The sequence below is a fragment of the Salmo trutta genome, chromosome 25, assembly GCF_901001165.1.
Source record: "Salmo trutta chromosome 25, fSalTru1.1, whole genome shotgun sequence".
NCBI lineage: Eukaryota > Metazoa > Chordata > Actinopteri > Salmoniformes > Salmonidae > Salmo > Salmo trutta.
The window spans coordinates 8,930,393-9,002,481 of record NC_042981.1 but is presented as its reverse complement, the minus strand read 5'-3'; the positions used below and the strand labels follow the sequence as shown (position 1 = coordinate 9,002,481).

At 41.3% G+C, this 72,089-nt stretch overlaps 1 protein-coding gene across 1 annotated transcript; it reads right to left on the bottom strand.

Annotated features, from left to right (window-relative positions):
- Positions 1 to 18,203: 18,203 nt before the first annotated feature.
- On the bottom strand, positions 18,204 to 65,123 carry LOC115161952 (thyrotropin receptor-like). The gene is made up of 11 exons (XM_029712807.1): positions 64,527 to 65,123; positions 63,788 to 63,859; positions 63,481 to 63,555; positions 46,522 to 46,596; positions 40,419 to 40,493; positions 34,826 to 34,903; positions 34,402 to 34,470; positions 33,696 to 33,773; positions 32,191 to 32,379; positions 20,910 to 22,158; positions 18,204 to 19,682 (listed from the first exon to the last, which is right to left on the bottom strand). Exons 1-11 carry the CDS (start codon positions 64,697 to 64,699, stop codon positions 19,428 to 19,430), a joined length of 2,388 nt encoding a protein of 795 aa, XP_029568667.1. The 5' UTR covers positions 64,700 to 65,123; the 3' UTR covers positions 18,204 to 19,427.
- Positions 65,124 to 72,089: the final 6,966 nt, after the last annotated feature.

Here is a 72,089-nt window from a genome sequence, read left to right as displayed (position 1 = left end):
GGAGGGGGGGGGTTCTATATCAACCAGCCTAGAGGAACAGGACATGGGGGGGGGGTCTATATCAACCAGCCTAGAGGAACAGGACATGGGGGGGGGGTCTCTATCAACCAGCCCAGAGGACCAGTACATGGAGGGGGGGGGTCTATATCAACCAGCCCAGAGGAACAGGACATGGGGGGGGGGGGTGGAGGGGGGGTCTGTATCAACCAGCCTAGAGGACCAGGACATGGGGGGGGGGTCTATATCAACCAGCCCAGAGGAACAGGTCATGGAGGGGGGGGGGGGGGGGGGTCTATATCAACCAGCTGAGAGGAACAGGACATGGAGGGGGGGGGTCTATATCAACCAGCCTAGAGGAACAGGACACGGGGGGGGGGTCTATATCAACCAGCTGAGAGGAACAGGACATGGAGGGGGGGGGGGGTCTATATCAACCAGCCTAGAGGAACAGGACATGGAGGGGGGGGGGTCTATATCAACCAGCCCAGAGGAACAGGACATGGAGGGGGGGGGGGTCTATATCAACCAGCTGAGAGGAACAGGACATGGAGGGGGGGGGTCTATATCATCCAGCCTAGAGGAACAGGACATGGGGGGGGGGGGTCTATATCAACCAGCTGAGAGGAACAGGACATGGAGGGGGGGGGGGGGTCTATATCAACCAGCTGAGAGGAACAGGACATGGAGGGGGGGGGGGTCTATATCAACCAGCCCAGAGGCACAGGACATGGAGGGGGGGGGGGGGGGGTCTATATCAACTAGCCCAGAGGACCAGTACATGGAGGGGGGGTCTATATCAACCAGCTGAGAGGAACAGGACATGGAGGGGGGGGGGGGTCTATATCAACCAGCCTAGAGGAACAAGACATGGGGGGGGGGTCTCTATCAACCAGCCCAGAGGCACAGGACATGGAGGGGGGGTGGGGGTCTATATCAACCAGCTGAGAGGAACAGGACATGGAGGGGGGGGGGGGTCTACATCAACCAGCCCAGAGGAACAGGACATGGAGGGGGGGGGGGTCTATATCAACTAGCCCAGAGGAACAGGACATGGAGGGGGGGGTCTATATCAACCAGCCCAGAGGAACAGGACATGGAGGGGGGGGGTCTATATCAACCAGCTGTGAGGAGCAGAATGAAAGTTCCCTGACGAGAGCATCATGCTTTGTGACATTATGTTAGCTAGCTATCCCCAGTTAGATAATTAGATAATGCGTTTCGTTCTCCCTGTGCACTCGTCCGTTCGTGAGTTGGCTGCTCCTTCTAAACGGCATATTCTAATCTGTTCAAAACTGTGGCAGCATGTGCAGCAGTGGTCATTCGTTTTTTTACATGCAAAAGTGAAATAGGTGGATTTACATAGCCATGGGAAGATGTGTGTGGGTGCCTGCGCTACAGACGGCTATATCGGTCAGCTAATACAGGACTAGTGAAGGCCCAGTGCACTACTTTTGTGAATGTATTAAACATATTGTTAAGTCGCGTCAATTCGAATCTGGTATCAGAACATAATAATCAGCACATAGTAACTTCTGATTTCTTTGTACTTTAATTAATGCAAACACTTGAATGGTAAATGTGTGGCTCGTATATACGGGATCTCTGTAACACCACGCAGGGCAGACAGAGAACTGGTAATGACATCACAAGTTCTTCCTTAAATACTGGACAGACTTAGTTCCCTCTCTCTGAGGGCCTGTCATAGTAGAGGCTAGAATATGGTTTAGACTTATTCCAGCCTATCGTTGGCGTGCAGGTTGGTCCCAACCTCTAGACGCACTCCTGTTTCCTGGCGTAGCTGTTGTCTCTGGCGAATGTCTCATCTTGTGACTGCACAATGCACAGTTCTCTAAAACCCTTACACCCCCCTGCATATACCTTTCACCCATATCCTGTTATTGCTATTATTCTACAGACAATCCTGTTTCTACAGCATCAGCATTCTTTCCACATGACCCACCATCACATGAGCCACTTCCTCTATCGTATAGCAGTAAATCAAATCAAATCAAATCAAATGTATTTATATAGCCCTTCGTATATCAGCTGAAATCTCAAAGTGCTGTACAGAAACCCAGCCTAAAACCCCAAACAGCAAGCAATGCATGTGAAAGAAGCACGGTGGCTAGGAAAAACTCCCTAGGAAAAACTCCCTAGAAAGGCCAAAAACACAGGAAGAAACCTAGAGAGGAACCAGGCTATGAGGGGTGGCCAGTCCTCTTCTGGCTGTGCCGGGTGGATATTATAACAGAACATGGTCAAGATGTTAAAATGTTCATAAATGACCAGCATGGTCAAATAATAATAATCAGAGTAGTTGTCGAGGGTGCAACAAGCACGTCCGGTGAACAGGTCAGGGTTCCGTAGCCGCAGGCAGAACAGTTGAAACTGGAGCAGCAGCATGGCCAGGTGGACTGGGGACAGCAAGGAGTCATCATGCCAGGTAGTCCCGAGGCATGGTCCTAGGGCTCAGGTCCTCCGAGAGAAAGAAAGAAAGAGAGAATTAGAGAGAGCATATTTAAATTCACACAGGACACCGGATAAGACAAGAGAATACTCCAGATGTAACAGACTGACCCTAGCCCCCCGACACATAAACTACTGCAGCATAAATACTGGAGGCTGAGACAGGAGGGATCAGAAGTGTCATGACTGTCCTGATCAGGTCAGGGTACAGGAGACCACCACCCTACAGATTATCTCCCAAACCCCCAACAGAGGAGGAGAGATCTAGGGGTCTGAAGATGTGGGGGTTTTATGACACCTCATGCCCATAATAAACCTTAGGCCACAGAGAAATTCCTTTGTCCTAACAATGGAGAACTGGCCTCAGAACATTAAACATGCAATAAAGGGACTTTGGAACAATGGTTTCCGTCAGCCACAATGGTGGTCATGACGAGAGGTGGAATATTAAAATGTATGTAACTTTTGTATTGTTTTTAAAGGTTAAGAGATGACGTTATTATGAAAACATTGTACCTTTAAGAGTTTTCCCAGTATATGCCTGATGTTTATACATTGTACGTTGTGTGGAAAATATCCAAATCAAACAGAAAGTTTTGGTAAAGATGAAATGTGAAGTTAGTGTCTAAAATTGGATTTTTAGTAGAATCTAAGCCTTGCCCCTTTACTTGGTCCGCCCAGAGAATTGCCCTAAAGGCGGTTACACCCACTTCTGACCCGAGGGTATAAGACAGGAGAGTGAAGAATTAACATATCAGACTAATTGACCCCAAGCTGCAGCGAAGGTCTAACAAAGTCGACGAACCCCAAAACGAAACACAAGGTTGAAGACAAAGAAATCTTTTTCTACACGAGCTACGGACGAGTAGCTGTGTCTAAGCGGGTGAATTGAAGCCGAACCACCCAGTCTCCACTCTCCATCAAATCGTGGTATCTTCACCGTTCGAGTCCGACGCTGTGAGCTCTGAGCTACAGAGCTGTCTGTCCTCAGAAGACCGCGAGGGATCAGACCACTAAGCCAAGAAGGACACTGACATCGTGAGGACAACCAGAGAGTTGCGCCGGAGAAGTGCGTCATTGAGAAGCCTAAACGACCCACGCGGAGCTTCCCACCTGAGACCTCCAACACGTAATTACATCATTATATTCTGACCCATAAGAGCGGCAGTTCGGGGCAAGGCGAAGTTTTAAATAAGCATAGCTGACAAATGAACCCAAATGTATATTTCTCTCGTGTACTTCCTTTGTTTCTCTCTCTTTTAAATCCCCATTTTGGGTAACACGCGCCATAGTGTGTTGGCCCGTTATACTAAGTCCTAATCAATAGCTAGACTGTGTTTTGTGTATGTGTATTTTTATCATCATTTTAGCTTGCTAGTAAATAAATAATCAACTAAGATTGGTGTGGTAAATTCATTGGTAAAGCCCGGGTCCGTGCAGATTCCCGGATTATGCGACGTTCAGAATGAGACTGTAGAGGAAATTGATTAATTTAGCGACTGTTGTAAAATCGATATTCTGATATCCTTTGAGTTAATTTGGGAAATAGAAACTCAATCAAAACAATGTTCCCATGGTGCCCCAGGTTAATGAGTTAATAATTGCTTGATTCATTGCTTAATTCATTTAATCACACAATTATAAACCGTTAATCATTCGATGAGCAACAGTCGTCACATTAACTAATACAACGTCACGACAGAAGACACTGTGGCCCCATCCGATGATACCCCCGGACAGGGCCAAACAGGCAGGATATAACCCCACCCACTTTGCCAAAGCACAGCCTCCACACCAAAGCACAGCCCCCAGTACTCAATGATCTATAGTTTATATACTCATTATTATAGCATCTGTGTTATATTATATAGGTTATGCAAACAAATTGTTATATTATATAGGATATGAACTCAAATAGTTGGTCAAACCCTAACAATATTGTTTATTATTTTTTTAATTCAGATTTTTCAGGGGGTGCTGCAGCACCCTCAGGACCGCTACTTCCTGAAGCTATGTTGTCTCTCCTGTCCCCCCAGGCCTATCTGACCATGCTGTCCCTCCTGTCCCCCCAGGCCTGTCTGACCATGCTGTCTCTCATGCATGACTCTACCTTCGCCTCCTAAGCCCATTGTGGAGTTGCAGCGATGAGACAAAATCAAAACTGGGTAGAAAAAGGGGGTAAAATACCAACAAACAAAAAAAGCGCACATATGATTGCCTGTGAGAGTCAAAGATTAGTGTATGATGGGGATTAGTTACAGATGTTGTGAAGCCAGGCTTTTCAGTAAATCTGAGCCCTATACCACAAAGCAGGTTTGAGGAGTTAGCGAGGTAACTTTGTTCAACTCTGAGTTCAACTCGGGATGACCGGTCATATGAAAGTGGCTCACCTTTTAGACAGGTCACTTGCTATGGCAACGAATCCTTCAGAACGAACCTGCTCCGGGACAGGCTAACTCCACTTACCCTGAATGACTGAGCCTCGAGTTGAGGACCAATGAAATCAGATTCTCTCGGAAAGATTGCATCATCATCCCCTTCATTTGAATAAGAAGATTGATAATAATATTTTATTAATCAAATGTTTTTTGTTGTTAGAAATAGCCATATTTTTGCCGTTGAGCAAGGTGCTTAACCCTAATTGCTCCTGTAAATCGCTCTGGATTACAGTGTCTGCTAAATTATTAGAATGTAAATGTAAATATTAAAATACCTATCACATTACACATGGTGACAGGATGTTTTTGAAAGTTCACACACAGTGAAACTCTAGTATGACGTTATACAATTATTTTATTGATAGGTGGGCAAAAAAGGTGCTTGTGCATCGATAAGTACATCAAAGACGGTATTAATGATATGTAATATAACAAAAATGCCACTTTTTGCCTGATGAATTTGAAGAACTGTTTTCATTCATGTTGATTAAAAGACAAAAATAAAAATGCGTCACTAAATCGTCCCGTCGGATTGACGGTTCAGTATTGTCTCAATTAATAGTCTGGCGTTCGACTCGCCATGTGCAGCAAGCATGCACAGTTACAAGCCTGCTAGTTAGTGGCAGGTGGACGAGCAATATCCACCGTCATAGTACGGATGAAGCCTGAGCTGGAATGTGAAGCTAACTGAAGCTGGTTAAAGTTAGAAAACCCTGAGTAGATGTAGCTTGCTTCGTAGAATACCACTCTGGGCTTTGAGATTAGTGAAGTAAGTGCCCTTAGTAGAACAGTCACTACAGTCTTAGTCATAGAGTGGATTTCATGTACTGTATGGCTCATGATAGCTAACGTGCTTCTACAGTATGTGTTTGCTTCAGTGATCATTTGCCATCCACACAATTCTCAATAGATTTAAAAGGGGCTGATATTAGTTTGCATAATAGAGCTTTGAGGATCTTTTATCAAAGTGTTATATTGAAGAGCCCAGGCGGGGCTCCTTTCATGCAGAGTAGACCTTGAAACCTCAGGGGCGGAAATCCTGGGGGGGACGAGGGGGGACACGACCCCCCTATCCTGGGAAAAATATGATTTGCCCCCCCCAATATAACTATGTAATTTAAATAATATTAATAATACGCAATGAAAGCAATTGTGCTGATTATAGACACTTAATAGCGCGTTTTTAAGTTTCAAAAGATTGCGACCCCCCCACCCTTTGCCTCACAATGGTTTGATCCACTGCCAGTTCCTTAGTTGGCAAGGTAACAGAGGGGTCGTATCTACTATCTGAAAGGCACTCAATGAACGTAACTGACGTAAGGTTAATCTAGTCAATCGCGCACACACACTAGCTGAATATGTAGAGCTAGCGCGCAAATATTAACTATTAAGCTAGCTAGTACCTATTCCATTTATGTGGCGTCGTCAAAGATGGAATCTTTGCTATCGTCAATTTATTCCAAGATCAGCATGCAGATGATGTAAGTTAGCCTCTCTGGCCCAGGTGGGACGAATTCGTCCCACCTACGTAACAGCCACTTGAATCCAGTGGCGCGATTTTTGAAACGTTTGAAATACTATTACTTCAATTTCTCAAACATATGACTATTTTACAGCTATTTAAAGACAAGACTCTCGTTAATCTAACCACACTGTCCGATTTCAAAAAGGCTTTACAACGAAAGCAAAACATTAGATTATGTCAGGAGAGTGCCCAGCCAGAAATAATCAGACACCCATTTTTCAAGCTAGCATATAATGTCACAAAAACCCAAACCACAGCTAAATGCAGCACTAACCTTTTATGATCTTCATCAGATGACACACCTAGGACATTATGTTATACAATACATGCATGTCTGTTCAATCAAGTTCATATTTATATCAAAAAACAGCTTTTTACATTAGCATGTGACGTTCAGAAAAAGCATACCCCCCGCAAACTTCCGGGGAATTTACTAACAATTTGCTAAATTACTCACGATAAACGTTCACAAAAAGCATAACAATTATTTTAAGAATTATAGATACATTACTCCTCTATGCACTCGATATGTCCGATTTTAAAATAGCTTTTCGGATGAAGCACATTTTGCAATATTCTAAGTACATAGCCCAGCCATCACGGGCTAGCTATTTAGACACCCACCCAGTTTAGCCTTCACCAAAATCACATTTCCTATAAGAAAAATGGTCTTACCTTTCCTGTTCTTCGTCAGAATGCACTCCCAGGACTTCTACTTCAATAACAAATGTAGGTTTGGTCCCAAATAATCCATCGTTATGTTCCATCAGCGACGTTTTGTTCGTGCGTTCTAGACACTATCAGAATGCTAAATCACGGTCGTGCGCATGGCGCAGAACGTGACAAAAAAATTCTAAATATTACATTACCGTACTTCGAAGCATGTCAACCGCTGTTTAAAATCAATTTTTATGCAATTTATCTCGTAGAAAAGCGATAATATTCTGACCGGGAATCTGCAATGAGCTAAACAGCCGAATGAAAATACTCCACGGGTCGAATCGCGCACGCGCCTCATTCCATTGTCCTCTGATCGGCCACTTGGCAAAGGCGATAATGTGTTTCAGCCAGAGGCTGCCTCGTCATCGTTCAGGTTTTTCCCGGGTTCTGAGAGCCTATTGGAGCCCTAGGAATTGTCACGTTACAGCTAAGATCCTTACTCTTCAATAAACAGAGGCAAGAAGAACGACTCCTTGTCAGACAGGCCACTTCCTGCATGAAACCTTCTCAGATTTTTGCCTGCCATAGGAGTTCTGTTATACTCACAGACACCGTTCAAACAGTTTTAGAAACTTTAGGGTGTTTTCTATCCAAACCTGAACAATAATATGCATATTCTAGCTTCTGAGTTGGTGTAGGAGGCAGTTAAAAATGGGCACATATATTTTCCAAAATTCTCAATACTGCCCCCTAGCCCCAACAGGTTAGTGCTTCAAAGTCCCTGTGATGAGGTTAGCAATAAACTGAAGTTCAAACTGAACAGAACTACACTCTCTTCTACCATTGTCTTAAATATATTTAATGGTCTCGTTGCAAAAGCTAAATTGTCGCAAGGGAACTTTTATTTATTTATTTTATTTCACCTTTATTTAACCCGGGTAGCAAAGATTATAGCAAACACCACTGAAACTGAATTGGTGCTCGCTAGCTTTGCAAATTCAGCTATTGTTGGAAGCCAGCCAATATGAAACAAACTATTAAAATTACAAAAGGTTGCAGCATATGTTGTGTAAATGGTGAACTCATACAGCTGTCAACTCTTGTCATTTTAATCCGTTTCACATTTGCTAGCTACCTTTTAGATCGAAGCCCAAATAGAATGATAGAAGATGATAGAAGCCCATCTCCTACTGTAAATAACCTACACACTGTGTGTGTGTGTAGCCAGCCAGCCAGCCAGGTAGAAAAATGGCAGAAAAATAAAAGATGGACATCAGAGTATTTTTCAATACACCAAAACGCATAGTAAGAACCCTAGTAGCCTAACATCTCAAAGACTAGTTGATAAAATGTTCATAAGAAAGAAATGAAATTCTAATGGAAATGTTTCACAATGATGTCATTAGGCAGAGCAGGCAACAGATGGCACACAGACAGCAGAGTTGGGGACAGATATGCAGGGACAGACTGGCAGAGACAGGGAGTCTCAGGTAAGTTTGTTGAGTCTTTGTTTGGCAACATTATGAAAGGTTCTCAATTTTTTTTACTTGTAAAATAGGAACATAATTGGAAAATGCCATGGATACCCCCACTCTCAACTTAAACTGGTGACTGAACTAAGATTTGTTAAAGGCAATGGTATTGCTGTTGTGATTAGTTGTGTAGTTTTGGCTACCGGTAGTTAGGAGTACGGCAAACACCTTATTTCTTTGGTTCCTCAATATACATTTACCATATTACAATGTAGGCTATGTGTTATAGCACTACTTTTGGTGTCCCCCTCAGGAATTGCTCTTGAGAAAATTTCATGTAATTGTCCCCTCCAAAGTTGATATCAGATTTTCGCCCCTGTGAAACCTACTTGTTTTATGTTTCTAACAGTTTTATTTTCATTGTCACAGTGTTGCTTCACTTTTCAGTATTCTTCTGAATGCACTTTTGTGTTCAGTCAAGAAGTAAGGAAAGCATACATGCCCTCTGCCTTTCTCTCTCGCAAAGTCTGTTATTCCACAAGGCCTAGCATTATGTACTTAGGTCCTGTCATTTCAAATGATAGTCTAAACGTGAGTTAAAAACAGTTAATACTGCTATTGGTGACGATGCAGTAGAGCTGGGCGATAACTGCCATTAAAATAAAAATCTAGATTTTTTTGTGGGGGGGGGAGGGGGCTGGAGGTGCCCCCCTTCTCTACATGCAGATGAGCTTCCCTGAGACTGTTTCTGACAGTTCGTGCAGAAATTCTTCGGTTGTGCAAACACACAGTTTCATCAGCTGTCCGGGTGGCTGGTCTCAGACAATGTGGAGGTCCTGGGCTGGCATGGTTACATGGTCTGCGGATGTACTGAAAAATTCACTAAAACGATGATGGAGGTGGCTTGTGGTAGAGGAATTAACATTAAATTATCTGACAACAGCTCTGGTGGACATTCCTGTAGTCATCATTCCAATTGGAACGCTCCCTCAACTTGAGACATCTGTAGCATTGTGTTGTGTGACAAAACTGCACATTTTAGTGTCTTTATATTGTTTAATCAGCTTCTTGATATGCCACACCTGTCAGGTGGATGGATTATCTTGGCAAAGGAGAAATACTAACTAACAGGGATGTAAAGAAATGTGTGCACAACATTTGAGAGAAAAGATTTTTGTGCGAATGGAAAATATATGCAATCTTTAATTTCAGCTCTTGAAACATGGGACCAACACTTTACATGTTGCGTCTATATTTTTGTTCAGTGTAGCTTTAAAAATAATAAATTCTCTCAGCCTCATTGCAAAATGTGTAGCATAAGATGAGCTATAAAACTGCTATCCTTTAAACTACAACTAGTTTGATGGCTGTAGCCATACATTTTCCCATTTACAATCACCCACATTAGAAAACCTATTTCATTTCTAACTTCACATTTTTCTAGTATAGGCTACTTCTCATAATGAACAATATAAGCAAAATGCCTGTGATAAGTGATTGGTATGGTCTTGATCATTTTCGGTTTATTGTCCCAGCTTTACGCTGCAGACAGAGTTGTAATACGTTGATTTGAACATTGTTTTTCTTTTGGTTATACTTGGTAATATAATGAAAATTGCTGTTTTTTTGTATTAATTCATCTCTTTTTAGGGATCATGCTTTATAAAGTTTATTTTTTGTTTTACATGTACAACGTGCATCCATACTGCTAATATTGACTCATTGACTCATTGTGAACGAGATACTGTATGAACAACAATTTAAATACTGTATATGCTGCACTGGACATTGTCTATAGGTCTACACACAGATGTGAACTGTTTTCACCTGCTGTTAGCTGGTTACTACTGTAGGTTACTTTCATCTTTTAGATGGTACATTGTGTGCAAAAAAAAGTGTTCTGTGTGCCCTAGTTTAAGCATCTCGAAACAACATCTCTTGCAGAGGGAATTTGGTTCTCAACAGCGCAATAAATCAAACTCAACAAATGTATCGATAAGGGGGATTGCTGCTGTTTAGGTTGGCACAATGTGTTCTTGTTACGATAAAACATGAATTATTAAATACTGTTAATAGCTTTTCTACTAGGATTGTTTTTTTCTAAAAAAGGTTTTGTTTATAACTGTATGAGACAATTCAATACATTTTGTACCTATAAAATAGAGTAAGTCCTGAGTAGAATGTTAGAAAATAGAATGTCTGTTTTAACGGTCTCTGAGACAGTAAAAATAAAGATCTTATTTTTGGGTAAATACAGATCTGGATGGAAATGAGTCTGGAGAATGATGTACAATAGAGCATCTTTAATCCTTATATTTCAACTTTTTCCACTCTTTTGAGACCTCAAAGATCGATTTTCTAACAAAAGCCTGTTGTATAAGCCAAGTACATTTCAATGGTTTTACAAAAACGTCAACTTCAAAGTAAATCAATCAACCACAATAACTGATGCAGTCTGGCAATTCTATGGAATTTCTGTTCTTCATGACAACTTCCTTATAGGTACTGTAATTGATTGTGCTCTGCTTTTGTGTACTTGTACCCTGAATAGATGTATTCAGGGACATGGGATCAGTCTGTCATGGTAACAAGGTTTTGTGTTTTGTAATTTGCAACTGTTTATATTAGTAATTGCAACCTGTACATTTTATTTGTTTATTCAACATTTATTTTGACAGGGAATTAATACTGAGACTAGTATCTCTTTTATAGAAGATAAATAAATATATCAAACATATACAAAATATATGAAGAAAAACAGACACATTTATCAACATAGAGGTCTCTGATCATTAATCTGAACTGACCGAGGGGGGACAGAACATCTCATTTCAGAGAACTCTGTAAATTGTTCCAATAATAATCCCCCCCATGCAACACAGAAGATATAATCTGTTCCTCTCCACAGACCCAACTGGAGAACTCAAGACCGCTAAAGACGTACAGCATATTTGATGAACGTGTTGATACTTCAAACTGAAAAAATCAACTAAATATATATTTTTAGTTTTAGTATTGCTTTTTCAGATTTTTGAACTCTCCACCAGTTGTTTTGGAAGAGTGGGTGCTCTGTATTAATATACAGTGTTATCTGAAATTATTGACAACTATTGACACCCTTAATAAAGATGAGCAATAATACTGATCTATATTGTTTGTTCAAATGCATGGGGGAAATTATATATTTTTTTATACTAATATAATTGCTTCAGATAAAGAAATGTTGTTTCACAAGTAATACATTTTTTCTCAAAAAGGTAGAGGTCAACATTATTGACAACCCTAAATATTCTTATAAATACAATAGTCAAAAGTTTATTTGATCCCATATTCCTAGCACGCAATGACTACATCCAACTTGCGACTACAAACTTTTTGAATGCATTCAGTTCGTTCTGGTTGTTTCAGATAGTTTTGTGCCCAATAGAAATGCATGGTAAAGGTATTGTGTCATTTTGGAGTCACTTTTATTGTAACTAAGTATATAATGGTTCTAAATACTACATTAATTTGGATGCTACTATGATTACTGATAATCCAGAATAATGATGAATAATCATGCGTGATAAAGTTAGAGGGTCAAAGATCATACACCCATGACATGCTAACCTCTTGTTATTGGAAAGGGCGAGAGGTTAGCATGTTGTTACGAGATGTCGCCAAGCCAATAGATGGCGCTGCTGTTATGTGTATCTGTCTGTCGTAGACAGGGGATAATAACAAACATAGAATGCCAAATGACTTACCCTGTCATTACTGTGGTTCAGTACATGCCAAAGTCAAATGCCCAGCATACGGTGTCACCTGTAAAGCATGTGGCAAATGAAACCATTTTGCCAGAGTTTGTAAACAAGCACAACACAAACCTCAACTCAATCTATTAGAGCAGGTATTCCCAGACTGGGGGGTTACGCGCAATGCCGTCGGGGGTACGCCAAATAAAAATGTGATTCACATTCCCCAAAAAATCTTCACATTTTCAAACAGTCTATTTATATTTTCCAAAGGGGCTGTAGATTTTGGTGAGGTTTTTTTCTCGCCTGAGTAGCCTCGTTTCACTGCCAAAAATAACATTTAACCATCTAGTGTTCAGCGAAATAACAACACAATGTCAAATACAGGTAGCCTAGTCAAATAATTAACAATCAATCACATTAACCATTACTCTCTCGTGGGAAACATTTAGAAATGAAACATGACAATTTGAAAAATAAGGATTTTTTTGAGCGAGAATAAAGAAGACTTTTGAGAAGTAAGACATGTATAAAAGCAACAGATACCATTAATAGGAAGGGGCTAGAAGCGTCTTATATGGTGAGCTACCGAGTGGCTAGGACAGGCAAGCCAGCTTCACAGAAGTGTGCTGGTTATCAAGGGGCAAAGTATTGAAACGTTTTTTTTTAATTGAGAGACAAACTTAAAGTTTTCTTTACTGACCATCATTTTCACTTGTCTGACCACTTGCATGATGACGAGATTCTAACACGACTGGCCTATCTGGGTGTTTTTTTCTCGCCTGAATGATCGGAATCTAGGATTACAGGGACTCTCCGCAACTATATTCAGTGTGCAGGACAAAATTGAGGCTATGATTAAGAATTTGGAGCTCTTTTTTTGTCTGCATAACAAGGACAACACACAGGTCTTTCCATCATTGTATGATTTTTTATGTGCAAATGAACTCAAGCTTACGGACAATGTCAAATGTGATATAGGAAAGAACCTGAGTGAGTTGGGTGCGCAATTATGCAGGTACTTTCCTGAAATGGAGGATACAAACAACTGGATTCATTATACCTTTCATGACCTGCCTCCAGTCCACTTACTGATATCTGAACAAGAGAGCCTCATCAAAATTGCAACAAGCTGTTCTATGAAAATGGAATTTAATTAGAAGCCACTGCCAGATTCCTGGATAGGGCTGCGCTCAGAGTTTCTTGCCTTAGCAAATCGAGCTAAGACACTGATGCCCTTTGAGAGTGGATTCTTGGCCCTCACTAGCATGAAAACTAAATACAGGCACAGACTGTGTGTGGAAAATGATTTAAGACTGAGACTCTCTCCAATACAACCCAACATTGCAGAGCTATGTAAATCCTTTCAAGCACACCATTCTCATTAACCTGTGGTGAGTTATTCACAATGTTCAATGAACAAATAAGGTTTTATATGTAAGATGGCTAAATAAAGAGCAAAATTATTGATTATTATTATTTATGCTCTGGTCCTGTAAGAGCTCTTTATCACTTCTCACGAGCCGGGTCGTGACATAAACTCACACTCAAAAACTCACACAAACGTATCGTATAGTGTGTGCGAGGCAGGCTTACAATGATGCCAAAAAACATAATTTGAGAGTGCGCTGACCCTGGTGCTAGAGGGGGTATGCAGCTGGAGGTTGAATGTTTGAAGGGGTACGGGACTATAAAAAGTTTGGGAACCACTGATGTAGAGGAAGATAATGAGTCAAATGACCAAACAACAGATGCAATAGAAGGTTGAACAATAATGTGTTACATCTCACAGGCACTCACAAATAAACAAAATCCCACAAAACATAGTGGGGAAATGGCTGCCTAAATATGATCCCCAATCAGAGACAAGGATAAACAGCTGCCTCTGATTGGGAACCATACCAGGCCAACATAGAAACAGAACGACTAGATAGAAACACCCCCCCGTCACACCCCGACCTAACCAAAATAGAGAATAAAAAGGCTCTCTATGGTCAGGGGAAGGCTCCGGCCTTGGAGCTGGACTGGACGCCGTGCTCGGACTGGGCATCGGCGCAGGGGAAGACTCCGGCCTTGGAGCTAAACTGGACACCTTGCCTGGAAGCTCCGGACCGTTGACCCCCGCTGGAGGCTCCGGAACGTTGACCGTCGCAGGAGGTTCCGGACTGTGAACCGTCGCAGGAGGTTCCGGACTGTGGACCGTCGCAGGAGGTTCCGGACTGTGGACCGTCGCAGGCGGTTCCGGACTGGGGACCGTCGCCGGAAGCTCCAGACTGGGGACCGTCGCCGGAAGCTCCGGACTGGGGACTGTCGCCGGAGGCTCTGGACTGGCGACACGCACTTCAGGGCGATTGCGAGGAGCAGGCACAGGACGTACCGGACTGGGGAGGCGCACTGGAGGCCTGATGCGTGGAGACGGCACAGGTTGCACCGGACTGGTGACACGCTCTTCAGGGCAAGTGCGAGGAGCAGGCACAGGACGTACCGGGCTGTGGAGGCGTACTGGAGGTCTGGTGCGTAGAGCCGGCACAACTTGTCCCGGACAGATGACACACTCCGCACGGTGAGTGCGGGGAGCTGGCACAGGACGTACTGGGCTGTGGAGGCGCACTGGAGACCTGGTGTGTAGAACCGGTACAAATTGTACAGGAATGATGGCACTCTTCGCACGTTGAGTGCGGGGAGCTGGCACAGAACGTACTGGGCTGTGGAGGCATACTGGAGACCTGGTGCGTAGAACCGGCACAACTTGTACCGGAACAATGACACACTTCGCACGGCAAGTGCGGGGAGCTGGCACAGGACGTACTGGGCTGTGGAGGCGCACTGGAGACCTGGTGCGTAGAACTGGCACAAATTGTACCGGAACGGTGACACAGCTCAGGGCGAGTGCGTGGACGAGACACAGGACATACCGGACTGGGGAGGCACACTGGAGGCCAGATGCGTGAAACCGGTGCAGATGACACCGGACTGGTGTGAAGCTCCTCAGCACGCCCACGCTGCAGCTCTCTCATCGCCACCACCTCTCTCCGGAATCTTTCATCGAGTTCGTCCTTCGACTCCCTGACGGTCTCTGGCTCATTCCTCGTGTGCCCCCCCAAAAATAATTTGGGTTGTCTTTTGGGCTGTCTTTGTGGCCGCGAACCCCGGCGTCGTCGCTGTCCTCCCTTCTCTCCTTGTGTCTGCTTCCACGGCAGGCTTTCGTATCTTGCCAAGACTTCCTCCCAAGTCCAGGATATTCTCTCCTCAATCTCCTCGTAAGCCCAGGATGCCATCTCTTCCTGGGCACGCTGCTTGGTCCTGTTGTGGTGGGATCTTCTGTCACGGACGTCATAGGAACATTCGGACCAAAGTGCAGCGTGGAATCGGTTTCGACATCTTTTATTTATAGGTAAACCGCACAAAAAAACCCAATAAACAATCAAAACTAAATGTGAAGCTACTGCAGTGCTCATAGGCACTCACACATAAACAAGATCCCAGAAAATATAGTGGGGAAATGGCTGCCTAAATATGATCCCCAATCAGAGACAACGATAAACAGCTGCCTCTGATTGGGAACCATACCAGCCTAACATAGATACAGAATTACTAGATAGAAACACCCCCCCAGTCACACCCTGACCTAACCAAAATAGAGAATAAAAAGGCTCTCTATGGTCAGGGCGTGACCACGTCAATCCAGTTCTCCAACCCAGCAAAGCTACACTCAAGCTATATGACGGCACACTGATAAAGCCAACAGGAGAATGCAATCTCAAATCAGATAATGATGGAAAAATGTTTCATATAAAATGTCAGGTCATGGAGACATCCCAGCTTCCTCTGCTGTCACCTGACACGTGTGAACAGCTCAGCCTACTACATGTGAACCACAGCCATGTGTTACATCACGTCGACACCCCAAGCACCACATCCACTGAGGTCATCATTTTGAGGCTGTAATCGAACCCACAAATGGTGATGGTCCAGATACTCAACTAGTCTAAAGAAGGCCAGTTTTATTGCTTCTTTAATCAGGACAACAGTTTTCAGCTGTGCTAACATAATTGCAAAAGGGTTTTCTAATGATCAATTAGCCTTTTCAAATGATAAACTTGGATTAGCTAACACAACATGCCATTGGAACACAGGAGTGATGGTTGCTGATAATGGGCCTCTGTACGCCTATGTAGATATTCCATAAAAAAATCTGCCGTTTCCAGCTACAATAGTCATTTACAACATTAACAATGTCTACACTGTATTTCTGATCAATTTTATTTTATTTTAATGGACAAACAAATGTGCTTTTCTTTTGAAAACAAGGACATTTCTAAGTGACCCCAAACTTTTGAACGGTAGTGATACTCTGAGACACACCAGCACCAGGCAAATATCAGGCCGCCAGTGAGATACTCCAGAGACTTTTGTTTAATCTAAAAGATTCTATATATAAGAGGGTAGCCTACTTATTGACTTTAAAGTTGATGCTTATTGAAAGTACTTTAAATAAGAACACTATGTTTTTGTTAACAGTGTAATGTTTTCACTGGCAAGGGTCTAACCCCAGTTCTCCTGTTTATGAGTTTATGAGGAGTTATCTTCATTTGTTGTGTGAAGGAAGACGTTATGAGATGTTGCCAAGCCAATAGATGGCGCCGCTGATATGTGTATCTGAGTGTGATACAATATAGTACGAGTGAGCCAAGTTAGGCATTACTTACTATGCACTGAATGGAGATGTATGCATGCTACACAGTGATGGTAATCAACATTACCTCGCTCTTGTATAGAATAAAGACCATACAAAACATGTCTTGGGGGGGTATGATTTTTGAACCTCACTTTCTCACCTGTGTTCATAAAGGGAAGGATTGGGACATTTATTACGCACTTCTCAGTAGTTTGTATTGAGACTTACCTTATGAAAGTACATAACAGGATTTGCAGGCATGGTTCCATTTTGCATGCCGAATAAATGGCATTCAACTGCTGAAAACCCTCCCACTTGCTGGCCAACAGATTTTCTCGTGGAGTTTTCATTCAGTAGGGATTTCAGTACATTTATTTTAAGCCATCCCTTTAAATACGGTATACATTTTAATTTGAATGTTGTCAACACACACAACATTTTTGGGGGGAGAATGGGTTCAGAAAATAGGGATCAATGAAAGAATGCCATCTATGCATATTCGTCTCTGATTTTAACCTGCTATGTGGTGGTCTGAGTTCCATAATGATTCAAAATGGCCTACATGTCTTAAATTACTACGCAACGTTAGCCTAATATAATCCACTAATGCTAGTGAGCCTCAGGAACAATGACACAGACGTGACAGAGGAAAGAAAGGTTAAAGGAATGATGCTAAAGGTACAAATTGAAGAAGACCTCTCCATCACGGTTGACAACTCCAGTGTCGCCCTCCCAGAGTGTAAAGAACCTTGGCGTGACCCTGGACAACACCCTGTCGTTCTCTGCAAGCATCAAAGCAGTGACTCGCTCCTGCAGGTTCATGCTCTACAACATCCGTAGAGTACGACCCTACCTCACACAGGAAGCGGTGCAGGTCCTAATCCAGGCACTTGTCATCTCCCGTCTGGACTACCTCAACTCACTGTTGGCTGGGCTCAACGCTTGTGCCATCAAACCCCTGGTTTTCAACTTTCTAAAGTTCTCTCATGTCACCCTGCTTCTCCGCACACTCCACTGGCTTCCAGTCGAAGCTCGTATCCACTACAAGACCTACTGGCTCTGACTCTACTGATAGCTCCATTATTGAGTAAAAATGTCATTTCTATGCCTGTGATATGTATGTGGTTGTCCCACCTAGCAATCTTAAGATGAATGCACTAACTGTAAGTCACTCTTGATAAGAGTGTCTGATAAATAATTAAAATGTAAATGTAAGTAAAGTGACCGTTACAAATGTATGTGGGTATTACTGAGGGTGGCTCCCGATAGTGGCCAATATTTAACATGACAAAAAAAGCCCGGGCATAGGCTATAATTAAAACGTTCTGAAGCGAATACATCGACTCTGCACGTTTAGCCCTACAGAAGCCTATAGCTTTGCTGTCAATTTCATCCATGTAAATTATGAGGGCACACAATTCAAATTCCACGTGGTACGAGAGCCCCCGTAAAGCCCCTGCAAAAATTCAATACCGAACACACTTAGTTAGACAGTCCGAGGATACATGCTGGTTCTCTACTACACACCTCTAGTTGGTTCTCTACTACACACCTTTAGTTGGTTCTCTACTACACACCTCTAGTTGGTTCTCTACTACACACCTCTAGTTGGTTCTCTACTACACACCTCTAGTTGGTTCTCTACTACACACCTCTAGTTGGTTCTCTACTACACACCTCTAGCTGGTTCTCTACTACACACCTCTAGTTGGTTCTCTACTACACACCTCTAGTTGGTTCTCTACTACACACCTCTAGTTGGTTCTCTACTACACACCTCTAGTTGGTTCTCTACTACACACCTCTAGTTGGTTCTCTACTACACACCTCTAGCTGGTTCTCTACTACACACCTCTAGTTGGTTCTCTACTACACACCTCTAGTTGGTTCTCTACTACACACCTCTAGCTGGTTCTCTGCAATGTTCCTCAAACAAGGTGAGTAGCACCTCTGCTTCAGTTTCATTCTAGTCAACTCAGAAATGCAATATACAACATGAATTTAAAAACATACACAATATATAAATTAAAGGGGCATTTCCATTCCATGTCCAATTCCTCAATTTACAATTCCTGGTTGGTCATCATGACCATTCAAGCTTAGATCACGGATCAAGACTAAGGGCTCAATTCAATCCATATTGTGGAAGTATCGCGGAAGGCAATGTTCCCGCGTTCACAGAGACCGCATTCACTATAAACGCTGCATATGTCGGCTCATACAAAAATGACCTTTACATTTGAATGCAGACCGTCCGTGATACATCCGCAATATGGATTGAATCCAGCTCTTAATTGGGACCTGAAACATGGTTTTGTCTGTCTGAAAGGTACGGGAACCACCATTCAACTGGAGAACCAACAAAATCCAGCCTCTCAGCTGTGGTTGTAATTCTCCCTGGTGCTTGGCATCATGTTGGGACCCTCCAGTTCGATGACCTGCTCCTTGGTGTCTTTACGGTTTCTGCCTCTTGCGGAGCTCCAGGATCTGGGGTATGTGGGCTCCAAGACGGGGGACCCCTTGGCGCCTCTTGCCCCCTGTGGGGCTGCCCACGTTGGTCTGCGCTCCTCGGAAGAGCTGGGCCTGACGTTGACACAGCCCCAAGCGGCTCAGCAGAATCAAGACGTCCCCGTGGAAGGCTTGCGTCAGGATACCGTACAGGAAGGGGTTGGCACATGAGTTCAATGGGTAAAATAGCACCAGCAGCACCTGGAAGAGATAGACAGATAAAAAGATGAGTCAATAAATGAGGATGATGATGAGCAGATTTATTAAGTTGATGATGAAGATGAGAGGATTGATGATGATGATGATGATGAGAGAATGGATGGATGATGATGATGGATGACGCTGATCAGAGGATGATGGTAAAGAGAGGATGGATGATGATGATAGGATGGATGGATGATGAGAGGATGGATGGATGATGATAGGATGGATGGGTGGATGATGATAGGATGGATGGATGATGATGAGAGGATGGATGGATGATGATAGGATAGATAATGATGATAGGATGGATGGATGATGATGAGAGGATGGATGGATGGATGATGATAGGATAGATAATGATGATAGGATGGATGGATGATGATGAGAGGATGGATGGATGATGATAGGATGATGATAGGATGGATGATGATGAGAGGATGGATGGATGATGATAGGATGGATGATGATAGGATGGATGATGATAGGATGGATGATGATAGGATGGATGATGATAGGATGGATGATGATAGGATGGATGGATGATGATGAGAGGATGGATGATGATAGGATGGATGATGATGATAGGATGGGTGATGATGAGAGGATGGATGGATGATGAGAGGATGGATGGATGATGAGAGGATGGATGATGATGGGATGGATGGATGATGATAGGATGGATGATTATAGGATGGATGGATGATGATAGGATGGATGGATGGATGATGATAGGATGGATGATGATAGGATGGATGGATGATGATAGGATGGATGGATGATGAGAGGATGGATGATGATGGGATGGATGGATGATGATAGGATGGATGGATGATGATAGGATGGATGGATGATGATAGGATGGATGATGATAGGATGGATGGATGATGATAGGATGGATGATGATGATAGAATGGATGGATGATGAGAGGATGGATGGATGATGATAGGATGGATGATGATAGGATAGATAATGATGAGAGGATGGATGGATGATGATAGGATGGATGATGATAGGATAGATAATGATGAGAGGATGGATGGATGATGATAGGATGGATGATGATGATAGGATGGATGGATGGATGATGATAGGATAGATAATGATGAGAGGATGGATGGATGATGATAGGATAGATAATGATGATAGGATAGATGGATGATGAGAGGATGGATGATGATGAGAGGATGAATAAATGGATAAAAAAAAGGAGTGATGTGGAGGACCTTGGAGTCGGTGACGGTGATGAGTGGGTGGTGCAGCGCAGCAGACAGGCCATAGAAGGAGATGGGTGCCAGACACAGGAAATTGGTGAAGATAAGCACGGCCATGCGTTTGGCCATGCTGGCGTCCCCTCGGCTCGACGGGTGCTGTGGGTTGTGCACCATGCAGTAGATGTGTACGTAGCACACGCTCACCAACAAGAATGCGAGCACGTTTAGCATTAGCAGGGTGACCACGTAGACCATGGCCGCGGTTGAATCTGTGTCCATGGGCAAGCAGATGCTAACCCTCTGGTAGCTGCTAACACCAGCTAGCGGTAGCACAGCTAACACCAGGCACAGCATCCATCCGGCTAGCATTAGCACCATTATGTGGCGTAGTCGCACTTTCCTCTCGGGCCTCATGGCGAAGGTGATGGCGTGCCAGCGCTGGAGAGTAATGGCGGTCAGCGTGTAGACCGACAGCTCGCTGGCGAACACTGTGAACACCCCAGCCAGTTGGCATCCGGCACCAGTCTGCCAGTCGATGGCGTAGTGGTGGTACTGGGAGCGCGTGTAGAGGTCCACAGACGCGATGAGCAAGAGGTACACGCCCATGAAGAGATCTGCCATGGCCAGGTTGCACAGGAGGAAGCGGGTGATGGTCAGTTTGTAGTGGCTGGTCAGCAGGATGAACAGGACCAAGAGGTTAGCCAGAACGGCTAGCAAACTAACCAGCCAAACAGACACCCGCAGGAAGCCCAGGCTCATCACGTCCTCACAGGGGTTGAAGGCATCGGGCAGAGGGGTGCAGGGGACACCCTGGTCCTCTCTGTCGTCATCGCACAGGGTGTAGTCAAAGCCTTCGTCTGGGCCCTCCGTAGGGAACACTATGTAGAAGCACTCACCGGAGGGGGGACAGCTGTAGTTATCGTAGTAGTATTTGTAGTCGTAGGGGTAGGGGCTGCTGCTGGTGGGATGGAGGTGCTGGGGGTCTCGGGGGGAGGGGCTGCTTCTGGTGGGATGGAGGTGCTGGGGGTCTCGGTGGGAGGGGCTGCTTCTGGGGGGATGGAGGTGCTGGGGGTCTCGGTGGGAGAGGCTGCTTCTGGTGGGATGGAGGTGCTGGGGGTCTCGGGGGGAGTGGTTGCTGCTGGTGGGAAGAGGGTGCTGGGGGTGCTGCCCCTCGTAGGCCTCAGAGGGGGATCCAGAGAGCCTAGTTGATCTCTGTCGTCTTGTAGATCTGGTCAGGTTGCAAATGACGGACTCCACGTGTCTAGAAGATGAAATATCTACATGAGCATGGTCCCATACAATGAGGTTAATAAGTTAAATCAGTATAGAATCGTTCCACCTCAAAAAGCACAAGAAGGAAGTTTCCGACACCCATCAGATTTGTGGTGGAAAATTACAAAATTAGTCATGCTATCCCGTTTTTTACTACATAAAGAATTGTCTCTTGTTATACAATACCAGTCAAAAGTTTGGACACGCCTACTCATTCAAGGGTTTTTCTTAAATTGTATTATTTTCTACATTGTAGAATTATAGTGAATACATCAAAACTATGAAATAAGGCATATGGAATCATGTAGTAACAAAAAAAGATTAAACAAATCAAAATATATTTTAGATTCTTCAAGGTAGCCACCCTTTACACACTTTTGGCATTCTCTCAACAAGAGAGCCACCAAATCTGGCAGGAAATGAGCTGGCAACCAAAGGGATACTGGTATCAAATCCTAGCTGTAATTGCTTACTGTTGTTCCCTTGAGCAAGGCATGTAACCCCCCACAACAAAGCTGCCTGAGTGTCCAGTGTGGCAGCCCCTGCACCTCTCCAAAAACCAGTCTACAGTTGATGTCGGAAGTTTACATACACTTAGGTTGGAGTCAGTAAAACTCATTTTTTAACCACTCCACAAATTTCATGTTAACAAACTACAGTTTTGGCAAATTGGTTAGGACATCTAATTTGTGTATGACACAAGTAATTTTTCCAACAATTATTTAAAGACAGACTTTATCACTTATAATTCACTGTATCACAATTCCAGTGCGTCAGAAGTTTACATACACTAAGTTGACTGTGCCTTTAAACAGCTTGGAAAAATCAAGAAAATTATGTCATGGCTTTAGAAGCTTCTAATTTGAATCAATTGGAGGTGTACCTGTGGACGTATTACCTTCAAACTCAGTGCCTCTTTGCTTGACATCATGGGAAAATCAAAATAAACCAGCCAGGACCTCAGAAAGTCTGGTTCATCCTTGGGAGCAATTTCCAAACGCCTGAAGGTACCACGTTCATCTGTACAAACAATAGTAGGCATGTATAAACACCATCGGACCACACAGCCGTTATACCGCTCAGGAAGGAGACGCGTTCTGTCTCCGAGAGATTAATGTATTTTGGTGCGAAAAGTGCAAATCAATCCCAGAACAACAGCAAAGGACCTTGTGAAGATGCTGGAGAAAACAGATACAAAAGTATTTATATCCACAGTAAAACGAGTCCTATATCGACATAACCTGAAAGGCCGCTCAGCATGGAAGAAGCCACTGCTCCAAGACTACGGTTTGCAACTGCACATGGGGACAAAGATCGTACTTTTTTGAGAAACATCCTCTGGTCTGATGAAACAGAAACAGAACTGATTGGCCATAATGATCATCGTTATGTTTGGAGGAAAAAGGGGGACGCTTGCATGCCGAAGAACACCATCCCAACTCTGAAGCACGGGGGTGGCAGCATCATGTTGTGGGGGTGCTTTGCTGCAGAAGGGACTGGTGCACTACACAAAATAGATGTCATCATGAGGACGGAAAATGATGTGGATATATTGAAGCAACATCTCAAGACATCAGTCAGGAAGTTTAAGCTTGGTCGCAAATGGGTCTTCCAAATGGACAATGACCCCAAGCATACTTCAAAAGATGTGGCAAAATGGCTTAAGGACAACAATGTCAAGGTTTTGGAGTGGCCATCACAAAGCCCTGACCTCAATCCTATAGAAGATTTGTGGGCAGAACTGAAAAAGTGTGTGCAAGCAAGGAGGCCTACAAACCTGACTCAGTTACACCAGCTCTGTCAGGAGGAATGGGCCAAAATTCACCCAACTTATTGTGGGAAGCTTGTGGAAGACTACCCAAAACATTTGACCCAAGTTAAACAATTTAAAGGAAACGTTACCAAATACTAATTGAGTGTATGCAAACTTCTGACCCACTGGGAATGTGATGAAAGCAATAAAAGCTGAAATAAATCATTCTCTCTGACATTTCACATTCTTAAAAAAAAAAAGTGGTGATCCTAACTGACCTAAGACAGGGAATTTTTACTAGGACTAAATGTCAGGAATTGTGAAAAACTGAGGTTAAATGTATAGGTGTATGTAAACTTCCGACTTCAACTGTATAATCGATTACTAGAGATTTGATGAAGTAATGATGGAGCTAAATGATTAATAATGTACTAACTTACGCACCCAGACATAGACGTACATCGGGTGGGAAAATAATAAATATACGTTTTCTGAGTTGGTCCTCTTTATGGATCATTTGATAAGACATAAAGTTAACGCTTTAGATGATTGTCTAAATTCTTATGGGATTATTTTCTGTCCAGGTATTACATTTAGAGAAAACTGCCCTTAAAGCCTAAAGAAAAGATGATCTGCTTTTATTACAAGGCGCAAGATCTGGATTTGAGTCAATGGATGTTGATTTAATTTGTTTGACTGCTAATCTATTCCTTTTGCACATGTGAAAATCTCTGCGGATAAATCTTTAATTAAGGCTATTTTTCAGGGAATTGTGTCATTATTATGTGCCTGACGTTACGACTACAGACAATTGTAAATTGGGTTATTTGCAGGATTTCTTCGTCATTTCAATAGCATTGGGTCTATGGTACTTAATACAATCTGGGTTAAAGATTGTAATTCAACTATTGGTATGTTTTGCTTGGATAGATGCGGTCGCCAGTGTTTGATTAAGATAGAAACTGAACGTTTTAACAACTTGTTTAGTTCAAATTGAAAGATTAATTTATTCAACATAAATAGCGAGACAATTTCGATTTTGTCCCACTCCTCTTTGCAGATCTTCTCCATGTCATTAAGGTTTCGAGGCTGATGTTTGGCAACTCGAAACCTTCAGCTCCCTCCACAGATTTTCTATGGGATTAAGGTCTGGAGACTGGCTAGGCCACTCCAGGACCTTAATGTGCTTCTTCTTGAGCCACTCCTTTGTTGCCTTGGCCGTGTGTTTTGGGTCATTCTCATGCTGGAATACCCATCCACGACCCATTTTCAATGCCCTGGCTGAGGGAAGGAGGTTCTCACCCAAGATTTGACGGTACATGGCCCCGTCCATCGTCCCTTTGATGCGGTGAAGTTAGCAGAAAAACACCCCCAAAGCATAATGTTTATACCTCCATGTTTGACGGTGGGGATGGTGTTCTTGGGGTCATAGGCAGCATTCCTCCTCCTCCAAACACGGCGAGTTGAGTTGATGCCAAAGAGCTCCATTTTGGTCTCATCTGACCACAACATTTTCACCCAGTTGTCCTCTGAATCATTCAGATGTTCATTGGCAAACTTCAAACAAGCATGTACATGTGCTTTCTTGAGCAGGGGGACCTTGCGGGCACTGCAGGTTTTCAGTCATTCACGGCGTAGTGTGTTACCAATTGTTTTCTTGGTGACTATGGTCCCAGCTGCCTTGAGATCATTGACAAGATCCTCCCGTGTAGTTCTGGGCTGATTCCTCACCGTTCTCATGATCATTACAACTCCACGAGGTAAGATCTTGCATGGAGCCCCAGGCCGAGGGAGATTGATAGTTCTTTTGTGTTTCTTCCATTTGCGAATAATCGCACCAAATGTTGTCACCTTCTCACCAAGCTGCTTGGCGATGGTCTTGTAGCCCATTCCAGCCTTGTGTAGGTCTACAATCTTGTCCCTGACATCCTTGGAGAGCTCTTTGGTCTTGGAGAGCTCTTTGGTTTGGAATCTGATTGATTGCTTCTGTGGACAGGTGTCTTTTATACAGGTAACAAACTGAGATTAGGAGCACTCCCTTTAAGAGTGTGCTCCTAATCACAGCTCATTACCTGTATAAAAGACACCTGGGAGCCAGAAATCTTTCTGATTGAGAGGGGGTCAAATACTTATTTCCCTCATTAAAATGCAAATCAATTTATAACATTTTTGACATGCGTTTTTCTGGATTTTTTTGTTGTTATTCTGTCTCTCACTGTTCAAATAAACCTACCATTAAAATTATAGACTGATCATTTCTTTGTCAGTGGGCAAACGTACAAAATCAGCAGGGGATCAAATACTTTTTTCCCTCACTGTAAATGGTCTGCTGGAATAACATATTGAGAATGGAGTCGTATTTACATAACTCAATCAAAGAAGAGACAGTTACCTAAATCTAATGAATTCTAATAATAGCGGAAAGGTTATTGCGATAGAGTTATGCCCACCGAAATGTGTTTGTTTTATTTTTATGGATTGACTGATGTATTTTATATATTTGGCGCATTTCATGTTATTTTTAAAGTCTTGGACATTTCATAAGTGTGAATTAGTGGTTAGTGATCATTGGGAGCAATTGATCTAAACTTAACGAGTGCTGACAGTATGTGAATGGTGATATGTTATTAGTGAGGGTTTTAACAGCGCTCTAATGATGCAATATTTTTGTAATTTGAAAAGCTGAGGTTTCAATACAAGGTTAAATGATGAGTAGAGGGATTGAGCCTTGAGATTGTACAAAAGATTAGCTGCGGTTGAAAGCGAGCAGGCAGTGGGACATTTGAAGTAGATGTATGAGAAACATTCTTTGACGGTTGCTGATTATTGTTGCTTGGTTTTATAGTTTAGGTAACACCAGTGAATTTGAGCAGGAAGTTAATGTATTCTAACATTATAATCTGTTTCCATTACGTGAAACAATGTCCTGTCATTATAGATTGGATTGACTTTGAGTTTATTTGTATTTTTACAGGGACAGTGCACATTAGTCACAGTTCTGTGTGTCTGATGGTAGGTTATTCCAGACATGGGAACTTCTCACAGAGAAAGCAGATTGACTAAAGGTGCTTTTCCTTAAGGGGACTATACAGTCACCTCTCATGGCAGACCTTGTGGACCTGCTTCCCATAGGTTTGGGTTTTCTGTTTAACAAAAGTACTGAGTGGAGGGGGAGCTAGGCCATTTAGGATCTTGAATACAAGACATGCGTCAGTGTACTTTCCAATTCAGGAGTTCATGCTTTCTGAGAATGTAACAGGGATGATGGCTACTGGGCTTCCTATCGAGCACTTTGAGAGCCTGTTTGCAGACAGACTGAAAGGGTTTCAATGTTGTACCGCAAGCTTGGGCACAACTAGTCCAGCAGTATGTTAAGTGGGGGAGTATCATAGATTTGAAGTACAGTTTTGCTACCTCTGTAGTCAAACAATTCCGTATGTATTGGAAATTAGCTAGGTTGAATTTGTTTTTTTGAGTTACATTTTTCATCTGCTTTTTAAAAGAGAGGTTGGAATCAAGTATGATGCCAAGGTACTTCAAATCAGATACCACCTGGAGCTTCTCCCCTGACACAAAGACATCTGGCTCAGTGGCATCAGTTGTCCTCTTTGTGAGAAACATGCAAAAAAAAAATTTCATTGAGATGCAAACATGAGTCCATGAGAGCCACTTTGGAACCTGGACCATTACATTAGTGAGTTATTGTGCAGCTTGTTGTTTGCTCTTTGCATGCACATATATCACTGTATCATCTGCATACATTTGAACTTCAGACCCAGTACAGACAGAAGGCAGATCATTAATGTACAGGCTGAACAGCATTGACCCTTGGGGCATGCCCACATCATCGCTAAGAGTGGGCAACAGTTAGTTTTTATTAAATGCCTGGGAACAAATATCACTGATTCCTTCCGCTCAGAAATGTACTATATTTGCGACAGAAAAAAAAAAGTATTACATTTAGTAACTGTACCAGGATAATGTTATATGGTTACGGAAAAGAGAGACCAGTCTTATAATATAATATGGGAGTGAATTGTTAGACTCGGTGGCGAGATACATGTTGCCGTGTCTAAGGGTAGAACATGCTAAATTAAGGTAGACTAAAACAAACGATTTAATGATTTGAGGGAGTTCAGTTGATTTATCATTATTATCGGGTTTTGTTTGTAGTTGAAACTTTTGGGTTGCTGAATCGGTGTAGTAGAGGGAATGGTAACGAAATGTTTTGTGTTTTTTTCCCGGGAAAATGGGGGTTTCATTGTCTCTCTTTGAAATGTTTCCCAGGGCTATGGTCTTGGAGAGAGCAGTGAGTGAGATTGAGGCTGTAAACTACCAAATGAAATAAGGCCTAGCCATTTTTGTGTGTTTTTACCTTAAGGTTTTTGATTTTGTTATTTTAAATTATGTTGTTTTATTTTCTGACCAGTAGTAGTGTTTTTTTTACACATTACTCACATGGGGAGTTATGTGTCAAAATGGGGGAGGGAACTGTCCTCTGAGGTTTTGGATGGAAGTTTACACGCCTTGAGTGATATATAGGAGTGTATTGAGTGATATGTGAAGAAGAGTATTTTTGTGTTGTTTGTTCTGTTCTGTTTTGATACAAATCTCACCAGATTAGGTCTGCTGGATTGTTGGGATTTCTCCAGTTGGGTTATAGGTCTAACTTCCTGATCCTGTGGCTCTGCGATGAGGTTGACAGTGTAATGGGGAGTATAAGCCAATTTGCAAAAATACATTTTTATAGAATGTGTTGTTAATCTCTTTGACACATGTTTAGACATTTGTATTAAGAATAATTGGTAAAAGTAATAATTTATCATATAGTTAATGCTTGTCTGGATTTCCTGAATCAAAATGTAACTGAACTGAACAGTTGTTCTGATCTGTCCTCTCAAGGTTATCGTGAAAGGTGACGTCAGTCAGTGTGTTAATGCATGTAAGAGATAATTGGACCGAAAAGTGTGTGTTCCTCAAAAACCCCTCTAACTGGCTGAAGAAAAGCGACAAAGGCGTTCAATACGGCCCTGTCCGCACCACTTCTACCAAGAGACCTGAGTCCTCAGCCAGCAACCAGAGCTATCAACTGCTTTTCCCTCATGTCTTTTCTCTCAGGAGTGTGACAGAAGTCCACGTGGATTGAGCATGGGGAGGAATCTGTTCCAAACGTCTCTTATGTTGCTGGTATACTGGCAGACGAATGGACAAGACATAATGGGTGGTGGCGGCCCAGGTGAGACATTGAAATTGGGACATTATCATGGGCCATCCACTTTGAACTGTAAAGCTATCAGAAGAAGACAATGAAGATGCCAGAAGATTGAGTGCCCCTGACGGGGAGATATCAGGTTGATTGTAGAGGTCTACACACTACATACAATTATAGTCATTTAGATTAAGAATGCATTAAGATATGATCTGTATTATAATCGTGATAAGAAAGTTAATAGTAGAATAATTATACTGGATGTTAATATAAATGTACATTCTGCCAATGTTGATGTGTGTTAAATTGAGGGTTTTTGACTTTGAGCGATAGGACCAATTTGAATCACTGAGCAATGTCATTCTAAATTTGGGTTGGATAATGGATTGGGTTTTTGATTATGATTTGGAAACTGAATGATTTTTAAAACTGAAGGATTGATTTTAGTTTAGTATGTTAATAACTATTATGAGTGAAGCAATTCATGTATTATGGATTGATTGTTTTGATTGTTGTTAAGAATTAAATATGTAATATGTTATTAATTAAACACTATTCTCAGCATTCCCTGGTGAATGGAGAGGGTGAACTCTGATCCGGAGAGTGAAACTGATCCTAATCTATTTGATCTATAGGCATTGCCATATAAGTAGTGGAATCATGATGCTTATCTTGGGTCATGTTCATTAGGCACCAACGGAATACATTTTACTTAAACCAGGAGTCACTACCTGGATTTGTCCAACAAGATATGTTAATTTTGGTTTCCGGGATGGAAATAGTTATTTCCACCATGCTGATCCATTGGAGTGTGATAGATAACTAAAGCTTATTTTATTAAGCTCCATTGTTGCATGCACTGCATTATGCATTAAATATGTGCTTTTCACTGTCTATGAAGATATAGCTTTGAATCTCATAAACTGTATCCATCTTTAGTGTTTCTTCATAGGTTCGTGCAGGTGACTGTGTATCATAACCTCCCCAGACAAATTAGTAGAGTGCTTAGAATAAGTGTTGGAGGTTGAAATGTGAGACAGTGCTACGTTTCTTGGGAGGAGGCTGAGCCAGTGCTATAGCAACTGGTCATGTGCAGGAACCCATACAATGAGTTATTGCTTTTATGCTTCTTGGTTTATGTAGAATGTATGCATTTTCTACATGTGAATGAATGTTCTTAAATCTCGAAATGTTCTTTTAAGTTGAGAGGACTCTCAAAACGGGGGAATGTGAAAGCAAAATTGCAAGATTATGTTAAAAATACTTTTATTGCATCAAATGGTTGTTTTATTGCAACAGAATAAGGGGTTGTTAGAACGCTAATCTGTGTGTGTTCTACTGAGGATGGACCTCTGGGAGATTTACCACGTCTTTGGGGATACCGCATTCTGGTGCATGAGTTAATGTTTCTGTTCTATACAGTAATCAGGGAGAGACGGCTCCAGTATGGAGTTGGGGGGGGTCTCTACACAATGAGTTCTCATGTTTTTTACAGCAGATTCTGTCAGCTGTGAATTATAAGTATCTTTCATACTAATCTTAACCTTGTAACCCATTCCATATATCTGTTGTTGTGTCATGTAAACTGAAGGAGGATGGACTTTGCTATAAAATCCTGTGGCTCAAACCAGCTGGTTGAGTTCTCAGTGATCACCTCCAGGGGTGATTACCGACCAGCTGGTTGAGTTCTCAGTGATCACCTCCAGGGGTGATTACCGACCAGCTGGTTGAGTTCTCAGTGATCACCTCCAGGTGTGATTACCGACCAGCTGGTTGAGTTCTCAGTGATCACCTCCAGGTGTGATTACCGACCAGCTGGTTGAGTTCTCAGTGATCACCTCCAGGTGTGATTACCGACCAGCTGGTTGAGTTCTCAGTGATCACCTCCAGGTGTGATTACCTACCAGCTGGTTGAGTTCTCAGTGATCACCTCCAGGGGTGATTACCGACCAGCTGGTTGAGTTCTCAGTGATCACCTCCAGGGGTGATTACCGACCAGCTGGTTGAGTTCTCAGTGATCACCTCCAGGTGTGATTACCGACCAGCTGGTTGAGTTCTCAGTGATCACCTCCAGGAGTGATTAAGGACCAGCTCCATTACTGCGCTAATTAAATAATACAGTTTGATTGTTTTGAAGAAATGTTAAAAGTCAATTTTTCTTGATTACAATAATTCCACCACAAATGACTCCTCATTCTTAATGTATAGGAAAAGAGGAGAGGTATACGGATATGGAGAGGCTGGCTCTATAGTAGTCAATGAGCTGGATACATGTTGCTTGATGACACCTTCCTGCATAATGTAAGGTCGGGATAAATAATTCATCCATGGACACTGGGACTTAATGTTTAATTAGAGCAGGGCTGCCCAACCCTTTTCCTGGAGAGCTATTGTCACTTAGTTTTGCTGTTCCAAACCTTATCTAGCACACCTGATTCTAATGTTTAACTGGTTGATAAACTGAATCAAGTTAGTTATTACTGACGCTGGATTGAAAATCTACAAAGTGCAGCTCTCCAGGAAACAGGGTTGGGCAATCCTCATTTAAAGCAACTAACAAAATATGATATCCACACATCCACTGATTTCAAAGGTCAAATAATATGTACGGCAAAAATATAAAAGAGGACTTTTATACACTTCTTCACACATGCTCCCATGTGTGTTTTACTAAAAAAAGTGTTTTGTAACGTTTAAACCACACTTGACAGCCTCTGTAGATCGTAGTGTGTAAAGAGTTATTTTGTTCTCCCTATTCTGAGTACCCAATTCAGCATCCCCCCCAACACACACACACACACACACACACACACACACACACACACACACACACACGTGTACACACACACACACACACACACACACACACACACACACACACACACACACACACACACACACACACACGTGTACACACACACACACACAGACATATGCACACACACACGTGTACACACACAGACACGTGCACACACACACATGTACACACATCGATGAAAGAAGCGGTAAACAGGAGCGTGGGAAACCGGTCTGTTGTATAAAAGTTATTTATTTCTTACCCTCTCCTCCTCTTCACTTTGCTCAGTCCACAGCAGTGACTGGGGTAGGTGAGCTCAGCACTCTGCAGATGCTGGAAGGCCCTCAGGGGGGGTAGTTTCTTGAGGGCCCAAGTGTTTTTAGCTTTCAGTTTCTGAACAGCCTCCAGACCCATTGTGGGTAAGGAGTTCACTCTCGATTCGGAAACGTCTCTGGGGGGGACAGAAGAGGGGAGCGGAATTCACTTTCTATTCTCAGCTCACAACAAAACCCAACAACAATGATGTGTTTTGGTTGTTTCCAGTTTGAATGTGAAATCTCCTGTGTTTTCCTGCACTTAATTTTTTATTGTTGTACATTTTACCCCTTTTTGTTCCCCAATTGCGTGACATCCAATTGGTAGTTACAGTCTTGTCCCATCGCTGCAACTCCCATACGGACTTGGGAGAGGCGAAGGTCGAGAGCCTTGTATCCTCAGAAACATGACTCTGACAAGCCGCACTGCTTCTTGACACACTGCTCGCTTAACCCGGAAGCCAGCCGCACCAATTTGTAGGAAGAAACACCGTACAACTGGCAACCGAAGTCAGCGTGCACTGCGTCCGGCTGCCAAAAGGAGTCGCTAGAGCACGATGGGACAAGGACATCCCAGCCAGTCAAACCCTCCCTTAACCGAGACGACGCTGGGCCGAATGTGTGATGCCTCATGGGTCTCCCTGTCACGGCCGCCTGCAACACAGCCCGGGATTAAAACCCAGATCTGTGGTGACAAGTCTAGCACTGCGATGCAGTGCCTTAGACCGCCGCGCCACTTGGGAGGCCACTTCCTGCACTTTTGAATGGAAAACTTTTCAGACAAAGTTGAATAAAACGGCTCCTGAAAGGGATTAGGGGACTTTGGCACAGTTGCATGGCTTGATGTCTTTCCAACATCTTTCCGATTTCTTAAAACCTCTACGGGATCGGTGTACCCCCTGCGGGACGGTTGAGCTAACGTAGGCAAATGTGATTAGCATGAGGTTGTAAGTAACAAAACAAATTCCCAGGACATAGACATATCTGATATGGGCAGAAAGCATAAATTCTTGTTACTCTAACTGCACTGTCCAATGTACAGTAGCTATTACAATGAAAGAACACCATGCTACTGTTTGAGGAGAGGGCACAATTATGAACTTGAAAATGTATTAATCAACCAATTAGGCATATTTGGGCAGTCTCGATACAACATTTTGAACAGATATGCAATGGTTCATTGGATCAGTCTAAAACGTTGCACACGTTGCACACACTGCTGCCATCTAGTGGCCAAAATAGAAATGACGCCTGTGCTGGAATAATACATTATTGCATTTCTCTTGCATTTCAAAGATGATGGTACCAGATCTAATGTGTTATATTCTCCTACATTAATTTCACATTTCCACAAACTTCAAAGTGTTTCCTTTCAAATTCAGTTCATTTTAGGCAAAAATTGAAAAAAATGGTCAGATCCTTAAGAGGTCAAGAGTAAAAGCCTTTCACTCACAGAAGAGTTGGCCCGCTGATCACGCCAGAAAATGTCCTCTCGTCCAACCGCACCAGATCCACATTCCTATAGAGGTACCTAAATAGAAAAGATGGACAGAACGAGAAAGAGAGGAGAAGAGTGTAGAATGGAAGAAAGGGTTATTAATGTAATGGAGAGAAGAACCGCTTCTGCTAAGCTAATACTGCTAAGTTAGCACACTGATGCCGGCTTCACAAAGACAGTGAGAGTAAACAGTTGGGTCACACTTTACTTAAAGCCTGCAGTTATAATAATTTATAACCCCTGCCATTATAATGCTTTATAACTCCTGCAGTTATAATGCTTTATAACCCCTACCATGATAATGCTTTATAACCCCTGCCATTATAATGCTTTATAACCCCTGCCTTTAAACCAATAGTTTTATTTCTGCCAGTAAGAGTTTCTGTCAGTAAAATACTCAGGCAAATTGTCTAAAGAGATCTCAAGATAGTCTTGTTCATAGCCCCCCCCCCTTCCGCAAATCACATTGTCACTACTCACCTCTTCACCATGCTAGCTGTTGTGTGCTGAGCGTTCTGGCACAATAATAGTTGCCATGCATCACCCAGGTGGGTGCCACACATTGGTGGTGGATGAGGTGAGATTCCCCGTTACTATTTAAAGTACAGTTGGTTGAAAGGCGCTATATACATCCATTAGTATTACTACTATTACTACATACACTTCCTCCAGTCTGGTTCCATTGAAGGCGTAGGGTTGGATGTCCGTCAGACCGTTGCTGTTCAGCATCCTGCCAAACAACACAGCAGCTAATGAGGATCCATAATAAATACAAATACAGGTGTTCACTAGAGTTACAGAGTCACAGCATCGTCTTTCATCTTCCTAGTTTCTTCTGTTACATACACAGCCATCTGGCCAGAGAGATATACTGTAGCTAGGTTGCACTGACCTGTTAAACCCTGACATGATGTAATAGTAATTCTCTGAGAGAACATTTGTGATACCACCTACTAGGACAGAGCTGTTGAGTTAGTATGTTAACGACCAGAGGAAATGGATCATCAAATAGGCCAAGCTCCAATCATACACATAGTATGTACAGCAGACTCAGAAGCAGATGAAACAATCCGCAGTTCACTTACAGGGTGATTTCATTCTCTGAGATCCCATTGAATGAGTTGGCAGGAATTTCTCTGATGAAGAGGTTATCCACAATTTCCCTGAGATAGAGAGAGAGAGAGAGAGAGAGAGAAAGAGAGAGAGAAAGAGAGAGAAAGAGAGAGAGAGAGAGAGAGAGAGAGAGAGAGAGAGAGAGAGAGAAATGACGAATGACATACAAGCAATGTCTGTTGGTGAATGTCTGTTCTGATTATTATCTACCAGTCCCAATGGCCAATATTTATTGAGCTAGTAATGCAACAATGTTATTGATGCAATGACTGGAAACATTGTTTTAAATCACTGGCTCAACTACAGATCCTATTCTTTCACAAAGAGGAAAATCCATGGTGGACGGTGAACAGAGGGGGGGGATAGAGCTTGGAATTAGAATAGTAGAATGGTCATCAACCTTCTTATGACGGGATAAATGTGGCGGCAGGTAGCCTAGCTGCTAAGAGCGTTGGGCCAGTAAATGACAGGTCGTTGTCTCGAATCCCCAAGCCGACTAGGTAAAAAATCTCTCCTGTAAGTCACTCTGGATAAGAACATCTGCTAAATAACTAAAGTGTAAATAAAGGTCAGCCATTTTGGTCAACCATGGTTTTTTCAAATGCACTCTGTTTGTTAGCTAGCTTGCCAGACAGTTTTAGGATCATAACATTTTGCACGTGGGAAAAGAGTAGGCTACCTTCGCTTCAATTAGCTCAAAGTGTATGTTCTTATACAGATTTTTTTAATAAAACCTGTATAAACTATATTTATATTATATGACAATATTAAGTTGACAATAATTATATTATACCATTTCTGATACATCACTTTTATTCTCCTGCATAGTAAAATCAGGATTATGCCTCTACTGCCATTCATTCCAACCTGACCTGTTTGGATATCTCCCTGACCAATATGAGGGTTTATGACATAGCCCCTCTAGTAATTTAATAGGATCTCTACGGGATAGAGATCCTCCTGGGTCTCAGCACCACGGCCTTTATTTTACAGTACCTGTCTACAATTGGCTTAAGTGGCTGGAGTAGCAAGACATTAAGACATCGGGTCTAGAGGTTGACACAAAGGGAGTAAAAATAGAATTCTTGTCCAAAAAAATTCCCGTATACTTTCTTGTCCGTCCAGATAAAAATCACTCCCATCCCATCAGAAATAACTTCCTCTGTAGCTGCTCCTCTGTCCCAGCTCTGCGTGCAGAATCAAGAACCAAAGACTGTTCTCAGAGCAGATCTGGTTGTAGCTAGATACATTAAGTTCAAGTGGCGTCGTGGACAATTTTGGCATTTTAGCTAACCCTAACCCTTTTCTTAACCTTAACCTAATGATCCTAACCTGCTGCGTATGTTCTCCTAACCTGCTAGCAAGATGCTAATCAAAACCGGCAGACCTGCCCTGACAGAATTGTGAGTAACCATAGCAACTGCTCTGTTTGGCTGCTGCTCACTAATCACCAGACAGTAGCCTGCCCTGCACACACAGCTGATAACAAACACATTACCAGATTTTGGCAATGAAGGCAGCCCTTTTCTACTTACTCAGTCAGATGAACTCATGATATGGACATGTGCAATTGTCTCCGAGTGCATTTCGAAGGAACAATTAGGCTTGACCGGCAACGTTGTTGGTATTAGAACAGCTAGCTACGCCGCTTCAGGGCGTTGTTATTTGATTAAACCGCTGCTGCGTACTCGGTTCCTTCATGCCAAAGACAACTGTAATACATTTTGTTAAAACATTACTCTTTCTTTGAAATGTCTTTAATATTAGTGATGGGTCGTTGGCTGCAACAAGACGCTGCAATATTCACTGACGTAAATGAGTGACCGGCTATAACTTGAGTGAGGAGCGAGAGTGAGCCGAAGGAAGGAGAGGGGGGAAATTATCATTATTATTTTTTTCGATTTTTATTAAATCCACTATATTTGGCCTACACAGTTAATTTGTTTAAAAAAAATGCTCCACACATGACATACAGTATTTCTACCCCCCCATACAGTATTTCTACACCCCATACAGTATTTCTACATCCCCCATACAGTATTTCTACACCCCCATACAGTATTTCTACATCCCACCATACAGTATTTCTACATCCCCCCCATACAGTATTTCTACATCCCCCATATAGTATTTCTACACCCCCATACAGTATTTCAACACCCCCCCATACAGTATTTCTACATCCCCCCATACAGTATTTCTACAACCCCCCATACAGTATTTCTACACTCCCATACAGTATTTCTACAACCCCCCCATACAGTACTTCTACATCCCCCCATATAGTATTTCTACATCCCCCCATACAGTATTTCTACACCCCCATACAGTATTTCTACATCCCACCATACAGTATTTCTACATCCCCCCATACAGTATTTCGACAACCCCAACAGTATTTCTACATCCCCCCCATACAGTATTTCAACACCCCCCCATACAGTATTTCTACATCCCCCCATACAGTATTTCAACACCCCCCCATACAGTATTTCTACATCCCCATACAGTATTTATACATCCCCCCATACAGTATTTCTACACCCCCATACAATATTTCTACACCCCCATACAGTATTTACATATCCCCCATACAGTATTTATACATCCCCCCCAATACAGTATTTCTACACCCCATACAGTATTTCTACACCCCCCCATACAGTATTTCTACACCCCCATACAGTATTTCTACATCCCCCCATACAGTATTTCTACACCCCCATACAGTATTTCTACACCCCCCCATACAGTATTTCAACACCCCCCCATACAGTATTTCTACATCCCCCCATACAGTATTTCTACATCCCCCCATACAGTATTTCTACAACCCCCCCATACAGTATTTCTACATCCCCCCATACAGTATTTCTACACCCCCATACAGTATTTCTACATCCCCCCATACAGTATTTCTACATCCCCCCATACAGTATTTCGACAACCCCATACAGTTTTTCTACATCCCCCCATACAGTATTTCTACAACCCCCCATACAGTATTTCTACATCCCCCCATACAGTATTTCTACATCCCCCATACAGTATTTCTTCACCCCCATACAGTATTTCTACATCCCCCCATACAGTATTTCTACATCCCCCCATACAGTATTTATGCATCCCCCATACAGTATTTCTTCACCCCCATACAGTATTTCTACAACCCCCCATACAGTATTTCTACATCCCCCATACAGTATTTCTACAACCCCCCATACAGTATTTCTACATCCCCCCATACAGTATTTCTACATCCCCCCATACAGTATTTCTACATCCCCCCATACAGTATTTCTACACCCCCATACAGTATTTCTACACCCCCATACAGTATTTCTACATCCCCCATACAGTATTTCTACAACCCCCCATAGAGTATTTCTACATCCCCCCATACAGTATTTCTACATCCCCCCATACAGTATTTCTACATCCCCCCCATACAGTATTTCTACATCCCCCCATACAGTATTTCTACATCCCCCCCATACAGTATTTCTACAACCCCCCATACAGTATTTCTACACCCCCCCATACAGTATTTCTACATCCCCCCATACAGTATTTATGCATCCCCCCATACAGTATTTCTACATCCCCATACAGTATTTCTACATCCCCCCATACAGTATTTCTACATCCCCCCATACAGTATTTCTACATCCCCCCCATACAGTATTTCTACACCCCATACAGTATTTCTACATCCCCCCATACAGTATTTCTACATCCCCCCCATACAGTATTTCTACATCCCCCCATACAGTATTTCTACATCCCCCCATACAGTATTTCTACACCCCATACAGTATTTCTACATCCCCCCATACAGTATTTCTACATCCTCCCCATACAGTATTTCGACCCCCCCCCTCCCCTTCAGTTTATAACTATTCCTGTACTGCCCATTACTGTGGACTGTTGATCCTGCCATCTCCTATCCCGATCTTGAATCTAAAACTTCACACGGATGGGGACCATACTGTTAGGTGATGGGGGCCATACTGTTAGGTGATGGGGACCATACTGTTAGGTGATGGGGACCATACTGTTAGGTGATGGGGACCATACTGTTAGGTGATGGGGACCATATTGTTAGGTGATGGGGACCATACTGTTAGATGATGGGGACCATACTGTTAGGTGATGGGGACCATAATGTTAGTGATGGGGACCGTACTGTTAGGTGATGGGGACCGTACTGTTAGGTGATGGGGACAATACTGTTAGTAATGGGGACTATACTCTAATAATAACAAGATGATAGCTTTTATTGATAATTAATTTCCTATAAATAACCCTTTCTTCTGATCCCCATCATTTGTCTCATCGCAGCACTCTACCTATATCTGTCTGCATGCGGTTCACACACACACCACACACACACACACACACACACACACACACACACACACACAGAGAGAGAGAGACAGATAGACAGACAGCCACTCACATTAAGGGAAAAAACAGCGCGCAAAGGCTGGGCAATTAAATGTCCATTTGGGCAGTTTTCCTCAATGGAGAAGATTATGTCTTGATATTTTTCCCTTTCATGTCTTATGTTAGCACCGGCAGAACATTTGAGTCATGTTCTACTGAAAGCATGGTGGTGGTGTTGGTGGTGATGGGGGTGGTGGTGATGATGGGGATGGTGTTGATGGGGGTGATGGCGGTGATGATGGGGGTGGTGGTGGTGATGATGGGGATGGTGGCGGTCATGTTGGGGTTGGTGGTGATGGTGACGATGGTGGTGATGTTGGGGGTGGTGATGTTGGGGTTGGTGGTGATCATGGGGGAGACGGTGGTGGTGATGATGGGGGTGGTGGTGGTGATGATGGGGATGGTGTTGGTGGGGGTGATGGCAGTGATGATGGGTGTGGTAGTGGTGATGATGGGGATGGTGGCGGTGATGATGGGGTGGTGGTGATGATGGGGTTGTGGTGGTGGTGGTGATGATGGGGTTGGTGGTGGTGATGATGGGGATGGTGGTGGTGATGATGATGGTATTGGTGATGGTGGTTGTGGTGGTGGTGGGGTTGTGATGATGGGGTGGTGGTGGTGGTGGTTGTGATGGTAGTGATGATGATTGGGGTGGTGATGGTGGTGGGGGTGGTGGTTGTGATGGTGGTAATGGTGGGAGTGGTGATGATGGGGGTGGTGATGATGGTGGTGATGGTGGTGATGATGGTATTGGTGGTGGTGATGACGGTGATGGTGGTGATGATGGTGATGGTATTGGTGGTGATGATGGTGGTGGTGATGATGATGGTGGTGATGGTGGTGATGATGGTGGTGATGATGGTGAGGATGGTATTGGTGGTGATGATGGTGGTGATGATGGTGATGGTATTGGTGGTGGTGTTGATGGTGGTGGTGGTGATGATGGTATTGGTGGTGATGATGTTGGTGATGATGGTGGTGATATTGGTGGTGGTGATGGTGGTGGTGATGGTGGTGGTGATCGTGGTGGTGGTGGTGGTGGTCGTGGTGATGATAATTGGGGTGGTGGTGTGGGCGTGATATAATAGAAAAGCTCAGCCAGAAGGACCAAACACTTACAAGATGAAGTCGTCCTGGCTGGAACGGATCTGGCCCAGAGCAGGGAAGGAGGCCAGGCCAGTGTTGAAGATACCCCTGCAGTGGAACAAATACTGTATCAGTCTCCATCAGGGCTAGGCTACCCATAGAGATCCAATATAAACCAAGATGGCCGTGGTGTAGTCGCCGGGATGACAATTTCCATTCTAGGGTTTTATCTAGTGTTCTGTGAGTCAACCCTACAGGTATGACCAAGGTCTTGGAGTGACACGGCAGGGTTTATTTACAAACGAGCACCATGCACACGTAACTCTGCTAATGACTTACCAACTGAGCTAATTGATTTTAACATCTGTGATTGGCTAAAATCCACCTAACTGGGCATGCAAGCTCAAGCTAATAACTTCACATTAATTATCTCTAGCACAATATACCCAGTTTCTCCATTGATAAAAAAAAGTGATTGTCTACATTATGTACAAAAAATATGGTAAAAAAAAGCGACAAGACTGCGAAACAACATTTTATTTAACAAACTCCCTTGCACTGACTCTACGCACACACACTGGTCTCTACCCATACTATCACGCATACTTACACTGACACCCCAGTACACACACACACACACACACACACACACACACACACACACACACACACACAAACACACACACACACACACGCACACACACACACACACACACATAACATTCACCACATACAGTGCCTTGCAAAAGTATTCACCGCCCTTGGTATTTTTCCTATTTTGTTGCCTTACAACCTGGAATTAACATTTATTTTTGGGGGGTTTGTATCATTTGATTTACACAACATGCAAACCACTTTGAAGATGGAAAATATTTTTTTATTGTGAAACAAACAAGACATAAGACAAAGAAACTGAAAACTTGAGCGTTCATAACTATTCACCCCCCAAAGTCAATACTTTGTAGAGACACCTTTTGCAGCAATTACAGCTACAAGTCTCTTGGGATATATCTCTATCAGCTTGGTACTTCTAGCCACTGGGATTTTGCCCATTATTCAATTCAAAACTGCTCCAGCTCCTTCAAGTTGGATGAGCTCCTGCTGGTGTACAGCAATCTTTAAGTCATACCACAGATTCTCAATTGGATTGAGGTCTGGGCTTTGACTTGGCCATTCAAGACAATTAAATGTTTCCCCTTAAACCACTCGAGTGTTGCTTTAGCAGTATGCTTAGGGTCATTGTCCTGCTGGAAGGTGAACCTCCGTCCCAGTCTCAAATCTCTGGAAGACTGAAACAGGTTTCCCTCAAGCATTTCCTTGTATTTAGCGCCATCCATCAATCCTTCAATTCTGACCAGTTTCCCAGTCCCTGCCGATGAAAAACATCTCCACAGCATGATGCTGCCACCACCATGCTTCACTATGGGGATGGTATTCTTGGGGTGATGAGAGGTGTTGGGTTTGTGCCAGACTTTATGTTTTCCTTGATGTCCAATAAGCAATTTTTTTTGTCTTATCTGACCAGAGTACCTTCTTCCATATGCTGGGGAGTCTTCCACATGCCTTTTAGCAAACACCAAACGTGTTTGCTTATTTTTTTCTTTAAGCAATGTTTTTTTTCTGGCACCTCCTCCCTAAAGCCCAGCTCTGTGGAGTGTACGGCTTAAAGTGGTCCTATGGAGAGATACTCCAATCTCCACTGTGGAGCTTTGCAGCTCCTTCAGGGTTATCTTTGGTCTCTTTGTTGCCTCTCTGATTAATGCCCTCCTTGCCTGGTCCATGAGTTTTGGTGGGCGGCCTTCTCTTGGCAGGTTTGTTGTGGTGTCATATTCTTTCAAATCAAATCAAATCAAATGTATTTATATAGCCCTTTATATATCAGCTGAAATCTCAAAGTGCTGTACAGAAACCCAGCCTAAAACCCCAAACAGCAAGCAATGCATGTGAAAGAGGCAGGGTGGCTAGGAAAAACTCCCTAGGAAAAACTCCCTAGAAAGGCCAAAAACCTAGGAAGAAACCTAGAGAGGACCCAGGCTATGAGGGGTGGCCAGTCCTCTTCTGGCTGTGCCGGGTGGATATTATAACAGAACATGGTCAAGATGTTAAAATGTTCATAAATGACCAGCATGGTCAAATAATAATAATCATTGTAGTTGTCGAGGGTGCAACAAGCACGTCCGGTGAACAGGTCAGGGTTCCGTAGCCGCAGGCAGAACAGTTGAAACTGGAGCAGCAGCATGGCCAGGTGGACTGGGGACAGCAAGGAGTCATCATGCCAGGTAGTCCCGAGGCATGGTCCTCTGGCTCAGGTCCTCCGAGAGAAAGAAAGAAAGAGAGAAAGAGAGAATTAGAGAGAGCATATTTAAATTCACACAGAACACTGGATAAGACAAGAGAATACTCCAGATGAAACAGACTGACCCTAGCCCCCCGGCACATAAACTACTGCAGCATAAATACTGGAGGCTGAGACAGGAGGGATCAGAAGACACTGTGGCCCCATCCGATGATACCCCCGGACAGGGCCAAACAGGCAGGATATAACCCCACCCACTTTGCCAAAGCACAGCCCCCACACCACACCACTTTCCACTTTTTAATAATGGATTTAATGGTGCTCCGTGGAATGTTCAAAGTTTCTTTTTTTTATTTTTATAACCCAACCCTGATCTGTACTTCTCCACAACTTTGTCCCTGACCTGTTTGGAGAGCTCCTTGGTCTTCATGGTGCCGCTTGCTTGGTGGTGTTGCAGACTCTGGGACCTTTCAGAACAGATGTATATATACTGAGATCATGTGACAGATCATGTGACACTTAGATGGTGGACACTTAGACAGGTGGATGGTATTTAATTAATTATGTGACTTCTGAAGGTAATTGGTTGCACCAGATCTTATTTAGGGGCTTCATAGCAAAGGGGGTGAATACATACACAAGCACCACTTTTCCGTTTTTGTTTTTTAAGAATTTTTTGAAAAAAGTATTTTTTTCATTTCACTTCACCAATTTTGACTATTTTGTGTATGTCCATTAAATGAAATCCAAATAAAAATCTATTTAAATTACAGGTTGTAATGCAACAAAATAGGAAAAACGCCAAGAGGGGTGAATGCTTTTGCAAGGCAATGTATGCTGCTGCTATAGCTCAGTCTATTGTCAATTCTGTTGCCACCTATATTTACATATCTTCCTCAATTACCTCATACCCCTGTACATCAACTCGGCACTAGTACTCCCTGTATACAGTGGTGTAAAGTACTTAAGTAAAAATAATTTAAAGTACTACTTAAGTCATTTTTTGGGGTATTTGTATTTTACTTAACTTTTCATATTTTTTACAACTTTTACTTTTACGTCACTACATTCCTGAAGAAAATAATGTACTTTTTACTACATACATTTTCCCTGACACGCAAAAGTACTTGTTACATTTTGAAGGCTTAGCAGGACAGGAAAGGGGTCTAATTCACACACTTATCAAGAGAACATCCCTGGTCATCCCTATTGCCTCTGATCTGGCAGACTCACTAAACACATGCTTTGTTTGTAAATTATGTCTGACTGTTGGAGTGTGCCCCTGGCTATCTGTAAATGATGTCTGAGTGTTGTAGTGTTCCCTTGGCTATCTGTAAATAAATAGAAACTAGAAAATGGTGCCGTCTGGTTTGTTTAATATAAGGAAGTTGATGTGATTTATACTTGTACTTTTACTTTTGATACTTAAGTATATTTAAAACCAAATACTTTTAGACTTTTGACTCATGTAGTATTTTACTGGATGACTTTTACGGTACTTGAGTCATTTTCTATTAAGGTATCTTTACTTTTACTCAAGTATGACAATTGGGTACTTTTTCCACCACTGCCTGTATATAGTCATGTTATTACCTCGTACCCCTGCACATTGACTCAGTACTGGTACTCCCTGTATATTACCATGTTATTACCTCATATCCCTGCACATCGACTCGGTACTGGTACTCCCTGTATATAGCCATGGTATTACCTCGTATCCCTGCACATTGACTCGCAGTGGTGGAAAAAGTACCCAATTGTCGTACTTGAGTAAACACAAAGATACCTTGAAGGAAAATGACTCAAGTAAAAGTGAAAGTCACCCAGTAAAATACTACTTTAGAAAAAGTCTTTGGTTTTAAATATACTTAATTATCAAATGTAAAAGTATAAATAATTTCAATTTCCTTATATTAAGCAAACCAGACGGCATGAGTTTCTTGTTTTTTTAAATTTACGGATAGCCAGGGACACAGTTCAACAGTCAGACATCATTTACAAACGAAGCATTTGTGTTTAGTGAGTCTGCCAGATCAGAGACAGTAGGGATGACCAGGGATGTGCCCTTGATAAGTGTGTGAATTAGACCATTTTCCTGTCCTGCTAAGCATTCGTATACCTGCACATCATCTCAGTACTGGTACTCCCTGTATATAGCCATGTTATTACCTGGTACTCCCTGTATATAGCCATGTTATTACCTGGTACTCCCTGTATATAGCCATGTTATTACCTGGTACTCCCTGTATATAGCCATGTTATTACCTGGTACTTCCTGTATATAGCCATTTTATTTTCGTTATTATTATTCACTGTGTATTTATTCCTGGTGTTTCTATTTTTATTTGTTTCATCTTAATCTTTAACTCTGCGTTGTTGGAAGGGGACCCGTATTGCCTGACGACTCAAACTGTATTAATCTGCTGCACTATCATCCGCTAAATACTTCAGTCTGAGGCTGATGTCATTTAAGTTGTTTGTGGTGACGTCAGAATAAGGGGCGTTGTACACATAGAATTAGGAATTAGAATACTAATAATGAGTAATTGAATAGGATCTCTATGGTTGTACAAAACAAAGTCATCAGCGATTGGATAATTTCTAACCAATTAGAGTATCAAAGCCAATGACACATTTCTAAAACAGTGTTTCACCCACGTACGTTTTGGCTCTGGCCCATCCCATCGGTTTCTGGGACTAATCAGACGGTCTAGAATGGATTTCCATTCTAGATATTGTCGGGGAGGTACTCAGATCCAGACTCATTGCGGATAAGAAACTAATGTCTGTGGGCGTGGCGTAGGAGTTTGTTTAGCCAGGCAACCGTAAGTAAGCATTTCACTGTGAGTCTACACCTTTTGTTTACAAAGCATGTGACAAATACAATTTGATGTGATTTGATGAAAAGATCCTAAGTAAAGTTATATCTATGATGTCATCAGGAGTACCCCTTTAATGAAAAAACCTGAAGTAATTGCAGCGTTCCAGCAATTCCTGCACACCACTATAATCAACAATTTGTCATTCAGCCACTTATACTAACCGGTAAATTATATATGATAAAGTATAATTTACTTTATGTATAAAGGTGCTGCCAAGACAACCATGGGACCAGGTAGCTCAGTTGGTAGAGAATGGAGCATGGTGCGCACATGAAAGTAAGTTGCTTGGGATAAAAGTGTCTGCTAAATGGCATAAATGATTAAATAAAATGATTATAAATTAGGTAGCCTAAGTGAAGCCTGAAACTAATGCATCGTCCTCTAAAAGGACAGGAGAATATCAACATGAACAAGACAACACTTCATCGCTGAAAGGGCTCCTGGGAGACATTCACTAAGTGACTGGACCATTGATTCTTTTAGCCATAACACAGTTCTCTGCTTCTTCCTTTTCTTGAACATGTGTGGAAGTTTTTACTTGATTTTTATGGTAGCACCTGAGTTTTTACTTGACTTCTATTGTAGCAGAGGTGGTTTGCAGCTTTCTTAAGGGGTAATGGACCTTATTCACAGCAGAATGTTCTACCATAAACAGCTGGTGTGGGTAGCTGATAAATGGTTGGGTCTTTTTAAAAACATCACAGACTAGAATGTTTTTTACGAGTACCCAAATACAAATAATAATCGTTGCGGTGTGAAGCGGTTTTCGATCTGCAGGGTTTATGCATGGCAGCACATTGATTCTTACCCCATAAAAAATGATGAACGTAAAACATTTCATGTGAATAAGGTCCGAAGCTGCCATGACAGTTAATGGTTGCATCAAAATAGGTTCTTAGTCAACTTACCTGGTAAAATAAGGGTAAATAAATTAAATGAAATAATTTCCCCCACTTACAGGTACTTTAAGTTTGTGAGGTCCTTGAATGCCTCTGGGTCAATGTAGGACAGGCTCCTGATACTCCTTATTTCTCTGTGACAAACACACACACACACACACAAACACACACACACACACACACACACACACACACACACACACACACACACACACACACACACAGCAAATTAATGTGATGCGCACACAATTGAACAACAACCAACACCACAGCACACAGTCCAAAATGTCCATAATTTTACTATGTTACCATGTTCTATGTTACCATGTTCTATGTTACCACATTACCATGTTCTATGTTACCATGTTCTATGTTACCACGTTACCACGTTACCATGTTCTATGTTATCATGTTACCATGTTCTATGTTACCATGTGCAATGTTACCATGTTCTATGTTCAATGTTACTATGTTACCATGTTCTATGTTATCATGTAACCATGTTCTATGTTACCACGTTACCATGTTCTATGTTACCATGTTCTATGTTACCATGTGCAATGTTACCATGTTCTATGTTCAATGTTACTATGTTACCATGTTCTATGTTACCATGTAACCATGTTCTATGTTACTATGTTCTATGTTACCACGTTACCATGTTCTATGTTACCATGTTCTATGTTACCATGTTCTATGTTACCATGTAACCATGTTCTATGTTACCACGTTACCATGTTCTATGTTACCATGTTCTATGTTACCATGTGCAATGTTACCATGTTCTATGTTACCACGTTACCACCTTACCATGTTCTATGTTACCATGTTCTATGTTATCATGTTACCATGTTCTATGTTACCATGTGCAATGTTACCATGTTCTATGTTCAATGTTACTATGTTACCATGTTCTATGTTACCATGTAACCATGTTCTATGTTACCATGTAACCATGTTCTATGTTACTATGTTCTATGTTACCACGTTACCATGTTCTATGTTACCATGTTCTATGTTACCATGTTACCATGTTCTATGTTACCTTGTTACCATGTTCTATGTTACCATGTTATATGTTTAATGTTACCATGTTACCATGTTCTACGTTACCGTGTTACCATGGTACCATGTTCTATGTTACCATGTTCTATGTTACAATGTTACCATGTTCTATGTTGCCATGTTCTATGTTGCCTTGTTGCCATGTTCTATGTTACCATGTTCTATGTTATCTTGTTACCATGTTGCCATGTTACCATGTTACCATGTTGCCATGTTACCATGTTCTATGTTACCATGTTACCATGTTACCATGTTACCATGTTGCCATGTTACCATGTTTCCATGTTACCATGTTGCCATGTTCTATGTTGCCATGTTCTATGTTGCCTTGTTGCCATGATCTATGTTACCATGTTCTATGTTGCCATGTTGCCATGTTGCCATGTTACCATGTTGCCATGTTGCCATGTTGCCATGTTACCATGTTACCATGTTCTATGTTACCATGTTGCCATGTTACCATGTTTCCATGTTCTATGTTACCATGTTACAATGTTGCCATGCTGCCATGTTACTATGTTGCCATGTTCTATGTTACCATGTTGCCATGCTACCATGTTGCCATATTACCATGTTCTATGTTACCATGTTGCCATGTTACCATTTTCTATGTTACCATGTTGTCATGTTCTATGTTACCGTGTTCTATGTTCAATGCTACTATGTTACCATGTTCAATGTTGCCATGTTTTATGTTACCATGTTCTACGTTACCTTGTTGCCATGTTCAATGTTACCATGTTGCCATGTTCTATGCTACCATGTTGCCATGTTACCATGTTTTATGTTACCATGTTCTATGTTACCATGTTCTATGTTACCATGTTACCACATTTCCATGTTACCATGTTCTATGTTACCATGTTACCATGTTACCATGTTCTATTTGACCATGTTACCATGTTCTATTTGACCATGTTACCATGTTCTATGTTACCATGTTACCATGTTCTATGTTACCATGTTCAATGTTACTATGTTACCATGTTCTATGTTACTATGTATCCATGTTCTATGTTACCATGTTCTATGTTACCATGTTACCATGTTCTATGTTACCACATTTCCATGTTACCATGTTCTATGTTACCATGTTACCATGTTACCATGTTCTATTTGACCGTGTTACCATGTTCTATTTGACCATGTTACCATGTTCTATGTTACCATGTTCTATGTTACCATGTAACCATGTTCTATGTTACCACGTTACCATGTTCTATGTTACCATGTTCTATGTTACCATGTGCAATGTTACCATGTTCTATGTTACCACGTTACCACCTTACCATGTTCTATGTTACCATGTTCTATGTTATCATGTTACCATGTTCTATGTTACCATGTGCAATGTTACCATGTTCTATGTTCAATGTTACTATGTTACCATGTTCTATGTTACCATGTAACCATGTTCTATGTTACCATGTAACCATGTTCTATGTTACTATGTTCTATGTTACCACGTTACCATGTTCTATGTTACCATGTTCTATGTTACCATGTTACCATGTTCTATGTTACCTTGTTACCATGTTCTATGTTACCATGTTATATGTTTAATGTTACCATGTTACCATGTTCTACGTTACCGTGTTACCATGGTACCATGTTCTATGTTACCATGTTCTATGTTACAATGTTACCATGTTCTATGTTGCCATGTTCTATGTTGCCTTGTTGCCATGTTCTATGTTACCATGTTCTATGTTATCTTGTTACCATGTTGCCATGTTACCATGTTACCATGTTGCCATGTTACCATGTTCTATGTTACCATGTTACCATGTTACCATGTTACCATGTTGCCATGTTACCATGTTTCCATGTTACCATGTTGCCATGTTCTATGTTGCCTTGTTGCCATGTTCTATGTTGCCTTGTTGCCATGATCTATGTTACCATGTTCTATGTTGCCATGTTGCCATGTTGCCATGTTACCATGTTGCCATGTTGCCATGTTGCCATGTTACCATGTTACCATGTTCTATGTTACCATGTTGCCATGTTACCATGTTTCCATGTTCTATGTTACCATGTTACAATGTTGCCATGCTGCCATGTTACTATGTTGCCATGTTCTATGTTACCATGTTGCCATGCTACCATGTTGCCATATTACCATGTTCTATGTTACCATGTTGCCATGTTACCATTTTCTATGTTACCATGTTGTCATGTTCTATGTTACCGTGTTCTATGTTCAATGCTACTATGTTACCATGTTCAATGTTGCCATGTTTTATGTTACCATGTTCTACGTTACCTTGTTGCCATGTTCAATGTTACCATGTTGCCATGTTCTATGCTACCATGTTGCCATGTTACCATGTTTTATGTTACCATGTTCTATGTTACCATGTTCTATGTTACCATGTTACCACATTTCCATGTTACCATGTTCTATGTTACCATGTTACCATGTTACCATGTTCTATTTGACCATGTTACCATGTTCTATTTGACCATGTTACCATGTTCTATGTTACCATGTTACCATGTTCTATGTTACCATGTTCAATGTTACTATGTTACCATGTTCTATGTTACTATGTATCCATGTTCTATGTTACCATGTTCTATGTTACCATGTTACCATGTTCTATGTTACCACATTTCCATGTTACCATGTTCTATGTTACCATGTTACCATGTTACCATGTTCTATTTGACCGTGTTACCATGTTCTATTTGACCATGTTACCATGTTCTATGTTACCATGTTCTATGTTACCATGTTCAATGTTACTATGTTACCATGTTCTATGTTACCATGTAACCATGTTCTATGTTACCATGTTACCATGTTCTATGTTACCATGTTACATGTTACCATGTTCTATGTTACCATGTTACCATGTTCTATGTTGCCATGTTCTATGTTGCCATGTTACCATGTTCTATGTTACCTTGTTACCATGTTCTATGTTACCATGTTACCATGTGCAATTCTACCATGTTACCATGTTCTATGTTACCATGGTACCATGTTCTATGTTACCATGTTCTATGTCGCCTTGTTGCCATGTTCTATGTTACCATGTAACCATGTCCTATGTTATCTTGTTACCATGTTGCCATGTTACCATATTACCATGTTGCCATGTTACCATGTTACCATGTTCTAGGTTACCATGTTACCAAGTTACCATGTAATATGTTAGCATGTTCTATGTTACCATGTTCAATGTTACTATGTTACCATGTTCTATGTTACCATGTAACCATGTTCTATGTTACCATGTTACCATGTTCTATGTTACGATGTTACACGTTACCATGTTCTATGTTACCATGTTCTATGTTCAATGTTACTATGTTACCATGTTCAATGTTACTATGTTACCATGTTCTATGTTACCATGTTCTATGTTACCATGTAACCATGTTCTATGTTACCATTTTCTATGTTACCATGTTCTATGTTACCACGTTAACATGTTCTATGTTGCCATGTTCTATGTTACCATGTTACCATGTTCTATGTTACCTTGTTACCATGTTCTATGTTACCATGTTCAATGCTACCATGTTACCATGTTCTATGTTACCATGGTACCATGTTCTATGTTACCATGTTCTATGTTACAATGTTACCATGTTCTATGTCGCCTTGTTGCCATGTTCTGTTACCATGTTACCATGTCCTATGTTATCTTGTTACCATGTTGCCATGTTACCATATTACCATGTTGCCATGTTGCCATGTTACCATGTTCTAGGTTACCATGTTACCAAGTTACCATGTTATATGTTACCATGTTACCATGTTCTATGTTACCATGTTCAATGTTACACGTTACCATGTTCTATGTTACCATGTTCTATGTTCAATGTTACTATGTTACCATGTTCAATGTTACTATGTTACCATGTTCTATGTTAGCATGTAACCATGTTCTATGTTACCATGTTCTATGTTACCACGTTAACATGTTCTATGTTGCCATGTTCTATGTTACCATGTTACCATGTTCTATGTTACCTTGTTACCATGTTCTATGTTACAATGTTACCATGTTCTATGTTACCTTGTTACCATGTTCTATGTTACCATGTTACCATGTTCAATGCTACCATGTTGCCATATTCTATGTTACCATGGTACCATGTTCTATGTTACAATGTTACCATGTTCTATGTCACCTTGTTGCCATGTTCTATGTTACCATGTTACCATGTCCTATGTTACCATATTACCATGTTCTATGTTACCATGTAACCATGTTCTATGTTACCATGTTCTATGTTACCATGTTACACGTTACCATGTTCTATGTTACCATGTTCTATGTTCAATGTTACTATGTTTCCATGTTCTATGTTACCACGTTAACATGTTCTATGTTGCCATGTTCTATGTTACCATGTTACCATGTTCTATGTTACCTTGTTACCATGTTCTATGTTACCATGTTACCATGTTCAATGCTACCATGTTACCATGTTCTATGTTACCATGGTACCGTGTTCTATGTTACCATGTTCTATGTTACAATGTTACCATGTTCTATGTCGCCTTGTTGCCATGTTCTATGTTACCATGTCCTATGTTACCTTGTTACCATGTTGCCATGTTACCATATTACCATGTTACCATGTTCTAGGTTACCATGTTACCATGTTACCAAGTTACCATTTTCTATGTTACCATATTACCATGTTTCCATGTTACCATGTTACCATGTCCTATGTTACCATGTTACCATGTTCTATGTTACCATGTAACCATGTTCTATGTTACCATGTTCTATGTTACCATGTTACACGTTACCATGTTCTATGTTACCATGTTCTATGTTCAATGTTACTATGTTTCCATGTTCTATGTTACCACGTTAACATGTTCTATGTTGCCATGTTCTATGTTACCATGTTACCATGTTCTATGTTACCTTGTTACCATGTTCTATGTTACCATGTTAACATGTTCAATGCTACTATGTTACCATGTTCTATGTTACCATGGTACCGTGTTCTATGTTACCATGTTTTATGTTACAATGTTACCATGTTCTATGTCGCCTTGTTGCCATGTTCTATGTTACCATGTCCTATGTTACCTTGTTACCATGTTGCCATGTTACCATATTACCATGTTACCATGCTCTAGGTTACCATGTTACCATGTTACCAAGTTACCATTTTCTATGTTACCATATTACCATGTTTCCATGTTACCATGTTACCATGTTCTATGTTACCATGTTGCCATGTTCTATGTTACCATTTTACCATGTTGCCATGTTACCATGTTGCCATGTTGCCATGTTACCATGTTGCCATGTTACCATGTTCTATGTTACCATGTTGCCATGTTCTATGTTACCATGTTACCATGTTGCCATGCTGCCATGTTGCCATGTTGCCATGTTACAATTTTCTATGTTACCATGTTGTCATGTTCTATGTTACCATGTTCTATGTTACCATGTTGCCATGTTCTATGTTACCATGTTACCATGTTGCCATGTTAGCATGTTCTATGTTACCATGTTGCCATGTTGCCATGTTACCATGTTACCATGTTACCATGTTGCCATGTTACCATGTTGCCATTTTACCATGTTCTATGTTACCATGTTGCCATGTTCTACGTTACCATGTTACCATGTTACCATGTTGCCATGTTACCATGTTCTATGTTACCATGTTGCCATTTTCTATGTTACCATGTTGTCATGTTCTATGTTACCATGTTCTATGTTACCATGTTGCCATGTTACCATGTTGCCATGTTCTATGTTACCATGTTACCATGTTGCCATGTTCTATGTTCCCATGTTGCCATGTTACCATGTTCTATGTTACCATGTTGCCATTTTCTATGTTACCATGTTACCATGTTCTATGTCACCATGTTCTATGTCACCATGTTCATTTGTTACCATGTTCTATGTTACTGTGTTAACATGTTCTATGTTACCATGTCCTATGTTACCATGTTCTATGTTACCATGTCCAATGTTACCATGTTCTATGTTACCATATTACCATGTTCTATGTTACCATGTTCTATGTTACCATGTTCTATGTTGCCATGTCACCATGTTCTATGTTACCATGTCACAATGTTCTATGTTACCATGTTGCCATGTTCTATGTTCTATGTTACCATGTTCTATGTTAGCATGTTACCATGTTCTATGTTACCATGTTCTACGTTACCATGTTGCCATGTTCTATGTTACCATGTCACCATGTCAGCATGTTCTATGTTACCATGTTCTATGTCACCATGTTCTATGTTACCATGTTCTATGTTAGCATGTTACCATGTTCTATGTTACCTTGTTACCATGTTCTATGTTACCATGTTACCATGTTCAATGCTACCATGGTACCATGTTCTATGTTACCATGTTCTATGTCGCCTTGTTGCCATGTTCTATGTTACAATGTTACCATGTTCTATGTCGCCTTGTTGCCATGTTCTATGTTACCATGTTACCAAGTTCTATGTTACCATGTTACCAAGTTCCATGTTACCATGTTCTCACATTTCCATGTTACCATGTTCTATGTTACCATGTTACCATGTTCTATTTGACCATGTTACCATGTTCTATTTGACCATGTTACCATGTTCTATGTTACCATGTTACCATGTTCTATGTTACCATATTCAATGTTACCATGTAACCATGTTCTATGTTACCATGTTACATGTTACCATGTTCTATGTTACCATGTTACCATGTTCTATGTTGCCATGTTCTATGTTACCATGTTACCATGTTCTATGTTACCATGGTACCATGTTCTATGTTACCATGTTCTATGTTACAATGTTACCATGTTCTATGTCGCCTTGTTGCCATGTTCTATGTTACCATGTTACCATGTCCTATGTTATCTTGTTACCATGTTGCCATGTTACCATATTACCATGTTGCCATGTTACCATGTTCTAGGTTACCATGTTACCAAGTTACCATGTTCTATGTTACCATGTTACCATGTTCTATGTTACCATGTTCAATGTTACTATGTTACCATGTTCTATGTTACCATGTAACCATGTTCTATGTTACCATGTTACCATGTTCTATGTTACCATGTTCTATGTTCAATGTTACTATGTTACCATGTTCAATGTTACTATGTTACCATGTTCTATGTTACCATGTAACCATGTTCTAGGTTACCATGTTCTATTTTACCACGTTAACATGTTCTATGTTGCCATGTTCTATGTTACCATGTTACCATGTTCTATGTTACCTTGTTACCATGTTCTATGTTACCATGTTACCATGTTCAATGCTACCATGTTACCATGTTCTATGTTACCATGGTACCATGTTCTATTTTACCATGTTCTATGTTACAATGTTACCATGTTCTATGTCGCCTTGTTGCCATGTTCTATGTTACCATGTTACCATGTCCTATGTTATTTTGTTACCATGTTGCCATGTTACCATGTTGCCATGTTGCCATGTTACCATGTTCTAGGTTACCATGTTACCATGTTCTATGTTACCATGTTACCATGTTCTATGTTACCATGTTCAATGTTACTATGTTACCATGTAACCATGTTCTATGTTACCATGTTACCATGTTCTATGTTACCATGTTACACGTTACCATGTTCTATGTTACCATGTTCTATGTTCAATGTTACTATGTTACCATGTTCTATGTTACCATGTAACCATGTTCTATGTTACCATGTTCTATGTTACCACGTTAACATGTTCTATGTTGCCATGTTCTATGTTACCATGTTACCATGTTCTATGTTACCTTGTTACCATGTTCTATGTTACCATGTTACCATGTTCAATGCTACCATGTTACCATGTTCTATGTTACCATGGTACCATGTTACCATGTTACCATGTCCTATGTTACCATGTTACCATGTTCTATATTACCATGTTCAATGTTACTATGTTACCATGTTCTATGTTACCATGTAACCATGTTCTATGTTACCATGTTCTATGTTACCATGTTACACGTTACCATGTTCTATGTTACCATGTTCTATGTTCAATGTTACTATGTTACCATGTTCAATGTTACTATGTTACCATGTTCAATGTTACTATGTTACCATGTTCTATGTTACCACGTTAACATGATCTATGTTGCCATGTTCTATGTTACCATGTTACCATGTTCTATGTTACCTTGTTACCATGTTCTATGTTACCATGTTACCATGTTCAATGCTACCATGTTACCATGTTCTATGTTACCATGGTACCATGTTCTATGTTACCATGTTCTATGTTACAATGTTATCATGTTCTATGTCGCCTTGTTGCCATGTTCTATGTTACCATGTTCTATGTTACAATGTTACCATGTTCTATGTTGCCTTGTTGCCATGTTCTATGTTACCATGTTACAATGTTACTATGTTACCATGTTCTATGTTACCATGTATCCATGTTCTATGTTACCATGTTCTATGTTACCACGTTAACATGTTCTATGTTACCATGTTACATGTTACCATGTTCTATGTTACCATGTTCAATGCTACTATGTTACCATGTTCAATGTTGCCATGTTTTATGTTACCATGTTCTATGTTACCTTGTTACCATGTTCAATGTTACCATGTTGCCATGTTCTATGCTACCATGTTACCATGTTTTATGTTACCATGTTCTATGTTACCATGTTACCATGTTCTATGTTACCATGTTACCACATTTCCATGTTACCATGTTCTATGTTACCATGTTACCATGTCACCATGTTACCATGTCACCATGTTCTATTTGACCATGTTACCATGTTCTATTTGACCATGTTACCATGTTACCATGTTCTATGTTACCATGTTCAATGTTACTATGTTACCATGTTCTATGTTAACATGTAACCATGTTCTATGTTACCATGTTCTATGTTACCATGTTACATGTTACCATGTTCTATGTTCAATGTTACTATGTTACCATGTTCAATGTTACTATGTTACCATGTTCTATGTTACCATGTATCCATGTTCTATGTTACCACATTAACATGTTCTATGTTACCATGTTCTATGTTACCATGTTCTATGTTCAATGTTACTATGTTACCATGTTCAATGTTGCAATGTTTTATGTTACCATGTTCTATGTTACCATGTTCTATGTTACCATGTTCTATGTTACCATGTTCTACTTTACCTTGTTACCATGTTCAATGTTACCATGTTGCCATGTTCTATGCTACCATGTTGCCATGTTACCATGTTTTATGTTACCATGTTCTATGTTACCATGTTACCATGTTCTATTTGACCATGTTACCATGTTCTATGTTACCATGTTCTATGTTACCATGTTCAATGTTACTATGTTACCATGTTCTATGTTACCATGTAACCATGTTCTATGTTACCATGTTACCATGTTCTATGTTACCATGTTACATGTTACCATGTTCTATGTTACCATGTTACCATGTTCTATGTTGCCATGTTCTATGTTGCCATGTTACCATGTTCTATGTTACCTTGTTACCATGTTCTATGTTACCATGTGCAATTCTACCATGTTACCATGTTCTATGTTACCATGGTACCATGTTCTATGTTACCATGTTCTATGTCGCCTTGTTGCCATGTTCTATGTTACAATGTTACCATGTTCTATGTCGCCTTGTTGCCATGTTCTATGTTACCATGTTACCAAGTTCTATGTTACCATGTTACCAAGTTCCATGTTACCATGTTCTCACATTTCCATGTTACCGTGTTCTATGTTACCATGTTACCATGTTCTATTTGACCATGTTACCATGTTCTATTTGACCATGTTACCATGTTCTATGTTACCATGTTACCATGTTCTATGTTACCATATTCAATGTTACTATGTTACCATGTTCTATGTTACCATGTAACCATGTTCTATGTTACCATGTTACATGTTACCATGTTCTATGTTACCATGTTACCATGTTCTATGTTGCCATGTACTATGTTACCATGTTACCATGTTCTATGTTACCATGGTACCATGTTCTATGTTACCATGTTCTATGTTACAATGTTACCATGTTCTATGTCGCCTTGTTGCCATGTTCTATGTTACCATTTTACCATGTGCTATGTTATCTTGTTACCATGTTGCCAGGTTACCATATTACCATGTTGCCATGTTGCCATGTTACCATGTTCTAGGTTACCATGTTACCAAGTTACCATGTTCTATGTTACCATGTTACCATGTTCTATGTTACCATGTTCAATGTTACTATGTTACCATGTTCTATGTTACCATGTAACCATGTTCTATGTTACCATGTTACCATGTTACACGTTACCATGTTCTATGTTACCATGTTCTATGTTCAATGTTACTATGTTATCATGTTCAATGTTACTATGTTACCATGTTCTATGTTACCATGTAACCATGTTCTAGGTTACCATGTTCTATTTTACCATGTTAACATGTTCTATGTTGCCATGTTCTATGTTACCATGTTACCATGTTCTATGTTACCTTGTTACCATGTTCTATGTTACCATGTTACCATGTTCAATGCTACCATGTTACCATGTTCTATGTTACCATGGTACCATGTTCTATGTTACCATGTTCTATGTTACAATGTTACCATGTTCTATGTCGCCTTGTTGCCATGTTCTATGTTACCATGTTACCATGTCCTATGTTATCTTGTTACCATGTTGCCATGTTACCATATTACCTTGTTGCCATGTTGCCATGTTACCATGTTCTAGGTTACCATGTTACCATGTTCTATGTTACCATGTTACCATGTTCTATGTTACCATGTTCAATGTTACTATGTTACCATGTTCTATGTTACCATGTAACCATGTTCTATGTTACCATGTTACCATGTTCTATGTTACCATGTTACACGTTACCATGTTCTATGTTACCATGTTCTATGTTCAATGTTACTATGTTACCATGTTCTATGTTACCATGTAACCATGTTCTATGTTACCATGTTCTATGTTACCACGTTAACATGTTCTATGTTGCCATGTTCTATGTTACCATGTTACCATGTTCTATGTTACCTTGTTACCATGTTCTATGTTACCATGTTACCATGTTCAATGCTACCATGTTACCATGTTCTATGTTACCATGGTACCATGTACTATGTTACCATGTTCTATGTTACAATGTTACCATGTTCTATGTCGCCTTGTTGCCATGTTCTATGTTACCATGTTACCATGTCCTATGTTACCATGTTACCATGTTCAATGTTACTATGTTACCATGTTCTATGTTACCATGTAACCATGTTCTATGTTACCATGTTCTATGTTACCATGTTACATGTTACCATGTTCTATGTTACCATGTTCTATGTTCAATGTTACTATGTTACCATGTTCAATGTTACTATGTTACCATGTTCTATGTTACCATGTAACCATGTTCTATGTTACCATGTTCTATGTTACCATGTTACACATTACCATGTTCTATGTTACCATGTTCTATGTTCAATGTTACTATGTTACCATGTTCAATGTTACTATGTTACCATGTTCTATGTTACCACGTTAACATGTTCTATGTTGCCATGTTCTATGTTACCTTGTTACCATGTTCTATGTTACCATGTTACCATGTTCAATGCTACCATGTTACCATGTTCTATGTTACCATGGTACCATGTTCTATGTTACCATGTTCTATGTTACAATGTTACCATGTTCTATGTCGCCTTGTTGCCATGTTCTATGTTACCATGTCTTATGTTACCTTGTTACCATGTTGCCATGTTACCATATTACCATGTTACCATGTTCTAGGTTACCATGTTACCATGTTACCATGTTCTAGGTTACCATATTACCATGTTACCATGTCCTATGTTACCTTGTTACCATATTACCATGTTTCCATGTTACCATGTTACCATGTTCTATGTTACCATGTTGCCATGTTCTATGTTACCATGTTGCCATGTTACCATGTTGCCATGTTGCCATGTTACCATGTTGCCATGTTACCATGTTCTATGTTACCATGTTGCCATGTTACCATGTTGCCATGCTGCCATGTTGCCATGTTACCATTTTCTATGTTACCATGTTGTCATGTTCTATGTTACCATGTTCTATGTTACCATGTTGCCATGTTCTATGTTACCATGTTACCATGTTGCCATGTTAGCATGTTGCCATGTTACCATGTTCTATGTTACCATGTTGCCATGTTCTATGTTACCATGTTGCCATGTTACCATGTTGCCATGTTGCCATGCTGCCATGTTGCCATGTTGCCATGTTACCATTTTCTATGTTGTCATGTTCTATGTTACCATGTTCTATGTTACCATGTTGCCATGTTCTATGTTACCATGTTACCATGTTGCCATGTTAGCATGTTCTATGTTACCATTTTGCCATGTTGCCATGTTGCCATGTTACCATGTTACCATGTTGCCATGTTACCATGTTGCCATGTTACCATGTTCTATTTTACCATGTTGCCATGTTCTACGTTACCATGTTGCCATGTTCTATGTTACCATGTTGCCATTTTCTATGTTACCATGTTGTCATGTTCTATGTTACCATGTTCTATGTTACCATGTTGCCATGTTACCATGTTGCCATGTTCTATGTTACCATGTTACCATGTTGCCATGTTCTATGTTACCATGTTGCCATGTTACCATGTTCTATGTTACCATGTTGCCATTTTCTATGTTACCATGTTGTCATGTTCTATGTTACCATGTTCTATGTTACCATGTTGCCATGTTACCATGTTGCCATGTTCTATGTTACCATGTTGCCATGTTACCATTTTCTATGTTACCATGTTGTCATGTTCTATGTTACCATGGTCTATGTTACCGTGTTGCCATGTTACCATGTTCAATGTTACCATGTTACCATGTTATATGCTACCATGTTCTATGTTACCATGTTACCATGTCACCATGTTACCATGTTCTATGTTACCATGTTACCACATTTCCATGTTCTATGTTACCATGTTACCATGTTCTATGTTACCATGTTCTATGTTACCATGTCCTATGTTACCATGTTACCATGTCACCATGTTCTATGTTACCATGTTACCATGTTCTATTTGACCATGTTGCAATGTTCTATGTTACCATGTTGCTATGTTCTATGTTACCATGTTCTATGTTACCATGTTCTATGTTACCACGTTACCATGTTTTATGTTACCATGTTCTATGTTACCATGTCACCATGTTCTATGTTACCATGGTACCATGTTCTATGTTACCATGTTCTATGTTACAATGTTACCATGTTCTATGTTGCCACGTTAACATGTTCTATGTTATCTTGTTGCCATTTTACCATGTTACCATGTTCTATGTTACCATGTTACCATGTTCCCATGTTGCCATGTTACCAAGTTACCATGTTACCAAGTTACCATGTTACCATGTTCTATGTTACCATATTACCATGTTACCATGTTCTATGTTACCATTTTGCCATGTTCTATGTTACCATGTTACCATGTTGCCATGCTGCCATGTTGCCATGTTACCATGTTGCCATGTTACCATTTTCTATGTTGCCTTGTTACCATGTTTTATGTTACCATGTTCTATGTTACCATGTCACCATGTTATCATGTTCTATGTTACCATGTTACCACATTTCCATGTTACCATGTTCTATGTTACCATGTTCTATGTCACCATGGTCTATGTTACCATGTTCTATGTTACTGTGTTACCATGTTCTATGTTACCATGTCCTATGTTACCATGTTCTATGTTACCATGTCCTATGCTACCATGTTCTATGTTACCATATTACCATGTTTTATGTTACCATGTTCTATGTTACCATGTTCTATGTTGCCATGTCACCATGTTCTATGTTACCATGTCACCATATTCCATGTTACCATGTTGCCATGTTCTATGTTCTATGTTACCATGTTCTATGTTAGCATGTTACCATGTTCTATGTTACCATGTTCTATGTTACCATGTTGCCATGTTCTATGTTACCATGTCACCATGTCAGCATGTTCTATGTTACCATGTTCTATGTCACCATGTTCTATGTTACCATGTTACCATGTTCTATGTTACCATGTCCTATGTTACTATGTTCTATGTTACCATGTTACCATGTTCTATGTTACCATGTTCTATGTTACCATGTTGCCATGTCACCATGTTCTATGTTACCATGTCACCATGTTCTATGTTACCATGTTGCCATGTTCTATGTTCTATGTTACCATGTTACCATGTTCTATGTTAGCATGTTACCATGTTCTATGTTACCATGTTTTATATTACTATGTTACCATGTTCTATGTTACCATGTCAGCATGTTCTATGTTACCATGTTCTATGTTACCATGTTCTATGTTAGCATGTTACCATGTTCTATGTCACCATGTTCTATGTTACCATGTTGCCATGTTCTATGTTCTATGTTACCATGTTACCATGTTCTATGTTAGCATGTTACCATGTTCTATGTTAGCATGTTACCATGTTCTATGTTACCATGTTGCCATGTTCTATGTTACCATGTCACCATGTCAGCATGTTCTATGTTACCATGTTCTATGTTACCGTGTTCTATGTTAGCATGTTACCATGTTCTATGTCACCATGTTCTATGTTACCATGTTCTATGTTAGCATGTTACCATGTTCTATGTTACCATGTTGCCATGTTACCATGTCACCATGTTCTATGTTACCATGTTGCCAGTGCCAAACACATTTCTACCATACTGGAACATAATCATAATCACCCAGGAAGAGAAAAGATTGGGTTGGATCAGTAATCCTCGCCCCTGTTTTGGTAAAAAGCTGAGGGATGGGGCTGGAGAAATGTAAACACTCTCAAATTCATAGACAGAGCTACGGATGCAAGGACTGACCATCCATGATATCCAAAGTATAGTTTTAACCATGTTCTGAGGCTATATAGTGTTTGTTTACATTTAATATGTTTATAAACATTGGGGTAAAACAAGCTTTTATTTTGGGTTCTTATGGGGTACAACAGCTGAACTAAGCTCATGAGACATTTATAAGTAATGTTCACTAAGAATCAATGGGTACATATCATTAACTTAGAAGTCAAAAAAATGATGTAGCAGCTGCATATTGCCTCTTGAGAAGACACATTTCAGTCGAATGTAGTCAGTTGTGCAACTGAGTAGGTATCCCCTTTCCCTTTCCTTAAGCCACAACCCAGAGTCTGTGCATGTCTACCGTGGCTGTCTGGGAGACTGCAACCATTCAAACCACAACAAAAACAGCGTCTGTGCAGGGCCGGACTAACCAAATCTGGGGCCCTAGGCATTAACATTTTAGAACCCAATACTCTTTAGAACCCCGTACTCTTTAGAACCCCGTACTCTTTAGAACCCCGTACTCTTTAGAACCCTGTACTCTTGGTGGCAGAAAGAAATGTTTGCTGTTTTAAAACAAAATTCCTGCAATTCTACACATTTTGCCTTTGGGCTGAGAGAAAAATGTGCTTATATTTCCTGTAGATTTACACATTTCGACATGGCTTATGCCTTTTTCTTATGTTATCTGAGTGACTCAAACATTAAAACAAAATCAGTGGATGTCACCTGGGGCCCCGGGGCATGCGATCTGGTCGGTAATCTGGGCCCTGCCTCTGTGCCGGCCGTTGTGAATTCATGTAAATGCATGCATCCAATAATTATTCAGTCTCTCGTTTGGTCACGTAATTTATATTTCCCTGTCTAAACCTTTTAGGCTAAACAACGATTCAGGCACCTCCTGTTCCAATTCCAAACCACATGGTTGGGCTAAAAGAGCCTCCAATTCCAAACCACATACCGTTGGGCTAAAACACAAACTCTGGATGGTAGATTGGAGGCTCTATATGCGCTGCAACCCTAAACTGAGGTAGATAGATATATGAGATAAGAGAGAGATGGGTTTCCGAAGAAAAAAGAGAGACTGTGGCGGGGCCGCCTAACCTAATGTACTTACATGTGGATAGCCTTGGGCAGCTTGTGAAAGGAATGTCTCTCCAGACTCGTCAGACTTTCATCATCTGAGATGTAACTGATTGGGAAAATATAGAATGGAAATGTAGAACTTTTTCACTGCAAGAACAGATTGGATAGTAGTACATTGTAAACAGCTACATCTACATCAGTCACTGGCTGTTCCCCTGTAGGCCCTATGGAAGTGTATGGATGTGAGATAATCAATGATGGGCTGTTCAGTTCTATGATATTATACCTTTTCTACTACAGATATAACATAGTAGCATATGTTACAAACAATAACCTACATGTGAGAGATGTTGATCAAGTTGGCGAAGGCATCCTGAGATATGGAGGTCAGTCTTGTCTCCACAAGCCACCTGTTGTGATAATACATCGATAATAATGTTGCATTTGTATAGTGCTTTTCATTTCATTTGTGTTGTACGTGTAAAGGTATACATTCTAGTTTTCACATCTCTATAATATCCCTGCAACACTTTATTATACCGCATTAGCTTTTTTTCTTTGTTCTAATTTAGTTATCTGCAAATACAAAGTAACTATTGCCTGACCTGTCACATCCATAGACATTATATAGATAATATAAACATATTCTGGGGCTATGGGATGATGGTTACTGGTCAGTGTAGATCTGCAGAGAGAGAGAGGGATTGTTCTGTCGACATAGTATCCAATAGAAGCTGATTAATAATAATAATAATAATAATAATAGATTATACACATTTACAAGATGAGAATACCTTCTATGTATGTTGGGTAATGATAAAAACAGACAGCTGTGTTAAACCCATGAGATAAGAACCAATAGGTAAATATAAACAATTCAAATCACCAGTTGAACAGATTTCTTGAATCCCAGACTGTAGTTTAAAACTAAATCCCACTACCAGGTATTATTCGTCGTATGTCAATTAAGTGAACTTCTCTTTTGCTGAGTTAATCCTTTAAATCAGCATCACTTCGACTGACTGACAGGGCAGGTAAAAAGAAACACTAGAAAGATACGGAAACGAGTGTACTTACAACTCTTTAGTGCTGGGATGGAATGCAGGTAGGACGTCAATTTCGAAGCATGACACTGTTTTCGTACTGTACCATTTGGTGCAGTCGCAAAAAGTTGGGCAAACGTCGATGTTATCAGTTGTATCGACCGGTGAAGCGATGAAAAGTATAAACATACGAATAATCAGATTCATTTTTAGATATATTACCCAATGGATATCCTCGCTCATTATTTGGTATTGCGTGAAGCCTATGAACGCATATTCGGCACATTAAAGTTTAATTTCCAATGTCAAGGTATATTAAAGTTGTATTCGCCCGTATAGCATCTCATGTAGACATGTACTCCCAAGTTAAATCAATGTCAAATTTGATAGAGATGCGGTATGGGGGCGTTCCGTTCATATGAAACTTGCGTGTGTTGAACATGGCTGAATCACACCGAATGGGGAGGGTGAGTTATTTTTACTTTTCTGTGCGTGGTACTGTAGGTAATTTATTGGGGATATGCAGTTCCAATAATATTTTCATATTGGACAGATTGTAGGATCTGGGGACAGGAGATTTGTAGATTCATACGAACCATCCAGGCAAGATTTCCCGATGACGATGCATTGTACAAAATAACGGCTGTAGACGTCACACACGTTTCCCAAAACACCACTTAGTGCACTCGATACAAACTGAAATGTATCTGTGTCGTTACAAGAGCTGCAATGCTGACAATGATTCTGGAATAAAGGCTAAAGAGTTATCTGTAACTCTTTAGAGTATAGCTATTCAAAGTTATCTTTTTTTTAATATTCGTTTTTTTTACGTAGAAGAAATGTTCTGTAGCCTGTTATGTATTTGTCTGTACTATATGTTTGCAATGTGCTATGTATTCTAAGTATTTTATCGTGCTATTTTCTATGCAATGTTTGATTTATGTGAACTCTGAATTTCTTCAGTTTATGTAAACTGTGAGCAAGAATGAATGAAATCTGAATCGAAAATATCAACATGAGCTAAAACTAGAATATGATGACAACGGTTTTCGTAATTGCTCAACAAATTTACATTTACATTTTAGTCATTTAGCAGACGCTCTTATCCAGAGCGACTTACAGTAGTTTTTGTAGCCTAATGGCAGGCAGGAATTGAGCCTTATGTAGGCCTACAGATATGATACAATTGAGTCATACCAAATGATTAAACATGAAGTAGCAAGTTGCGTGTTGCCATGAAACCTAATATGTTGACCTTTAAGCTACTGGTTAGGCTACAGTGAAATGGGTGACCTTTTAGATAATAGTAGCCTATAAGCCCTATAGATACAAATATTGAAGTGGCTCAGGTGTAGCCGTATGACTTAATACTAGGTTGGTCTATCGATTGCACATACAATATATATACACAAAAGTATGTGGACGCCCCATCAAATTAGTGGATTCGGCTATTTCAGCCACACCCGTTGCTGACAGATGTATAAAATCAAGTACACAGCCATGCAATCTCCATAGTCAAACATTGGCAGTAGAATGGCCTTGAATGAATGAATGAATGAATGAAGAGCTCAGTGAAAGGATGCCACCTTTCCAACGAGTCAGTTGGTCAAATTTCTGTCCTGCTAGAGCTGCCCTGGTCAACTGTAAGTGCTGTTATTGTGAAGTGGAAACGTCTAGGAACAACAATGCCTCAGCCACGAAGTGGTAGGCCATACAAGCTAACGGAACGGCACTGCCAACTGCCAAAGAGCATAGCATGTGAAACTCGTCTGTCCTTGTTTGCAATACTAATTTCCGAGTTCCAAACTGTCTCTGAAAGCAATGTCAGAACAAGAACTGTCCGTCGGGAGCTTCATGAAATGGGTTTCCGCACACAAGCCTAAGATCACCATGCGCAATGCCAAGCATCGACTGGAGTGGTGTTAAGCTCGCCAACATTGGACCCTGGAGCAATGGAAACGCGTACTCTGGAGTGATGAATCCCGCTTCACCATCTGGCAGTCCCACTGACGAATCTGGGTTTGGTGGATGCCAGCAGAACGCTACCTGCCGGAATGCATAGTGCCAACTGTAAAGTTTGGTGGAGGAGGAATAATGGTCTGGGGCTGTTTTTCATGGTTTGGGCTAGGTCCCTTAGCTCCAGTGAAGGGGAATCTTAACGCTACAGCATACAATGACATTCTAGATGATTCTGTGCTTCCAACTTTGTGCCAACAGTTTGGGGAAGGCCCTTTCCTGTTTCAGCATGACAATTCCCCCGTGCACAACGCAAGGTCCATACAGAAATGGTTTGTCAAGATCAGTGTGGAAGAACTTGACTGGCCTGTCCAGAACCACATCAAACACGTTTGGGATGAATTGGAATGCTGCCTGCGAGCCAGGCCTAATCGCCAAACATCAGTGCCCAATCTCACTAATTCTCTCGTGGCTGAAAGTCCCTGCAGCAATGTTCCAACATCTAGTGGAAAGCCTTTCCAGAAGAGTGGAGGCTGTTAAAGCAGCAAAGGGGGGACCAACTCCATATTAATACCCATGATTTTGGAATGAAATGTTTGACGAGCACGTCTCCACATATGTAGTGTATTTGAAAGTGATGTCAATATTTAGCCTAATAATCTAGCTATTATATTTAGGTTATTTCGGATTTCCTTTTTTTTTAAATGCATCCTTGCTTTGCTTGTTTATAACATTGCAAAACGTTTAGGCAATTTATATGAAGTCTTCTAGGATCATTGGTCACAAACATCTTCATTCTGTCTTTAGTGTGTAAATTGACGTGGGAGGGCAAACGATGATCTAAGTACACACTTAGCTGTTCTATTAGTGGTCTGAGGCAGGCATTAGATAAGGAGAGATTTCAAGTGCAGTGTTAATAAAGATGGTTTTGGGAAATGGCTCGGATAGTTAAAGATGCTCTTATAAAGGTTCTAATGATGAACTTAGAAAGATGCTTTTGGGAAACCGGGCCCAGATATCACGAGGTGACATTCTGTTTTGCCATTGGTTTGGACCATAGAGGTAGAAAGAGGGCTCCAGGTGCATATAACACATTTTAGAATAGACCTTGCCATTGAGGGCTTCCACCATTTGAAAGTAGTCAACCCAGTGGGTATTTTTTGGGGTTGGTAGACATCAGCCAATAATCAGAATACTGTCTCCTGCTTAAATTGGGTTGCCTATTGCCCCGTTAAAGACATTTACAGGCCATCTGCAGTAGCTACATCGATGTTTGGATTCATTATTAATTATATGCACCCATTGATTCTTGAAGAATTAAAAAAAATTTTTTAATTTTTAATCCTCCTCTCCACCCTCTCCAACTCGGAGAGGGTGGAGAGGAGGATCTGATGGTTCACAGTATCAAAGGCAGCAGATAGGTCTAGAAGGATGAGAGCAGAGGAGAGAGAGTTAGCTTTAGCAGTGCGGAGAGCCTCCATGACACAGAGAAGAGCAGTCTCAGTTGAATGACCAGCCTTGAAACCTGACTGATTTGGATCGAGAAGGTCATTCTGAGAGAGATAGCAGGAGAGCTGGCCAAGGACGGCACGTTCAAGAGGTTTGGAGAGAAAATAAAGAAGGGATACTGGTCTGTAGTTGTTGACATCGGAGGGATCGAGTGTAGGTTTTTTGAGAAGGGGTGCAACTCTCGCTCTCTTGAAGACGGAAGGGACGTAGCCAGCGGTCAAGGATGAGTTGATGAGCGAGGTGAGGTAAGGGAGAAGGTCTCCGGAAATGGTCTGGAGAAGAGAGGAGGGATAGGGTCAAGCGGGCAGGTTGTTGGGCGGCCGGCCGTCATAAGACGCAAGATTTCATCTGGAGAGAGAGGGGAAAAAGAGGTCAAAGCATAGGGTAGGGCAATGTGAGCAGGACCAGCGGTGCCGTTTGACTTAACAAACGAGGATCGGATGTCGTCGACCTTCTTTTCAAAATGGTTGACGAAGTCATCTGCAAAGAGGGAGGAGGGGGGGAGGAGGTTTCAGGAGGGAGGAGAAGGTGGCAAAGAGCTTCCTAGGGTTAGAGGCAGATCCTTGGAAGTTAGAGTGGTAGAAAGTGGCTTTAGCAGCAGAAACAGAGGAGGAAAATGTAGAGAGGAGGGAGTGAAAAGATGCCAGGTCCGCAGGGAGGCTGGTTTTCCTCCATTTCCGCTTGGCTGCCCGGAGCCCTGTTCTGTGAGCTCGCAATGAGTCGTCAAGCCATGGAGCAGGAGGGGAGGACCGAGCCGGTCGGGAGGATAGGGGACATAGAGAGTCAAAGGATGCAGAAAGGGAGGAGAGGAGGATTGAGGAGGCAGAATCAGGAGATTGGTTGGAGAAGGATTGAGCAGAGGGAAGAGATGATAGGATGGAAGAGGAGAGAGTAGCAGGAGAGAGAGCGAAGGTTGCGACGGCGCAATACCATCTGAGTAGGGGCAGAGTGAGTAGGGTTGGAGGAGAGCGAGAGGGAAAAGGATACAAGGTAGTGATCGGAGACTTGGAGGGGAGTTGCAGTGAGATTAGTAGAAGAACAGCATCTAGTGAAGATGAGGTCAAGCGTATTGCCTGCCTTGTGAGTAGGGGGGGACGGTGAGAGGGTGAGGTCAAAAGAGGAGAGGAGTGGAAAGAAGGAGGCAGAGAGAAATGAGTCAAAGGTAGACGTAGGGAGGTTAAAGTCACCCAGAACTGTGAGGGGTGAGCCATCCTCAGGAAAGGAACTTATCAAGGCGTCAAGCTCGTTGATGAACTCTCCAAGGGAACCTGGAGGGTGATAAATGGTAAGGATGTTAAGCTTGAATGGGCTAGTGATTGCGACAGCATGGAATTCAAAGGAGGAGATAGACAGATGGGTCAGGGGAGAAAGAGAGAATGTCCACTTGGGAGAGATGAGGATTCCAGTGCCACCACCCCGCTGACCAGATGCTCTCGGGGTGTGCGAGAACACGTGGTCAGACGAGGAGCGAGCAGTAGGAGTAGCAGTGTTTTCTGTGGTAATCCATGTTTCCGTCAGCGCCAAGAAGTCGAGGGACTGGAGGGTAGCATAGGCTGAGATGAACTCTGCCTTGTTGGCCGCAGACCGGCAGTTCCAGAGGCTGCCGGAGACCTGGAACTCCACGTGGGTCGTGCGCGCTGGGACCACCAGGTTAGAATGGCAGCGGCCACGCGGTGTGAAGCGTTTGTATGGCCTGTGCAGAGAGGAGAGAATAGGGATAGACCGACACATAGTTGATAGGCTACAGGAGAGGCTACGCTAATGCAAACGGAGATTGGCATGAAAAATTAACTAAACAACTGGGGAAGCGAGAGAGCAGGGCCTCCCTCACTAACAATTCACTGAAACACTAAAACGCTAGAATATAACTTTTCAAGCTACCACTAGAAATGAAAATTGATGTAAACTACAGTGGTTCAATGTTTCCAGGAATAGGCTCAAACTTAGTTTATTCCGCTAGATAACTTGGTACAGTATTCTTCCGTGAAAACCCACCTAGTGCACCGTGTCCTATGACACCGTAGCTAACTAGCTAACTAGCATGCTAACTAGCTAACTACAGCTAGCTGGTAGGGTTAGCTAGTTAGCAGTGGGGGCGTTGTAGACTATGTTAGAAAATGTAGCTGGCTAGCTAACCTCGATAGTTACTCAGTACTACCCCTTTATCTTGATACAAAGACAACTATGTAGCTAGCTAACATTACACTAGTCAAATCGTGCCGTTGTAATGTATATAGTTTCTATAGTACTGCTAATTGGTAAAGTTGGCTAGCTAGCAGTGGCTGTGGTGTTGTGGTGTTGACGCCGTTTGGAAAAAGGCGTGAACGAACAAATATAGCTGGCTAGCTAACCTTGTTAGTTCCTCAGAACTACACCTTTATCCTTGATACAAAGACAGCAGATACAACTATGTAGCTAGCTAACAATACACTAATCAAATCATTCCAATGTAATGTAATGTAATGAAATGTAATATTACCCGCGGAGCGAGGTGCAGCACGACCACTCGCACCAGCATACGTTTTTTATGGGCTTTACAAAGAAGGGCTTTACAAATACATTGAATTTGATTTGATGTTATTTTACACAGACATTTTCTTCTATGTAGCTGCTGCTCACACTCCACCTCCATCACTTTTCCCTCTTTACTCACCCTCTTCTGAGGTGGTGGAAAAAGTACCCAGCTGTTATACTTGAGTAAAAGTAAAGATACCCTAATAGAATATGACTCAAGTAAATGTGAAAGTCACCCAGTAAAATACTATTTGAGTAGAAGTCTAAAATTATTTGGTTTTGAAATATACTTAAGTATCAAAAATACATGTAATTGCTAAAAGATACTTAAGAATCAAAAGTACAACTATACAAGTACAAATCAAAAACCATCAAGCGCTATGAAGAAACCGGCTCTCATGAGGACCGCCACAGGAAAGGAAGACCCAGAGTTACCTCTGCTGCAGAGGATAAGTTCATTAGAGTTAACTGCACCTCAGATTGCAGCCCAAAGTGAAGGAAAAGCAGCCAACAAGCACTTAGCGTATCTGGGAACTTCTTCAAGACTGTTGGGAAAGCATTCCAGGTGACTGCCTCATAAATCTGGTTGAGAGAGTGTGCAAAGCTGTTATCAAGGCAAAGGGTGGCTACTTTGAAGAATCTCAAATATAACATATATTTTGATTTGTTTAACACTTTTTTGGTTACTACATGATTCCATATGTGTTATTTCATAGTTTTGATTTCTTCACTATTATTTTCAATGTAGAATATAGTAAAAATAAAGAAAAACCCAGGAATGAGTAGGTGTGTCCAAACTTTTGACTGGTACTGTATATATTTAAAACATCTGTGACGTGGGACAAGAATAGGGGAACAATGACATTTTCAAGAACAATAAGCGTTCCTAGTTGGTGTTCACAATCTCTGTCCAGAAGGTCCAGAAAGGGACCCACAATCTTGACACATATGCTGGAGGTGTTAGTTCTGGAGGAGTTAGTCCTGGAGGAGTTAATCTGCTGGAGGAGTTAATCTGCTGGAGGAGTTAGTCCTGGAGGAGTTAGTCCTGGAAGAGTTAATCTGCTGGAGGAGTTAGTCCTGGAAGAGTTAATCTGCTGGAGGAGTTAGTCCTGGAGGAGTTAGTCCTGGAAGAGTTAATCTGATGGAGGAGTTAGTCCTGGAGAAGTTAGTCGTGGAGGAGTTAATCTGCTGGAGGAGTTAATCTGCTGGAGGAGTTAGTCCTGGAGTAGTTAATCTGCTGGAGGAGTTAGTCCTGGAGGAGTTAATCTGCTGGATGAGTTAGTCCTGGAGGAGTTAATCTGCTGGATGAGTTAGTCCTGGAGGAGTTAGTCCTGGAGGAGTTAGTCCTGGATGAGTTAGTCCTGGAGGAGTTAATCTGCTGGAGGAGTTAGTCCTGGAGGAGTTAGTTATGGAGGAGTTAGTTATGGAGGAGTTAGTCCTGGAGGAGTTAATCTGCTGGAGGAGTTTCTGCTAGCCATCTACGGAAGCAAGGGGGGGTGGTTGACTTCCATTCTGTGAGGAATTTTTTTTTTCAGACACCATTCCAAACATCAGAGCTTGTTGTTCTTCGTAGGACAATCTTAGAACAGACTCTGAGCAGCCAAAGAGAGCAAGTTCT

Bases quoted from the DNA above. Each gene is read 5' to 3' on its own strand.
- LOC115161952 (XM_029712807.1), bottom strand. From the start codon at position 64,699: ATGAATCTGATTATTCGTATGTTTATACTTTTCATCGCTTCACCGGTC. The intron at 34,904-40,418 runs GTAAGTGTTTGG...TCTCTATCTCAG, and splicing joins AGCCAGGACGACTTCATCTT to GGAAATTGTGGATAACCTCT. The intron at 32,380-33,695 runs GTGAGTGAAAGG...TGTCCCCCCCAG, and splicing joins ATCAGCGGGCCAACTCTTCT to AGACGTTTCCGAATCGAGAG.